The sequence below is a fragment of the Pinus tabuliformis genome, chromosome 9, assembly GCF_031772625.1.
Source record: "Pinus tabuliformis cultivar Carrire ecotype Pingquan chromosome 9, CPIR1, whole genome shotgun sequence".
Classification (NCBI taxonomy): Eukaryota; Viridiplantae; Streptophyta; class Pinopsida; order Pinales; family Pinaceae; genus Pinus; species Pinus tabuliformis.
In genome coordinates, this window is record NC_142307.1 from 1,885,437,227 (window position 1) to 1,885,509,315 (window position 72,089).

A 72,089-nucleotide genomic window follows, 5' to 3' on the forward strand; every position below is an offset into this window, starting at 1 on the left:
ATTTCTACCCTTTATTGAGTTCTGGCTTTTGAATGAGTATGTGGTTGAGATCTAAAGAGTCTTGTGACACTGCGGCACTTGGCATGTCCTGTGTCCCTCTTCTTTGCACTTGGTTGTAACCTTTGGACGTGAAGTCTTAATGGAAAATATGAGCCATCTGCAAGGGAATATTGGGTCCAACCATGAACCTGTGTCCACACTGGGAAACCCTGTGCATGTACTCAACTTTCTGCTCTTTGTGTTCAATCTCATCCAACTCGTAGAAATAGAGAAGGGGAAAATCTAAACGAGTAAAACTATGTCAGAGGTCTTACATGATTCTCTGAAGGAACAACCTCTTCTACTCTCAATAAGTCATGATCCCTCTTCTGCCCCAAATAAATAAGTGCCTATGCACATTCCTATTAAAAAAATACAAAAGCAAAAGAAGAGAAAGGCTTCCTGTGTAGAGAGGTGAAGCATGAAACTCCACCGAGGTACTGACCAGGCTCACTGGAAGTGGAGCAATGTGTGTGTTCTTGTGCGACTCCGTTAGGGTACTGTATATGCCTGTAGGTAGCAGAGAAACACCATAGATAAAAACTTATACTTTGAAAATTTTTATCTCGTGAGCTAAATTACCCTTCCCGATCTTGAGACACTGTGATCAAGCTGAAACTTGTTGTTGTGTTTGATTGAGTTGGAAAAAGGTAAATGTTAGGTCCCTATAATACTAGCGATTCCCCCATTACTATTGTCATTATAGCCCTTATTGTTATTGTTGTGCCCCTATTGTCCCCATATTGTTATTATTGTGCCCCATAAAAGCCCACTATTGTTATTGTTGTGCCCTTATATTATTATTGTTATGTGGGCTTTGATTATATTGTGACACCTTAGACTCCTATATATAGAAAGGAGGTTTTTTCATTTGTATCATCCAAGAATTGTTTATTTGTGTAATGTAAAGAAGGTTGCCCCCTCAAAGAGCCTGATTTTGAAGTCATTGATCTATCTTTTCTATCTTTTTGTGAGCTAGTTTCTTAACAGTTGGTATCAGAGGCTTGGACTCTAGGGTTTCGCTGCTCCAAACAGGTCATCATCGAAATTTCACTATAACGTTTTTTCTAAAAAATTTCAAAAGCTAAAATTAAAACCAATTTGAGCCGAAAGCACGATGAGCCTCGGGTTCAAATTACAGAATTTTCCTCGCTATATGTTCGAAGATATGATCCAAGGAAGTTAGCATTTTTGAAAGCTCCTGAATTACATCCCAAACAGGTGACCTTAGGAAAATATTCATAACATTCTCTTTGAGAATCAGATTTCAATTTCATAAGAAGCTTTATAAATATGACGAATTTTAGTTTTCTGTGTATCATTTTCAGATCCGAAGGTCGAAACAATGACACGTGGAACTTCGTACAAGTTCGCTCTATTGGAAAAGTATATAATCAAGTCATCGTGGGATATTAGGCATACATATTTCTTGGAGAATCCAATTTGGATCAGATTGGTGGAATTGGAAAGAGTACTCAGAGGGATACTCTAGGATGAAATTTTAGACCTGGAAGATCCGCAAATACAGAGATACAACAAATTCAATATCGTGTTCCTACAAAGGGAAAAAAGGTGTGTAGTCTTTTTAAAATTTTGCATAAGTTTGGGTTGAAAAATTAGTTTGAAGTGATTCAAAGTGCATAGTGAAGCATGATTATCATTAATTGATGCCTCGAAGAAAGAAAATGGAAACACCTAGTAAGCAACCTGAAAGCTCTAGCATGACTCATGAAGAAGAGGACGAAATGCAACATGATATATCAAAATTACGAGACCAAGTGCAAAAAATTTCACTCTCACAAAAGGTAACAAAAGCTAAGATGGATGGTTTAAAGAAAGGTGTGGAAGCTAAGATGAATGGCGTGGAAGTTAAGATGGATGGCATGGTAGCTATGATGGATGGAATGGAAGCTAAGATGAATGGCGTGGATGCTAATATGGATGGTATAGAAGAAAAACCTAAAGGCAACATGGAAGATTTGAAGATATATTTGACAATGTTGCTACAAGAAATGCTTACTAATGGCAAAAGGGTGGTAAAGGAAACTCATAATGAGAACAAAATAAATTTTAATCATGATTTCATAGACTCTAATTTTGTATTGAAGACGCACCATGTTCCAATGTTCCAAAGATTGATATGAGGAAGTTTGATGGAAAGGATCCCGTAACATGGATACTACGGATGGAGCAATATTTCGATCTCCATAATGTGCAAAACACATAAAAGGTATGCATTGAAACTTTATATTTGGAACCAAATCAGTTTGTATGGTATCGATGGATTTTCTATTGTAAACAAATTGTCACTTGGGAAATTTTTACGGAAGAAATGATAGCACATTATGAGGATACAAAAAGAAACACCTTTCTTAGCCGATTGATAAATATCAAACAAAAGGGTTCAATGATGGAGCACATTAAGGACTTCCAAAAATCGAATATAAGGGTAAAAGATATTCTAGAGCATAGGATTAATGTGTTCATAGGGACTTTAAAGGATAACATCCAACATGAGGTTCGCCTTTGGGAACCTGATTTATTGGAGAAGGCATCCAGGTTGGCCAGAAAAATGGAAAGAAAAATTATGGCAACAAGGAAGCCTACCACTCACAACTATAAATATGGAAGCATTCTTTCCCCTAGCCTTCCACAAACTAAAAGGTTGACACCACAACAATTGGAAGAGAAAAGAGCAAAAGGGCTTTGTTACAGTTGTGATAGAAAATACACTAAAGGTCATAAGTGTTATGAGAAGAAATTATTTTACATAGATTGTGAAGAGGAGGAAGAAAAGGAACAAGAAACATCAAAAGAAGAGGATATACACTAGGAACAAACCCTAGAGAAAGAAGAAATGAATCTGACCATATCTTGTAATGCATTTGGCGGAATTACCACTCCTCAAACTATCAAGATAGAAGGACATATCAAGAAGAAAAAGGTAATAGTGTTGATTGATTCGGGTAGTACCCATAATTTTATTCATTGCAAGATAGCGAAGGAATTGAATTTCTTCCTATATCCAGCACCAGAGTGTCAAGTGATGGTTGCAAGTGGAGGAGCCATAAATTTCTCTGGAAAGTGCCATAATATCAAGCTATCCATGGGAGAATATGTATTGAATATGTTGGAAATAATACTGAGACGGGGGGTGAATCAGTATTAGCAAGTCAATAATTTTTCATTTCCATAATTAGATTCATATACGCTACTTCAATTAATGGAACTCGCGTGTATATGCAACTGTGTTTAAGGTAACTAGTGTATATCCTGCAGACTTATCATTCAATTAATTCATCATATGTTGATCTTTATTCAGTTCATCAGAACCATATAAATAGTAACCAGGTGCAGTAAAAACAGAACAGACAATCACACGCAAGAACACAAGATATAAGGTGGAAACCCAATGTGGGTGAAAACCACCTACTACAATCGTCTCTATCCTTTTTTTAAATTAGAAACTTCTTTTTACAATTTTTGTACTGGTGTAGTCTTATACCAGTACGCAGGCTTCTACCTGTAGAAGGCTACAAACTTCTCTCATTCTCCAACTTCTCCTGGAAGGTAGCTACAACCCCCTATCTCTTGTACTAGCTGATATGTTTACTAGTACGTAGGTGCTAGCCTACAGAAGGCTACAACCTTCTCTTTTCTTCCAGGGACCACGTTTCATAAATTTTCAGACTAGATCCGTCAATAGCATCATTCAATCTTCAAATGTATCTGAATCAACCAATCTCCTTTGCACCAACCGCAACTAAATCAACCAATAACTTTGAAAACCCTGCAGAATGCTGTAACCAGAATATAGTAACCAGAACCCAAGCCAGAACCCAGAACACTGCAATAGCAAACAGAAGTAGCTAAAACATATTTTATGAGGTATACGCTACTTCACTGTGTCGAACTTGCATGCATACGCTCTTTTCTCAAGGCGAACCTGCATACAGATCTGCAAATCAAATTTAAGATGTATACGCTATTTTGTTATGCAGAACCAGCGTGTATACGTGCCTTTTCTAAAGTGAACCTGCGTACAGATATGTAAATGATGATTTGAACTTTACAACAATTTTAGACTTCAGTTATAGCCAGATCATCATATTCACAGACTACAACATGCGCCAGTTATTCAGATAAATGATCAAAACCACATAAAGATACTTCACTTCAAGCCTTAATATCTTGACCCATCACTAGATCTTATCTTTCATCAAGTGCTAAGGTTCATCCTTGGTTCAGATCCAGGTATGCACCATAACTCAATAACTTGTATACTAGATCTTGCTCTTCATCAGATATTCAATACTTGAGTGATTTTGCCTAATGATCTTCTCCTCCTTTTATAGTCTTAGGCCTTACTCAATACCATGGACCAAAATCACTTAGTACCAATACCTTGGACCAAATACCTGGGGTCAATACTTCAGACTAGATACCTTGGACCAATACCATGGATCAAAATACCATGGACCAAATACCACGGACCAAAACTTAGTTTTCCAACATGTATGCGCGTTTCCTTATGTGAAAGTGACTGTGTATGTTATACACTCCTTTTGGTCTACTAACTCGCGTGTACACGCGGCTTGATCAATGGGGAACCTGCGTATACCTCTCTTCATTTTGTGAGTCTGAACTGTGATCTGTCATCTGAGTGAATTGACATCAAGGACAACACCTGTGTCATAGTGCCAAATCTATGTCATAATGCCAACAATCTCCCCCTTTGGACTTGATGGCAACCCCAAGCCACTCTCCCCCTTTGTCATCAAGGGCAAAGGGTTATGTTGCCCCTGAGTTCATGGTGAATTCTCTGATATGCTGAAGTGTGTTGATTGAGCTCCATGTTGAAGTGTACTGATTGAGGTCTGCAAAAAGATGTTCGAAGAGAATAACATGACTCTATACATACATCATAAATGACCTTCCTATCACCAATGACTCATACATACATCCATCTCCCAACCAAGTGGGGATTATACATGTCAAAACAAGAACATTACATCATGCATCCCATGCATAGTGGGGTAACAAACTAGGTCGTTTCATGACCTTTACATTAAAACATATTCATGACATATATAACAGAGACCAAATATCTAAAACAATACCATGATAGTCATCAGTAACTATCATCAGCAGCTTCTGTCAATCAACATCTGAAACAGCAACCATGTTGTCCCCTTAAACGTGATCCACCTAAATCAAAAACAACAGTGTGAATTTGTACCAAGATCTTATAAGATAATGCCAACAATGCATTATTAGAAGTATATGCTCCCCCTGAACCTATGCCAGATGATCACTGTCAGACCCATATCAGACTCCTTTCATCCTGAGTCTGGTCCACCGCTTTTCTTCAAACCAACATATAAGCGATTGTATCCACAAAACTAGCATATGTATGCGACTATGCTTCCAGAAACTCGCGTATAACCACTTTTCTCTGAAACAACAGGATGATGCATCAACTACTCCCAGCTTCTGTCTAAGATATTCAAATGTCTCCCTAGGCAGTGGTTTGGTGAATATGTCAGCAACCTATTCTTTGGAGGGAACATACTCCAATTTGACCTTTTGTTCAAGCACTTATTCACGTAGAAAATGATATGTGATGGGTATGTCCTTGGTCTTGGAATGCATGACTGGATTCTTTGAAATACTAATGGAACTTGTATTATCACATAGAATGGAGATGGGTGGAGTACATGTGATATGAATTTCTTGCAATGTTTGCATCATCCAAAGGAGTTGTGTGCAGCAAGATGCAGCAGCCACATATTCTACTTCAGCTGTAGATAATGTAATTGAACTTTGTTTCTTGTTGAACCAAGACACTAATCTGGAACCCATATAGAATGCACTACCACTAGTGCTTTTTTTGTCATCAACGCTTCCTTCCCAGTCTGCATCTGTATATGCATGAAGTGTAAGATCTGTATCTCTAGGATACAATAAACCAAAATTCTGTGTTCCTTGAAGATATTTGAAAATCCTTTTGACTGCCTGAAGGTGTGATTCCTTTGGATTTTCTTGGAATCTTCCAACTATTCCCACTGCATGCATGATGTCTGGTCGGGTACCTGTTAGATAAAGCAGACTGCCAATCATGGATCTGTAGGTTGGTTGATGTACTATTGCTGATTCATCATTTGAGCTAAGACTACATCTTGTTACCATTGGGGTACATACTGGTTTAGAATCTTCCATGCCATATTTTTTAAAGATATTCTTGAGATATTTAGTTTGTGACAAAAAATACCATCTTTATTTTGTTGAACTTGTAGACCAAGAAAATATGTAAGCTCACCAAGCAGGGACATTCCAAATTCTTGCCGCATTACCGAAGCAAAATTCTGACTCATGGCTTCTTCATTGCTACCAAAAATGATATCAACAACATACACAAAAAGTATTAGCAATTTATTATTGTCAATCTTTGTATATAGATTGCTATCAACTCATCCTTTTGAAAAACCTTGTTGATGGAGATATTTGTCAAGATGGTAATACTAGGTCCAAGGAGCTTGTTTTAGACCATAGAGAGCCTTTCTCAATCTGCATACAAGTTTTGCATCATTTCCAAGAATGAATCCGTCTGGTTGCTCAATATAGACTTCTTCTTCTAAGTCTTCATTAAGAAAGGCAGATTTTACATCCATTTGGTATACTTTGAATTTCTGAAAACTAGAAAGAGAAAGGAACATTCTTATGGCTTCAATTCTAGCAACAAGTGCAAAAGTTTCTTCAAAATCTATACCATCTTGTTGAGCATATCCTTTACAAAAAATTCTGGCTTTGCTTCTAATAACTTCTCCATTTTCATTCAGCTTGTTTTTGAATATCCATTTATTTCCTATGATATTCTTATCATGAGGTCTAGGAACTAATTCCCAAGTATGATTTTTTCAATTTGCTCAAGTTCTTCATTCATGGCCTTGACCCAACAGTCATCTTTGCATGCTTCATTTACATTTTGAGGTTCGGTGGAGGAAAGCAATGCTAGATAGCTTGAAGCTTCTGTAATAGTTCTTCTTGTCTGCACACCTGCCTCTTTCTGTCCCAAAATTTGAGTCTCTAGATGATTTTTCTGAACATACCTGGATGGAGTCTTTTTGCTTCTACTGGTATCTATTCTTCTGGTGCTTCAATGGTTTCTTCTTCAGAATTAGTCTGATTTGTTGTGGGGGAATAATCCTCATCTTCTTCAAAATCTTCGGTTTTTACTTGCTTTGGATTTTTGCATGCTTCATCAACCACAACATCAATACTTTCAATAATTTTCCCAAGTCTTTTATTATAACATTTATATCCTTTGCTTCGGGAAGAGTAACCAAGGAGAATGCCTTCATATGCTCTGGGTTCAAACTTACCAAGTTTTTCATCAGTCCTTTTGATGTAACATTTGCTTCCAAAAACTTTGAAGTATTTTACAGTAGGAGTCTTACCATACCAAAGTTCATGTTGAGTTTGAGTGTTGTTTACTCGAACATTTGCTTGGTTGAGAATAGTGACGGCAGCGAATGCAGCTTCACCCCAGAAGGTTGCAAGAGTTTTAGACTCATATAGCATAGCACGAGCCATTTTTTGAACAATTCTATTCATCCTTTCTACCACTCCATTTTTCTAAGGAGTCCTTGTAGTGGAGAATTGCCTTTTTATTCCATGTTCTTCACAAAAGTCAAAGAATTCACCCGAGGTAAATTCCCCTCCTCGATCAGATCTGAGGCATTTTATTTTGCGATATGATTCATTTTCAATCAAAGCTTTCAAGGCTTTGAATTTTTCAAATGCTTCATATTTATGCTTTAGAAGTCCTATCCAACACATTCTGGAAAAATCATCAATGAACAATATAAAGTATTCTTCTCCACGAGGTGACTTTTTCCTTGATGGTCCACATAAATCAGTATGAACAAGTTCAAGAGGCTTACTAGCTGATCCTTCCTTTTCAGGGAAGTGCGCTCTGGTTTGCTTACCAAATTGACATGATTTGAATATTGTATTTTCTGGGATGCTAATATCACGAAGATCATGAACAGCCTGGAATTTGCATGCTTTTCTGATTTGAGAGAAGCTTAGATGCCCTATCCTTCTGTGCCAAAGCCATTGTTCATCATTTTTTCTTAGATAGCACTGTTGTTTTCCTCCCTTGAGTATGTATAAGTTGTTTAGATTTTATACCTTTGATCACGATTTCTGTTGTGGCCACAACAAACCCCCTTCTTATTTAGTGTTATTACTAATACTAAATAAGTGGGGACCCTTAGTAAAAAAATTTAAAAAATGAAGTAGTGCTTATATTTATTTTTTAATAAAACTCATCATCATAAACTTACGAAAATACATTTGAAAAATCTGAAAAGCTTATGTTTCATGATGAGAAAAGTAAAGTCACTCCTTAAGAAATATCGCATCGTGCAAAAAAATAATAGGATGCTTTCTTATAAGCCAAGATCTAAGATTGTGAGATTGCGATGCGAGATTACACACTAAAAACATATATCGCATCGCACGCCTTAAAACGCACTCACACTGGAAAACCACAAAAACGCCAATATGCGATGTCGCATATCGCAAAATCGCATTTCGCATAAAACACATCAACACAAAACGAATAGGCGATATTGTGATATTGCGACCAAGCGATCTTGCGATAAAGTGTCGAAGCGACCTTACGACAGAGCAGCACAATGATATTGCGATAATGCGATGCAGTGATCTGCGATATTGCGAAGAAAATCGCAAAATCGCCCCATCGCAAATCTTTCAGGCTCATTATTTGAGAAAGTTTTTTATAAACCAAGAAATGGTCATGTGCTTTAATGCTAATTAATGAGTTACTTGCCAGTTGTTAATAAAATATGGTTTTCTGTTTATCGAAGAGCCAGTTCATGTAAGGTGGCATGTTTTTGCATATCTTCAGCATTTAAAGCCTTCCTTTCACTATTCCTTATCATTACTCTCACCTCACTTGTAAATTGCAGGAACGAAAAACAAAGAAATACACAAAGCAGTATACAAGATGCTATGGGGAGGAAAGGCAAAGCTTCGATGTCTGAAGATAAAGAAATGGCGCCCTCGTACACAGACACTGCCTGCAACAGAGACGCGGGTAGTGCCACTTGGGAAGACATGTATAATCCTCTTGAAAGAGAATCCCAAGATAATGGAGGTTACGGCTACGACAGGTTCACAGGGGTCCTCTGAGGCATCAGTTGCAGATTTAACTTAGTCATTCTTGCACTGGATAGCGACAAGGCCCAAAATTCTCCCATACATAGACATGGTTAAATGGATAATGGACAGTGCTGATATTAGAGATGAACAATTTAAGACTCAGGGTCAAGAGTTTAAGGAATCATTATTTTTACATATTCGGAACTTTATATCCGCTAAAAGAAAAAAAGCGCAACAGGCAAAAAAACGCATCAAGGACAACCGGATCAAGAAACGGAGGCAGTTTCTGATGCGCTTCTAGTTGCTCAGCTACCTGCAAGCCCAAAAAATTGCAAGAAAGAAACAATCGAAACAAACTGGAGACAGAAGGCTCAAGAGAAGGCAGAAGCAGTCCAAAGGTTAACCAAGTTGAATTGGGATTATTACTGGGCATACTTGGTAAAGCCATGCAGCCATTGTATGACTCTCAACTGCATCATTAGTTCTGCTGAAAAGATGGCCCCAGCTCTTGCCGATTCTGTTTCCTTAGCACAGCTAAAATCGGAAGTCGGCCAACCGACTCTTCTCAAACAGATGCTGAATGCATGCGATTTCAAGGAGCAGATGCAAAAGTAGTTTTAATTTTAGATTCAATTTTAGTTTTAATTTGGTTTTAATTTCTTGAAATGAGGACGGTCATTTAAACCGCATCCTGTATTTTTGTAATAAGTTATTTTTAGATTTATTTAGTAGTATTTAAACCCTTCTCATGCATTTAGAGAAGGGTCCTGAAATTTGTCAAAAACGGGTCCTCAGAACATGCACTTTTGCACCCTCCGAGGAGGTTTTGATGAATGAATGGAACATGATTTGTTGATTTTTGCATTTAATATCTGCTACTGATGTTGCACTTTTGTACTCTTAGTGGATGTTGGTTTGAGAAGAGATAAATCGTTGTTGCTTGAAGCTCATAAGTAGGACTAGTTATAAATGGTACTTCTATCTCTAAACTATATCTGCCTTTGTGTTAAAGTGATATTCATGTTCAGTTGTTTATATATTAATGCGTGAATGCCTGAGTTATCATTTGGCACTTTTGTATGGTGATAGCTATTTGTTTATGCTTAATGTATGAATATCTTAGTGTTAGCCTCCTGTTGCAACAGGGTTTCATTTTTCATGATTGACATTTTTACATGCCAATTATGTCATACTTTGCAGGCTGCAATGTTCCATATTTCCACAAGCTGACATGAAGTATGCTTAGTTCAAGTGCCACTGTTGTATTCCAATTTTGATAAGTAGTTCCAGCTTTGAAGAGTTCTCATTTAAAGGGAGATCCAAACAGTCTAATCTTGGTCTCCCTAGGTTTCAATTTCCTGTTTTAGAATATAGAGAATAAAATCTGACCAAACAGTTTAACCTTGGCAGATTTGTAGATAGGTAGAGAATCAAAGGGACCAAACTGCTTAATCTGGGCCCTTGGCAGAAATAAGTGTAGATTTATATAGGAGGGTAGTCCAAAAGAAAAATTCTAAAACTGGGTTTGCAAGCCTAAATGCACCCAATTCAAAAGAAGAAAAAATATTAGGAAAGTATGCTGGGTAGGTAGTTATGTGGTTGCAGAATGATGACTTATGATCAATTTTGTGTTTCAAAGTGTTGTATGTTTTCAGATCACAATGCAGGCAGTTTTCATTCAAAGGAGCTCAAAGGTGGACATCACTAACTCCCCCTCTTCTAATTCCCCAAGTCACTTACTAACTTCCCAAAGAGGTCAAGATCTGCTTGATTCCTCCTAGTTTCATCATCATCCATATCAGTTTCCTTGGTGAAGATCTTCTTCACTCAAGGATTTTATTTCTTTTCAAACTCTTTTCCCTAAAATTAGCCTAAGGTCCCTGACCTTGGTGCCTGCTTATCATCTCCATATTAACTACTAACTCTAGTATATAACTCCCTATCAGTTTTCCCCCTTCCCCTACTTAAACTTTGTATATAAATTTCCCCTATGTAAATATCCCCTCCCTGGAAATATAGCCATATTTTTTCCAAAAGTCCGGGAAAAAATGGTCCACCTAGGGCTGTTTTTAGCCCATCCAAGTCATAGCAGGAGTTAGATGACACCTGGTCATGCTAGCAACCTCTTCCCTAGCCCTAAAAAACCCTCAAAAAACCCTCTTTTCTGCCCCCTTACCTTAAGTTTTGGCTATAAATACATTAACCCGCCCATTTTAAACCCCATAACCCACTTTTGCTAAGTCTAAAACTCCCCGCCACACATATTAAAATGGGAATATTCCCTAGATCCCCGCCCTTATACCCCCGCCGCTTCACAGTCGCCGCCAACCGTCCGATCGTCTTGCGCCCAGATCAACGGCTAGCGGGCCGTCCCATCTCCAAACCGCCCAAAGGTTAGTGTCCGGGAGATGGGCGGTATTGCCACCGTACTCCTACCACGCTTCACCTCCTGGGCTGTGGCGGAGCCCCTTCTGACAAAACCGCTCATGCCCAAAGGCGGTCCGCCCAGAAACCGTTTACCGCCTTCTCCCTTGTGACGTAAGCTCCACGTCACCTGCTTGCGTCACCCCCTACCCAGTCACCATGACACGTCATCCACCTGCGTGGCCTCCTGCCACTGTACCACTGAGTCACCTGCCACATGTCCTACCACCGTGTTCCTGCCACCGTACATGCTGACGTCATCATCCGTTTTTTGGCGCGAAGGCGAAAATCGCACTCCGGAGCCCCAGAATCAGTTTCTGAGATAGTTTTTGATGAGCGATTTGCGCCTAGCACAAATCGCTCATCGTTGGATAAATTAGGCCAGAATGGGGAATCTTTAGGGAATCTTTTCATTTTGCAGCCCCCAGGAAGCCCGAAAGGCGCCGAATAACCCATTTTTCTTCGCGAAGCTTGCCGAGAAGAGCAGAAGACAGTTCTGAAGGAAACAGAGGCCGAACAACGGCCATTGATTTGTGATTAGACCCACAACAAAGGAAAAAAGTGACCCAATTCATTTGTCAAAGAGTATCAGAGGAAAGAGAAACAACAAAGTGTACCAGTTAAAATTGTTTAATGGAAAACTTCAGTTCCCAAAGCAAGTTACATTGAATGGTAGCCAACAAAGTCAAATCAAGCTGTGTAAGCCCATCCCAACTCTCAAATCACCGCTAAAAACATTCAATACTGCCAAACAGCAAGGGTGCAGAGACCAATGCGCAGTTATGACAAATGGACAGCATAGAGCCACCAGGACAGACATTAACTCATTTCGATACAGCTGCTCCCAGCGTAGCTCAAGATATTTTATGCATTTATTTCTGGATAGGATTAGTTTAAAGTAAATATCTTTCTTTTAGATCTATTTAGGTCGAACTGTAAATAAGTAATTTGGAAGATTTTTTCCTATATATACCACCCTCTGCACTGTTTTAAGGGTTGGAAAATTGAGAATTTTCACTGGAGACTCGCATTGTATACTGGTTTTTTTCTATAATCAAAGATTGCTGAAAGCTTGGAGAGCAAACTGTCTGTTGTAAATGAATGTTTTTGGAGATATGAATATGGAATTATTGCGCTGCAGTCTGAAGCAATAAGTGCATCTTACCTTTGTTTATTGTTTACCACTATCTAAATAGCATAAAGAAAGAATAGCTTAGAATTTGTTTAAGTACACTCTATGCTCAATTTCTATTGTTTCTTTATGTTTTCCTCTGAATGAATTGGTTATGAATGTGAATTCCCCCAGGCTCATATTTACCCCGATTCACCTGTGTTTGCCAATTATCTAGGGATTCTTTACTGCCCCTAGGTAGAGCTCTGTTACCCCCATCTGTTAAGCTGATTGAGAGATTCTTAACTGCCTCTAATTACTTGGCATTCTTTCCATCATTTAAACCTGAAATACTGTTTCATGCGCAGCTATCTTGCTCCATTTTCCCTCTCTTGTGACCGAAGAAATGCACCAGCAGTTCTCCTCCTCGACTCCACGCCCAATGGTTTGAAACTTCCAGACTATGCCTTGCCTCTCTATCTGAAAACATCAATTTTCCCTCCAAAAACAAAACAAAGAACCCTCTGAACTCAAGACCTAGCCTAAAATACTTTTCAACATAGCTAAATCTGAAAGAGAGAGCCCTCTCTGATTGTAGGTGGGCTAGAACCTGCAATCCAAAGTTGGTCTATGGTTACCTCAGCCGTATTCCCTTGGGAGTCAAAGGGAACAACCTGAGTGATAACATAATGGCGACTCCACTGGGGAAAATCATCTATTTATTCCTGTAAATCCCCAATTTTGACCAGTTTGCCTTTCGCTTAAATCTTTTTTGAAAAATCCAAAAACAAGAAATCAAAATAATCAGAAAAATCTCAAAAAACCTCGTTCCCTGGAGAAGATCTCCCTTTCTTCAAGGTTATTTCATGCTTAGATCTGGTCTGTGTTGGTGGGCAGAGATCAGACCCCTCAAAGTTGATATATCCACCTGGCGACTCCACATCATCCTCATAATAAAGACTCCACTGGAGAAATGAACCCAAAAGAAATTTATGAGCAGATCAGGCTTTTGACCTAGATTATTATCCAAGAGGTCATGTTCTTTCTCTTCCATAAAATTTTTTTGTGCATATTGTTTAAATTTGACTTTTATGATTTTCCCTTTGAAAATATTGAAGAAAACCCTCCTTGCACATTAGAACAACAACCTCTAAATGCTGCTGAAGATCACCTTATAGCCACGGAGGAAACAAGTGTCAAAGCAAATCATCCTATCCCTGTTCATATCAAGCCCAGTCATTTAATCCCCATACACAATCCCGTGCCTCGTAAGGTTCCGGATAGATATAAGCCACTCATTTTGCCTCCCGTGCTAAATCCTTTGCCCAAAAATCATCCCATGTATCTCCCAAGATTTGATGGAGAGAATGGAGTTACTGCCCAAAAGCATGTCCACGCTTTTGAAGATTATTTAAATATTTTTGAAGTAGAAGATGAGGACGTTAGTATTAGGCTGTTTGCCCTTTCTTTGCAAAGTGAAGTTAGGACTTGGTTTAAAGCATTGCCTGAGGCAAACATCTCAAATCTTAAGTAGCTATTCAAAATCTTCCTTGATAGATGGGTGATCAAAGTCAATTACCTCATGCTCATAGAAGAATATAATAAGTTAAAAAGGATTCCAAATGAATTTGTTCAGCAATTTTCTGACCGATTCAATCAAGTTTATCATTCTATACCATTGAATATAAGACCTCCCCCTGATTTGGCTCTACTGCATTATCCAACAGCATTTGATCCAGAAATAGAATTTCATCTGAGAGAGAGAAGTCCATCCACTATGCAACAGATGCAGAACATGGCAGTAGATGTAGAGGTTAATCTGAAAGTTAGGGAGAGGAAGTTGAAAGCAGAAAAGGAGGAAAAACTTGATATTTTGGTAAACAAAGCAGAGGAATTAAAGCAGATATTCACAATAGAAGTTGGATGTTTCGAGCACCAGAACAGATCTGTTTTGCAAAAGGAAAGTAATGATATTCATGAACAAACCTGCCACAAAACAGATGACATATTCATACCACCATACATGATGGAGCAGTCTCCTGATATACTATATGAATATGATAGCTTCTCTTCTTTCAACTACTTGCCAAAATACGATGAGTATGATGATGATTATGAGCCTAATGACCAAGTTAGCCATGCAGAGGAGCCATACCTTATTTTGGCAGAAAGCACAGTTCAGGCTCAGCCGCCTGAATCCAATGATCAGCGTGCCCAGTTCAGCTATGAAGAAAAGGAGGAAAAGGCAGAAGATTTTAATTTCAGCAAAGGAGCCTTACCATTTTGTGTCGAATCTTTTCAGTTTATTAGGGAGAATTATCATACAGTTAATAATCAAATATCACTGTGTTCTGATATTGACCGTCTAGAGGAGAGTCAAATCCTTGCTCCTAATGCATTACATCTAGATTTACAGCCTCAAAGCGCCACTGAATGCCAGATTGAGGAAGACTCAGAAACAACAGCATGTGACCAAATCATCCAAGTAGATCCCCTGCCTGGTGAGTTTCAGCCATCTCAGACCTTTGAAGAAGAAAAAGAACAGTCAGCACAAATCGGTCAAGTGCCATCTCAGCCAGCTTTTAAAGAATTGCAAGTATCATTCCATGCTTTGCATGATCCATCTGATGGCAAGATGTGTAATGGGATAAATCACTACTCTTCTCCGTTAGCAGGCTGCGAGGTTCAATATCAAGTTGTTGATCATCTCCCAATTCCGAAGCATGATAGCTATCCCAAACTTTTGTACAGTTCTTTAAATCAATCCAGCAATGATGTATATATGCTGCAGGACCCTTTTGAACAGTTTCTTAGTTCAGCAAAGAAGGTCAGCAGTTACCTGATCTTCTCAAAAATTTACAAAGCCACATCAGATTACAAGATCTCCATTTCAAGTAACAGCAAACACAAGCAGCAAAGACCATTCATCTTCATAATGCTTAAATGGTTGCATTGGCTGTTTCATTTCACCTAACAACAAAGTAAGTGTTGGTCAGGGTAGGTAGGTAGGATTAATAAGGCAGCCAGCCAAGGGAATTTTGCAGAATACAGCAGCAATTGAATACAAGGCAGTCTGACCTGCTGTTCTTGGCTTTTCACAAGGAAAATCCATCCCCAAGTGGAGCCACTGTTAGCCTCCTATTGCAACAGGGTTTCATTTTTCATGATTGACATTTTTACATGCCAAATATGTCATACTTTGCAGGCTGCAGTGTTCCATATTTCCACAAGCTGACATGAAGTATGCTTAGTTCAAGTGCCACTGCTGTATTCCAATTTTGATAAGTAGTTCCAGCTTTGAAGAGTTCTCATTTAAGGGAGATCCAAACAGTCTAATCTTGGTCTCCCTAGGTTTCAATTTCCTGTTTTAGAATATAGAGAATAAAATCTGACCAAACAGTTTAACCTTGGCAGATTTGTAGATAGGTAGAGAATCAAAGGGACCCAACTGCTTAATCTGGGCCCTTGGCAGAAATAAGTGTAGATTTAGATAGGAGGGTAGTCCAAAAGAAAAATTCTAAAACTGGGTTTGCAAGCCTAAGTGCACCCAATTCAGAAGAAGAAAAAATGTTAGGAAAGTAGGCTGGGTAGGTAGCTGTGTGGTTGCAAAATGATGACTTATGATCAATTTTGTGTTTCAAAGTGTTGTATGTTTTCATATCACAGTGCAGGCAGTTTTCATTCAAAGCAGCTCAAAGGTGGACATCACTAACTCCCCCTCTTCTAATTCCCCAAGTCACTTACTAACTTCCCAAAGAGTTCAAGATCTGCTTGATTCCTCCTAGTTTCATCATCATCCATATCAGTTGCCTTGGTGAAGATCTGCTTCACTCAAGGATTTTATTTCTTTTAAAACTCTTTTGCCCAAAATTAGCCTAAGGTCCCTGACCTTGGCGCCTGCTTATCATCTCCATATTAACTACTAACTCTAGTATATAACTCCCTATCAGTTTTCCCCCTTCCCCTACTAAAACTTTGTATATAAAATTCCCCTATGTAAATATCCCCTCCCTGGCAATATAGCCATATTTTTTCCAAAAGTCCGGGAAAAAATGGTCCACCTGGGGCTGTTTTTAGCCCATCCGAGTCATAGCAGGAGTTAGATGACACCTGGTCATGCTACCAACCTCTCCCCTAGCCCTAAAAAACCCTAAAAAAACCCTCTTTTCTCCCCCCCTTACCTTAAGTTTTGGCTATAAATACATTAACCCGCCCATTTTAAACCCCATAACCCACTTTTCCTAAGTCTAAAACTCCCCGCCGCACATATTAAAATGGGAATATTCCCTGGATCCCCGCCCTTATACCCCCGCCGCTTCACAGTCGCCGCCAACCGTCCGATCGTCTTGCGCCCAGATCAACGGTTGGCGGGCCGTCCCATCTCCGAACCGCCCGAAGGTTAGCATCCGGGAGATGGGCGGTATTGCTGCCGTACTCCCGCCACGCGTCACCTCCTGGGTTGTGGCGGAGCCCCTTCTGACAAAACCGCTCATGCCCAAAGGCGGTGCGCCCAGAAACCGTTTACCGCCCTCTCCCCTGTGACGTAAGCCCCACGTCACCTGCTTGCGTCACCCCCTGCCCAGTCACCACGACACGTCATCCGCCTGCGTGGCCTCCTGCCACTGTACCACTGAGTCACCTGCCACGTGTCCTGCCACCGTGTTCCTGCCACCGTACATGCTGACATCATCATCATTTTTTTGGCGCGAAGGCGAAAATCGCACTCCGGAGCCCCGGAATCAGTTTCTAAGGCAGTTTTTGATGAGCGATTTGCGCCTAGCACAAATCGCTCATCGCTGGATAAATTAGGCCAGAATGGGGAATCTTTAGGGAATCTTTTCATTTTGCAGCCCCCAGGAAGCCCGAAAGGCGCCGAATGACCCATTTTTCTTCGCGAAGCTTGCCGAGAAGAGCAGAAGACAGTTCTGAAGGAAACAGAGGCCGAACAGCGGCCATTGATTTGTGATTAGACCCACAGCAAAGGAAAAAAGTAACCCAATTCATTTGTCAAAGAGTATCAGAGGAAAGAGAAACATCAAAGTGTACCAGTTAAAATTGTTTAATGGAAAACTTCAGTTCCCAAAGCAGGTTACATTGAATGGCAGCCAACAAAGTCAAATCAAGCTGTGTAATCCCATCCCAGCTCTCAAATCACCGCTAAAAACATTCAATACCGCCGAACAGCAAGGGGGCAGAGACCAATGCGTAGTTATGACAAATGGATAGCATAGAGCCAATAGGACAGACATTAACTCATTTTGATACAGTTGCTCCCAGCGCAGCTCAAGATATTTTATGCATTTATTTCTGGATAGGATTAGGTTAAAGTAAATATCTTTCTTTCAGACCTATTTAGGTCAAACTGTAAATAAGTAATTTGGAAGAGTTTTTCCTATATATACCACCCTCTGCACTGTTTTAAGGGTTGGAAAATTGAGAATTTTCACTAAGCTTGGAGAGCAAACTGTCTGTTGTAAATGAATGTTTTTGGAGATATGAAGATGGAATTCCTGTGCTGTAGTCTAAGGCAATAAGTGCATCTTACCTCTGTTTATTGTTTACCACTATCTAAATAGCAGAAAGAAAGAATAGCTTAGAATTTGTTTAAGTACACTCTATGCTCAATTTCTGTTGTTTCTTTATGTTTTCCTCTGAATGAATTGGTTATGAATGTGAATTCCCCCAGGCTCATATTTACCCCGATTCACCTGTGTTTGCCAATTATCTAGGGATTCTTTACTGCCCCTAGGTAGAGCTCTGTTACCCCCATCTGTTAAGCTGATTGAGAGATTCTTAACTGCCTCTCATTACTTAGCATTCTTTCCATCATTTAAACCTGAAATACTGTTTCATGCGCAACTATCTTGCTCCATTTTCCCTCTCTTGTGACCAAAGAAATGCACCAGCAGTTCTCCTCCTCGACTCCACGCCCAATGGTTTGAAACTTCCAGACTATGCCTTGCCTCTCTATCTGAAAACATCAATTTTCCCACCAAAAACAAAACAAAGAACCCTCTGAACTCAAGACCTAGCCTAAAATCCTTTTCAACATAGCTAAATCTGAAAGAGAGAGCCCTCTCTGATTGCAGGTGGGCTAGAACCTGCAATCCAAAGTTGGTCTGTGGTTACCTCGGCCGTATTCCCTTGGGAGTCAAAGGGGACAACCTGAGTGATAACACTTAGTATGCGATATGTTTTTCACAATTATTTCACCTAACTTTTTATGTGAAGTGGTTTATCTATATTGAATTCTCGTCTTATAACAGTTGAATGATCTTTATTACCGATTGTTATTTGAAATCTTTTTAGATCTCATAACAGAAAAGATTATACCCCGGGTTAGTATAGACTTAGATATTTCTGTTTATTAGAATACAATTTATATGTCATTATATTAAAGTTAGAAGTAGAGCATCTTAATTAGGAACTATTAGATCAGAAATATCAAATTCTACACACACACACATAAATTGGGAAACTGGTCCCATATCCCCAATCGGACCCGCTATACCAAACGGAAAAGGAGTTGCCAACCAAGGTCCGAGCCGGGCAGGTATCCCCCTTGTTTTAGACCCGATTTTCAGGGCTTTAGCATATTTGGCGCTAGAAGGAGGGCCTCCAAACTATGAATGGCAAGTACATCTAAATCTAAATACCATTCTGAGAGTAAATCGCCCTCACCATCTCCCCCGACTTCTCCATTGCATTTAGAATTTTTAAATCGAGAGCTACAAATCACTGGATCAACAGCCGTTGCTACAAACCCTAACATTTCAGAACAATCTACTATTGAACCTCCTGAAGTTGAATCTTTGATTCACAAACTTCAGCGATTTTCTATATCTCCTCAAAAATCTGATAAATCTCAAGGCAGCGTGACTTCGCAATATAACCCTGCTCATCCCTTGACCAGATTAAAGAGCGAAAAGTTTGGTGTTCAACTAACTGAGTTACCTCTACCTACTAGGAATAGAGCAAGAAAGTCTCCTAAAGAATCTGATAGCGAGACTCTTTCATCATCATCATCCATCTCAAATACCTCACCGCGAAGTCAACCATGCACTCCCCCACTTCAGATCATTGTCCATCAGCCCACTGGAACTCCCACAACTCCTTCTCAACCATCTGGAGTCGTAATATCCTCATCTTCTCAACCGCAGGGATCATCTTCTACACTTTCCTCTGTTAGTAGTTTAGTGATGGCCCAATAACCATGGAACAACACAGGGGCAGTCTTAATGCCTGCACCCTTGAGTCAGATACTAGCCCATCCTGAAAAATGGCTGCCTAAGTTTAATCCTAAGGCAGGCATGCTAGCGGAAGAACATATACATAACTTTATGCTATCCATAAATCTCAATGGACTTACCAAAAAAGATGTTGTGGTTCAACTTTTTCCTTATACTCTACAAGGAACAGTCGGATCATGGTATTTCTCATTACCATCTGGATCTATTACTAGTTGGAACATCTTCCAAGAACAGTTCCTGACTAAGTTCGATGATGACAGGTCTACGGCGACACTAATCAATGACTTGTCTAACCTTAGGGCCGAGTCAAGAGAACCTAACAAGGATTTCAACTTACGCTTCAATAAAATCTTAAACAAAATTCCTACTACTTCCTAGCCTAGCGAAGAAGTGCGAAGTGAATGGTATATCACTGCTTTACCATCAAACATAGCAATCTTTGTTGATAGAGCTAACAAGACAGCATTAGCTGAGAATATGAAAGAAGCAGTAGTAGTAGAGAAACGTATCATAGCCCTTGAAAAGAAAACCGCAATAGATGAACGAAAATACAAGAAGGTTACTTTCAAAGAAGATCCCAAGAAAAAACAATCAAAAGATCCATTCGATTTAGAAGGATTGCAAAAAGTTTTAAAGACCATGTGTAACGAGATGCTCGACATCAAGAAAAAAGTGGCAGAAACTTCTTCGAAAAAACCATATAGACCCTTCAAAAGAAACCCTTTGACTGATTCAAAGCCTCCCAATGCTATTACAAGCGCTGAATCCAAAGAAGAAGAAGAGGAAATTGCTACTGAAGAGAAAAATGATGAAGAAGAAGTTGTAGAGTTACAAGGGATGTGGGATTTCATACTCCCACATGAAGAGGATCAAGAAGCATCCGCGGTTATACACAAAGTAGAAATCAACTTGATCCTCCTCAAACTACCCCTAAGCCAAAGAGCGCAAGCTCAATGACTAAAGATAAAGTCGCAGCAAAGAAAACAACACCTAAAGTGACTCAAACCAGCCCAGTCCAAACAGATTCATCAACTCCATCTAAAACACTGATTGTTTCAGATGAAATGGAGTACAATATTATAGAAGATATGAAAAAGACTAGGGCCAACATCACTCTTTACGAAATGATCAAGTTAAAGCACCAGCAAAAGATACTATTGAAAGAATTACATGCCGTGCCAGTTGCACCTTTGCTTGCCGTTGTACTTTCTCAAGCTTCCCATAACATGGGAAGACCTCCAAGATTGATCCAACAGACATCGCTTTAATTGGAGGAAGATCGAGATCTCATACTCCCTCGTTTCTTCTTACTTATGAAATTTTCAATAAAAATGTACATAATTGCCTAGTGGATTCGGGAGCTTCATCGAATATTTTACCAAAGTCAATATGCACAAAATTGAATGTTCAACCGAAAAAATCCGTTGTGCACATAGTTCATCTAGATCAATCGCAAGTCAAAGTGATTGGTGAATTAAATCAGGTAACCATAAGGTTGTCATCCAACCCAAAGGTATATCAAGTTATTGAAATTTTAGTTGTTGATATTCCAGAATTTTATGGCTTAATTCTTAACAGAGATTGGTCAGAAAAACTTCATGGATACTTTGCAACTAACTGTTCACACATGTGGCTACCTTACAATGGTAAACCAAATCAAATAAAAGTTGAACGAGAAAGACATCAGAAGTACATAGTAATGGAGCTGGAAGGGGAGAATGAACCGGTAGCATATAACAATAGTATTATTGGAAATTACTCAGTGGATTCTTTCCTAGGGAATTTTAATGCTCATACGTCACCTTATTTAGAACATTCTATTGTATCCCAAGTTGAAAACTTTTCTCAAACGGATAGTTCAAAATGTATTAATTTTATAGATAGTCCTGTAAATAAATCTTTATTTTGGAAATTATTTTTTGATGGTTCTAAATCTAACGAAGGAGAAGGAGCATGATGCGTGCTAGTTAGTCCAGAAGGAGATAAAACCATGTTAACTTGGAGACTCGAATTTTATTGCACCAACAATACTGCAAAATATGAGGCTTTAGTCCAAGGGTTGTACAAAGTGATCGGATAAGACGTCAAATACCTCCAAGTTTTCAGAGATTCTGAAAGAAGGTACGTAATACTATACATTATTTATCAGGTCATCTAAAACATTATCAATCTTTAGTTCAAGATCTGACTGAGCACTTTATAGCATTTAATATTTCATCAATTCCCAGACTCCAGAATGCAAGTGCAGACCTTTTAGCCAATGTAGCTTCCAAGCTCATTCCTTCAGAATATATTAGCCCTGATCGATTTTCAATCGAGTTAATTTTTAGACCATCTATTCCTGATAACATTACAAATTGGAGAATTTTCAATGATGATCCTAATATCGTGAGTTTCCTTACATCTGAAGGATCCTACACCAATCAAATAATTGACGAAGACCAACATGACCGACAATTGCAACAGGATAGCACTAACAATGCTATACCTAAGTCGGTAGTTAAATTAGAAGACCTTTATGATTTAAAAGATCGGTTTAAAATATCTAACAATTCAAAACTCCAAATTTCAGCTTTGAACTACGAATTAGTAAATCTAGGAACCGATGCTAAACCATAGAATATCAACCTAGGCCTTGGCCTAACTCCTGAAGAAAAATTAGCGTATATCCGTCTTTTGAGACAATACAAAAGTGTCTTTTCTTGGAACTACGATGAACTCAAAACATACGACACTTCCATCATCCAACATACTATTCCAATGATCGACGATGAAAAGATTGTCCAACAAAAGTTGAGAAAGATACATCCCAATTTAGAAAACCAGATCAAGATTGAACTCAATAAGTTATTGAAAGCCAAAATAATCTTTCCCGTTCAACATTCTAAATGGGTCTCCAATATGGTACCTGTTAGAAAGAAAAACGGAGATATTAGAATCTGCATTGACTTTCGAAATCTTAACAAGGCCTGCCAAAAGGATAATTTTCCTTTACCTCCAATGGAACAGATACTTCAGGCAGTTGCGGGCTCAGAATTAATGTCATTCTTGGATGGATTCTCAGGGTACAATCAAGAGTTGGTACATCCCAATGACCAATTAAAAACCACATTTAGAACTAAATGGGGCACATACGCATATCAAAATATGCCATTTGGTCTGATCAACACGGGTGCCACATTTTAGAGAGCCATGGACATCGCGTTCAAAGGGTTAGTTAATAAATTAGTGGTAATCTATTTGGATGATATAACTGTGTATTCCAAGAAACGAAACAATCATCTCAGAGATTTAAAACAAATCTTCCAATGTTGTCTAAGGTATGGAATTTTGCTAAACCCAAAAAAATACTATTTCGCATTAAGTGAAGGAAAACTTCTAGGATTCATAGTGTCAAAATCTGGAATTCACATTGATCTTGACAGAATCAAGGAGATTTCTGAAATATCCCTACCTCACAACAAAAAAGCCATGCAATCTTTTCTTGGCCAGATCAACTTTGTAAAGAGATTCGTACCAGATTTTTCAAGAATTGTGTCTCTTTTACAAGCAATGATTAAAAAGAACGCAAATTTTAAATGGGGCCAAGATGAACATGAGGCATTCAATCTGATCAAACAAGCAATTATTAATGCTCCATCTTTAGCAACTCCCAATTTTTCAGAGCCTTTTATTTTATACACATTTGCCTCTGACAGATCATATGCTGCGATACTCACTCAAGATAATTAATAAAAGGTGGAAGCCCCAATTGCTTTTTTCAGTTCCAATTTACAAGGAGATAAGTTGAATTATTCAGATGTGGAGAAACAGGCTTACGCCGTTTTCAAAGCAATTAAATATTTCAAACCCTTTCTACTCAAAACCCATACGAAAATTATAGTACCGTTTCCAGTGGTAAGAAATCGTTTAGTGCAAAAAGATGTGGGTGAGAAAAGAGCCAATTGGGTTACTGCCTTTCAGGAATATGACGTAGAAATCAAACCAACAACTATTGTAAAATGACAAGGCTTTTGCAGAATGCTAGCCGGAGCATCGCTTATATCTGAAAATCCATCTGCAGAGATACAAATGTGCGAGGTAAGCCTAAACGATGCTGAGTCATTATATGCCGATATCATTTATTATCTAAAGAATGGATATGCTTCTTCACACCTTGATCATACCAAGAAAAGAGCTCTAAGGTTGAAAGCCAAAAAATATTAGCTCGTGAATGATGTTCTTTTTAGAATAAATTATGACTCTGTTCTTCTTAGATGTCTTGAGAAATCTGAAGCTGAAAAAGTTTTGCAGGAACTCCACGATGGGCCAGCAGGTAGACACTACACTAGAGATGCTACTGCTCACAAAATCTTACGCGCAGGCTATTACTGGCCCACATTATTCAAAGACTCACATAACTACGTGAGGAAATGTCAAGTCTACCAAACTGCAGCTGGGAGAAAAAATAAACCATCTTTGCCACTACAGCCAGTCAACATTGAGCAACCTTTCGATCAGTGGGGATCGGACATAATAGGTGAGATCGTTCCTCACTCTTCTAATCAGCATAGATATATCCTTACAGCAACATACTACTTTACTAAATGGGTAGAAGCAGTTCCACTCAAGACGGCTAATGCTGAAAATATCATCGAGTTCATAGATCAATTTATTATCACCAGGTTTGGGTTGCCTTCCGCTTTAATGTTTGACAATGCATCATACTTTTCTGGAAATGCAATGACTGAATTCGCACTTAAAAGGGGTTTCAAACTTAAATATTCTGCCAATTACTACCCGCAGGGCAATGGGTTAGCTGAGTCTACAAATAAAAACCTAATCAGGATTATCAAGCGAACCATTGACCAAAATAATAAAAATTTGCATAAATCTTTAATATATGCTTTATGGGAAGACCGAATAACGCAGAAAGCCTCCATTAGCACTTCTCCCTTTAGCTTAGTTTATGGGAAAGAAGTGGTTCTTCCAATGCATCTGGCAATTCCCTCTCTAGCTTTGTTCAATATATTGATGAAGCACCAACTTCTTCCTTACATCTAGGGTGGCACGAGATAATCAAGTTAGAAGAAAAACGAGAACAGGCTAAGAAAACTCATGCTCATCATCAAGCATTGCTAAAAGCCTCTTTTGATTCGAACATAATGTCCAGAAAAGATTTTCAAATGGGAGATCTAGTTTTAAAATGGGACAACGCTCACGAAGAAAATGGGAAACATACAAAATTTCAACGAATGTGGCTTGGTACTTTTCAAATCATAGAAGTCATAGGTCCGTCTACTTTCATGCTACAAGATTTAACAAGGAAAAGAGATTATTTACCTGTTAATGGTCAGATACTCAAGAAATATTTTCCAGTGAAGATCATTCTTCTATTTTGTAGAATAGTTGTTTTTTCTTTTAATAATAAAACCAGTTGTGAATGGTTACATTAGGGATTTACGAAAAACATACCAATTCTCTTTCAGATTTTGATTTTTCGCTTGTATAAATAGAAAATCTTTTGGAAAATTGATCTTTATTATTGAAAGATACAATTAAAGACTCTAGCCTAGAAATGATACTAGTTTCAACTTCGTAAAATTTGATGAAAACAACCTTTAGTGAGAAATTGTTTTATATCAGTGCAATGAAAGGTATCAATAACAAAATAAAGATTCTCTGTAGAACAACTCTTTCCAAAAACTCTACTATTGTCATCCAGAGCTATCTTAAGGAAACAATAACTTCCTCCCTACTAAGGAAATCACAACTTTAAGAGGAACAATCCAAGGATGCACTTTATCTTAAAGAATGAGAGGTCTCATCACGAGCCGGTTTATCATAATCACAGATATTATAACCTACTGACTTTGCCAATACTGCATACCACAACAGGGCAATGACTCAAGATTGTTGCAATCAAAATGCAAGGGGTCTCATCACAAGCCAGCTTCTTCAACAAAGTTATGAATCAAGTGAATGACTGTGTCATAAATTGGCTATCAAACCAAGACATTGTTCTTTAAGAGTAAAAGAAAATGAAAGCAATAAGTGTGGATGTGGATTCTTCTTTGGGAATTGTAGGTCTCTTTAAGTAGGATATAGGATCATTGCTGAGTAACAGGTAACCCTGTCGAGGCTATAAATTCCTGCTGGTAGCAGAGGCTCTACCTACGACAAATGAGCATATTTAAAACTGGTTTACAGAGAAGACTTTGTTTTATCTTTACAAACCATGTAATGACTGATGTAAATACAAGGACTAGCTTGACAAAGCAAATAATCAAAGTTGAAAATAGTTGAAACAAAATATCATTGACAGGTTAAAGCATAATGTACTTTATCTTTCCATAATAAAGTTTAACTTTCTAGAAAATTTTCTGTTTTGGAAGTTTAGAAAATTCAATAGAAAAATAGAGATAACTGGTTCTTCCAAGTGAATCACCAATTGTTGTGGCCACAACAACCCCCATTCTTATTTAGTGTTATTACTAATACTAAATAAGAGGGGACCCTTAGTCAAAAAATTTAAAAAATGAAGTAGTGCTTATATTTCTTTTTTAATAAAACTCACCATCATAAACTTAGGAAAATACATTTGAAAAATCTGAAAAGCTTAAGTTTCATGATGAGAAAAGTAAAGTCACTCCTTAAGAAATATCACATCGTGCAAAAAAATAATAGGATGCTTTCTTATAAGCCAAGATATAAGATTACGAGATTGCGATGCGCGATTACACACTAAAAACATATATCGCATCACATGCCTTACAATGCACTCACGCTGGAAAACCACAAAAATGCCGATATGTGATGTCTCACATCGCAAAATCGCGTTTCTCATAAAACGCATCAACACAAAACGAATAGGTGATATTGCGACCAAGCGATCTTGCGATAAAGAGCTGAAGCGACCTTACGATAGAGCAGCATAATGATATTGCGATAATGCGATGAAGTGATTTGCGATATTGTGAAGAAAATCGCAAAATCACCCCATCGCAAATCTTTAAGGCTTGTTATTTGATAAAGGTTTTTATAAACCAAGAACTGGTCATGCGCTTTAATGCTAATTAATGAGTTACTTGCCAATTGTTAATAAAATATGGTTTTTTGTTTATCGAAGAGCCAGTTCACGTAAGCTGGCGTGCTTTTGCATATCTTTGGCATTTAAAGCTTTCCTTTCACTATTCCTTATCATTACTCTCACCTCACTTGTAAAATGCAGGAACAAAAAACAAAGAAATACACAAAGTAGTATACAAGATGCTATGGGGAGGAAAGGCAAAGCTCTGATGTATGAAGATAAAGAAATGGCACCCTCATACACAGACATCGCCTGCAACAGAGACACGGGTATTGCCACTTGGGAAGACATGTATAATATACTTGAAAGAGAATCCCGAGATAATGGAGGTTACGGCTACGACAGGTTCACAGGGGTCCTCTGAGGGATCAGTTGCAGATTTAGCTTGGTCATTCTTGCACTGGATAACGGCAAGGCCCAAAATTCTCCCATACATAGACATGGTTAAATGGATAATGGACAGTGTTGATATCAGAGATGAACAGTTTAAGACTCAGGGTCAAGAGCTTAAGGAATCATTGTTTTTACAGATTTGGAACTTTATATCCGCTAAAAGAAAAAAGCGCAAAAGGCAAAAAACGCATCAAGGAAAGCCAGATCAAGAAACGGAGGTAGTTTCCGATGTGCGATTAGCGCCTAGCACTAATCATGCATTGCTGAGAAAAATTTCTAAAAAAGGAAAGCTTCTAGTTGCTCAGCTACCTGCAAGCCCAAAAAATTGCAAGAAAGCAACAATAGAAACAAACTGGAGACAGAAGGCTCAAGAGAAGGCAGAAGCAATCCAAAGGTTAACCAAGTTGAATTGGGATTATTACTGGGCATACTTGGTAAAGCCACACAGCCAGTGTATGACTCTCAAGTGCATCATTAATTCTGCTGAAAAGATGGTGCCATATCTCACCGATTCTGTTTTCCTAGCACAGCTAAAATTGGAAGTCAGCCAGCCGACTCTTCTCAAACAGATGCTGAATGCATGCGATTTCAAGGAGAAAATACAGAAGTAGTTTTAATTTTAGATTCAATTTTATTTTTAATTTTGTTTTAATTTCTTGAAATGAGGACGCTCATTTAAATCGCATCCTGTATTTTTGTAATAAGTTATTTTGAGATTTAGTTAGTAGTATTTAAACCCTTCTCATGCTTTTAGAGAAGGGTCCTGAAATTTGTCAAAAACTAGTCCCCAGAACATGCAGTTTTGCACCCTCCGAGGAGGTTTTGATGAATGAATGGAACAGGATTTGTCGATTTTTGCATTTAATATCTACTATTGATGTTGCACTTTTGTACTCTTAGTGGATGTTGGATTGAGAGGAGATAAATAGTTGTCGCTTGAAGCTCATAAGTAGGACTAGTTATAAATGGTACTTCTATCTCTTAACTATTTCTGCCTTTGTGTTAAAGTGATATTCATGTTCAGTTGTTTATATATTAATGTGTGAATGCCTGAGTTATCATTTGGCACTTTTTTATGGTGATAGCTAGTTGTTTATGCTTAATGTATGAATAGCTTAGTATGCAATATGTTTTTCACAACTGTTTCGCCTAACTTTTTATGCGAAGTGGTTTATCTATATTGAATTCTTTTCTTATAACAGTTGAATGATCTTTATTACCGATTGTTATTTGAAATATTTTTAGATCACATAACAGAAAATATTATACCTCGGGTTAGTATAGACTTAGATATTTCTGTTTATTAGAATACAATTTATATGTCATTAGATTAAAGTTAGAAGTAGAGCATCTTAATTAGGAATTGTTAGATCAAAAATATCAAATTCTACACACACACACATAAATTGGGAAACTGGTCCCATATCCCCAGTTGGACCTGCTATACCAAACGGAAAAGGACCTGCCAACCAAGATTCGGACCGGGCGGGTATCCCCCTTGTTGCAGACCCGATTTTCGGGGCTTCAACACATTCCCAGCTTTAACTTTTTCTTTTAAGAGAATATAACCTTTACCTTTTATGACAGCAGGAGTGTCATTTCCAAATGAGACCTTCTTTTCCTTTTCTAATGCATTATATGACTGAAGTTTTTCTTTGTCTCCTGTCATGTGTTTTAAGCATCCACTGTCGATGTACCACTGAATTTCTTATCCTTCTACACACAAGGCTATACCACATCTTTCTGTTTGTAGTTATTTCTTTCTCCATATTTTGGGACTTAGTGAAGTTTGCTCCTTCTAAGATGTTTGCCGAAATTTACTCCTGCATTTAGATTCTTCATGACCGAATTTGTTGCAGATAGAGCATTCTATTTCATTTTCAAGAAGAGAAAAGTTATTGTAAGTCCGTTTCATGATACTTGTCACATTCCTTTGATTTCGTGCTTCTCTAGTCATGATGGTCTTGTAAGCAACACATTGAGCAACTTTGTGTCCAAATTTATGACATGAAAAGCATTAGCCATTAAAGAAGTTCCTACGATTATCAAATCTACTAACCTAGTGATTGTAATTTCTATTGATATTCATTCTTGAAATAGATTGAGTATGATTTACGTGAGGTTGGTTGTAGCTTCTATTCATTCTTGAAGTAAATTGAGCCTGATTTACCTGGTGAGCTTCTTTATGCCTTTGCTGACGATTGTCAAACTGTTCACTGCTCTTTACTGCATCAAGATAGCTTTTAGTGGAGGTTGACGACTTCTGTGCTTGAGATGCTTCTTCAGTATATCCAAGACCTATCTTTATCAGAGGAGAACACTGCACTTTGATAATTTCATTTAAGGTTTCTGATCCTTTAGCAAATCTAAGATTGAGAGCTTTTGTTTTCTCAATATCCTTTCTTAGACCCACAATTTCACATTCTAGTTTTTCATTGTGTTTTTCTCTTTCAGCAAGTTGGAATGTCAAAGTATATATAATCATATTCTTTTCTTCTAAACAAATTTTGAGCTTAGATATTTCTTCATAAAGGTCATCTTCATCTAAAGCATCCAAGAGATCATCATCTTCAAAAGCCATCAGGAGTGTATAGTCATTACTATTTTCATCTTCACCACTAACTGATAAACCATCACTATCTTCATGCGTATAATAGCTCTTCTTACTTACACTTTTTTTTTCTATTCCATTTTGCTGATTCCTTACCTTTATCAAGCTTATCTTGATGAGGACATTTGGCAGCATAATGACCGACTCTTCCACAAGCAAAACATTTGAAAGGTAGTTTACCTCTGAATCTTCTGGAACCCCATTGAAGGTTCTTGACAAATTTTTCTTCTTCCTCTCCTTCTGAAATATGTCCTAATTCATTGAGTTCTTCTCTTCCTGAAGCTTTAAATGTGGCTTCTCTCATATCTGATGGACCTCCTCTTCCCATCTCAAAAGTAGTCAAGATTCCATGCAGTTGTGTCATAGTAATGGTCTGAAGATCCTGCTTTTCTTCTATGGCAGATACTTTTGATTCAAACTTAGTAGAAATGGATCTTAAAACCTTTTCAACTAAAGCAACTTCTTTTATCTCTTCACCCAAATTATTCATGCAATTAACAATCTAATCTATATGTAAGAAGTAACTAGCTATACTTTCATCATTGTGCATTTTGAGAGTTTCATATTGAATTCTGAGAGTTTGCAGTTTTACATGTTTTACCTGATTGTCTCCTTCATAGCTTAGAATGATCTTGTCCCATATTTCTTCGGTGGATTTGAGCTGCATAACTTTGACAAATTCTGATTGTGACAGACTCCCCAATAAAGTATTGATAGCCTTGGAATTGGTTTCTATTGCTTTTTACCTGCTGCATCTGTAGCAATTGCTGATGGAAAAGTATATCCTCCTTCCACGATTTCCCAGACATTTGTTCCAAGAGATTGAAGATAGGTTGTGGTTCTTACCTTCCAATAAATGAAGTTGCTCCCATCAAATATTGGTGGTATGATGGATCCCTCTCTTTCGTGGTTACTCATGATGATGGATCTTCCTTCTAGCGATCAAGCTTCTTCTGAAGGACCTGCTTTGATACCAATTGTTGGAAATAATACTAAGAGGGGGTGTGAATCAGTATTAGCAAGTCAATAATTTTTCATTTCCATAATCAGATTCATATACGCTACTTTAGTTAATGGAACTCACGTGTATACGCAACTATGTTTAAGGTAACTAGTGTATATCCTGCAGACTTATGATTCAGTTAATTCATCATATGTTGATCTTTAATCAGTGCATCAAAAACCATATAAACAGTAACCAGGTGCAGTAAAAATAGAACAGACAATCACACACAAGAACACAAGTTATAAGGTGGAAATCCAATGTGGGTGAAAACCGCCTGCTGCAATCGTCTCTATCCTTTTTTTAAATTAGAAACTTCTTTTTACAATTTTTGTACTGGTGCAGTCTTATACCGGTACGTAGGCTTCTAGCCGCAGAAGGCTACAACCTTCTCTCATTCTGCAGCTTCTCTTGGAAGGGAGCTACAACCCCCTAGCTCTTGTACTAGCTGATATGTTTACTAGTACATAGGTGCCAGCCTACAGAAGGCTACAACCTTCTCTTTTCTTCCAGGGACCACGTTTCATAAATTTTTAGATTGGATCCATCAATAGCGTCATTCAATCATCAAATATATCTAAATCAAACAATCTCCTTTGCACCAACCGCAACTGAATCAACCAATCATTTTGACAACCCTTCAAAATGCTGTAACCAGAATACAGTAACCAGAACTCAAGCCAGAACCCAGAACACTGCAATAGCAAACAGAAGCAGCAAAAACATATTTTATGAGGTATACGGTACTTCACTGTGTCGAACCTGCGTGCATATGCTCTTCTCTCAAGGTGAACTTGCGTACAGATTTGCAAATCAAATTTAAGATGTATACACTGTTTTGATATGCATAACCAGCGTGTATATGTGCCTTTTCTAAAGTGAACCTGCGTACAGATCTGTAAATGATGATTTAAGCTTTACAACAATTTCACACTTCAGTTATACCCAGATCATCACATTTACATACTACAACATACACCGGTTATTCAGATAAATGATCAAAACCACATAAAGATACTTCACTTCAAGCCTTAATATCTTGACCCATCACTAGATCTTATCCTTCATCAAGTGCTAAGGTTCATCCTTGGTTCAGATCTAGCTATGCACCATAACCCAATAACCTGTATACTAGATCTTTCTCTTCATCAAATATTCAATACTTGAGTGCTTTTGCCTAATGATCTTCTCCTCCTTTCATAGTCTTAGGCCTTACTCAAGACCATGGACCAAAACCACTTAGGACCAAATACCTGGGGTCAATACTTCAGACCAGATACCTTGGACCAATACCATGGATCAAAATACCATGGACCAAATACCACGGACCAAAACTTAGTTTTCCAACATGTACGCACCTTTCCTTATGTGAAAGTGCATGTGTACATTATACGCTCCTTTTGGTCTGCTAACCCATGTGTACACGCAGCTTGGTCGATGGGGAACCTGCGTATACCTCTCTTTCTTCATTCTGTGAGAACGAACTGTGATCTGTCATCTGAGTGAGTTTCCATCAAGGACAACACCTATGTCATAGTGTGAAATATGTGTCATAATGCCAACAGAATAGCCCAATGGTGGGCTGATGTTGCACTAGGAGTCCAATGGCTACAATATTTGGGTATAATAACTTTTAATTTTCAAGAACATTTCTTGAAAATTTTCTCGGAAGGAAAGGAAGTTGAATTAAGGGGTATCGCAGTGAAACCGGGAAATAAAATTAGCTCTAACGGAATTACAAAGCTTCTAAATAAAGAAAAACTAGGCATAATTTCTCTATTATGTTCGCTAGAGGTTCCCACATCGAAATCATTTAGTTCTCCAGATCTCCAAAAAGACTTGGACAATCATTCCAAGGTTTTTGAGACTCCCAATGGCCTACCACCTATTCGTGATCATGATCATGCTATTCATTTGATTCTAGGAAGTGTTCCTCAAGACATCATGCCTTACAGATATCCCTATGCCCAAAAGAGTGAAATTGAACATATGGTTGCAGAAATGCTAGAGGTTGGTATAATTGAACCTAGTCAAAGTTCTTTCTCCACTCTAGTAGTATTGGTGCACAAGAAGGATGGATCATGGCACATGTTTCTGATTAGGGAGCTCAACAAGCTCACTATTAAAGATAAATTTCCCATTCCTGTCATTGATGAATTATTGGATTAATTGCATGGATCAATTTACTTCACCAAGTTGGATATTCATTTAGGATATCATCAAATCAGAATGAAGACTAAAGACATTCTGAAAATAGTATTTAGAGCTCATGAGGGTCATTATGAATTTTTGGTCATGCCTTTTGGCCTTACTAATGCACCTTCTAAATTTCAAGGTTTGATGAATTCCATTTTAACACCCTTCCTTAGAAAATTTTTGCTAGTATTTTTGATGATATACTAATTTATAGCAAGTCTTGGAAGGATCATGTTCAACATGTTGACAGGTTTCTTAAAGTATTGGAGGAGAAAAAATTATATGAGAAACCTCCAAATGGTTCTTTGGAGTACAAGAGGTGGAATATCTCGCTCATATTGTATCTCATGAAGGTGTTAAGGTAGACCCTAACAAAATTAAATCCTTTAAGGAATGGAAAATCCCCACATCCATAAAGCATCTATGAGGATTTCTCAGGTTGACGGGGTATTATCACAAGTTTGTTAATAATTATGGGAGAATAGAAACACCTATAACAACATTATTGAAGAAATATGCATTTTCATGGACTCCAAAAGCAACGAAGGCCTTTCAACATCTTAAAGAGGCATTGTGCCCTGCACCGGTCTTCGCTATTCCAGACTTCACAAAAACCTTCATTGTGTAATGTGATGCCTCAGGAAATGGAATTGGTGTTGTGTTAATGCAAGAAGAAAGACCCATTGCTTTTGAAATTCGTCCAATCAAAGGAAAGTATTTACACAAAGGAATTTATGAGAAGGAATTGTTGGAAATACTACATGCACTTAGGAAATGGTGACCCTACCTAATGGGAAGATACTTCAAGGTAAAAATGGATCATGATAGTCTTAAATACTTTTTAGAGCAAATATTATCTTCAGAAGAGCAGCGAAAATGGGTGACAAAGATGTTGGGTTATGACTTTGAAATCATCTACAAAAAAGGGAAGCAAAAAGTTGTGGTAGATGCACTCTCAAGAAAGGATGAGCATGTGGAAGAATCGCTTTGCGCCATTTCTATTGTCCTACCAGATTGGATAAACGAAGCAAGGGATGAACCGAGGAATGACAAAGAAGTGTGGGAACGCATTCAAAAGTTACAACAGGATCCTAGTACATCTGATACGTTTAGCCAGAAAAATTATCCGTTATGGTACAAAGATCACTTATACCTATGTAATAATTCCGAACTCAAACAAAATATTCTTATGGAATTGCACACCTGTCCCTCAGGAGGGTACTCAAGATTTTTAAAAACTTACCACGGGGTTAAGAAGTAATTTTTTGGGGATGGCCTTAAATCTGATATTAAAAAGTTTGTGGCGGAATGTTTGGTTTGCCAACATAATAAAGTTCAAACAATTAAGACCCCAGTTCTATTACCTCCTTTATCCATTCTAGGTCAATGTTGTGAGGAGGTTTCAATGGATGTTACATGTTTACCCAAGTCCGAAGGAAAGAGTGTCATCATGGTGGTAGTTGATAAACTTACCAAGTATGCACACTTTTGTGCATCATCTCATCCATTTAGAGCCAATACAGTTTCTACTGCGTTTATGGAAACAATTCAAAAGCTACATGGAGACCCAAAGATTATTGTAAGCGACAGAGATCCCATTTTCACTGGAAATTTTTGGACAAAATTATTTTCTTGTCTTGGTACTTAGTTAGCTCACATATCATCTTATCATCCTCAATCTGATGGGAAAACTGAGATAGTAAACAAATTTTTGGAAGGATACCTTCGTTTCTTTGTATCTGATAAACAGACACAATGGGTCAAATGGTTGCCTCTGACTGAATGGTGGTATAATACTTCCTTCCATACTGCAGCAAAAATGACCCCATTTATGGCACCTTATGGATATCATCCACCGTCCATCACATCATACTTAAGAGAAAATTCTAAGGTTCAAGAAGTGGAAGATCACATCGAGAATCAACAACAATTTCTCCAACTCTTAAAGAATAACATCACTTTGGCATATAATAGAATGAAACAACAGGCATATCAAAATCGCAGGGAAAGATGTTTTGATGTAGGTGACTGGGTATCTCTATGGATACAACCATATAAACAAATGTCCCTCAAGGAAGCTAAGAAGGATAATAAATTATCACCAATGTATTATGGTCCGTACAAGGTGTTGCAAAAGATGGATACTATGGCATACAAATTGGAGCTTCCTGTAGCTTCCGAGTGCACCCAGTTTTCCATGTTTCATGCTTAAAGAAGGTTATAGGTGACAAGCTCCCAGTTCAAACAATATTGCCAGAACTTGATGAGGAAGGAAAACTTATATTGGAACCTGAAGAAGTCATAGAAACAAGAACTCGATAGAAATGAAATCGATCAATTTCAGAGTATCTCATCAAGTGGAAGAACTTACCCGCTAAAGATTCCACATGGGAAGATGAGAATTTTACACAGAAGCATCTAGAACTACTCGAGCATTGAGGAAAACAATTTTTTGAAGGAGAGGATCATGTTAGGTCGCTATAATACTAGTGATTCCCCCATTACTATTGTCATTATAGCCCTTATTCTGATTAACGTGGCCATATTGTCCCCATATTGTTATTATTGTGCCCCATAAAAGCCCACTATTGTTATTGTTGTACCCTTATATTATTATTTTATGTTAGATTTGATTATATTGTGACACCTTAGACTCCTATATATATAAAGGAGGTTTTTTCATTTGTATCACCCAAGAATTGTTCGTTTGTGTAATGTAAAGGAGGTTTCCCCCTCGAAGAGGCTGATTTTGAAGTCGTTGATCTATCTTTTCTATCTTTTTGTGAGATGGTTTCTTAATAGTGAATCATGCATGTCCATGGGGTAAGTGGGGAAGCCAAAGTAACCAACACAATGATCAATACTCCCTGAATGACCAAGGCTGTCAATGGACCAAAACAAAGAATCTGGGGTTCAACTAGTGTGTCACAAATTTTTGTAGCGACTGCAACACCCTCCAAAATTTTGGCCTGCATTCAATTTCGGAGCCTTCCTTGGGTTTTTCCTTGACGTTTGCAAGCACTTGGGTTCATGTCGTGAGCCCATGTTGAGTCTCTTTACCCTCCTCACTTGACCATTCATCGAACATATTTTTGCATGTGGGTCACAATGCCATGCTTATACTCATGTTCTGACCATGCACAAGGTCTGCCTTCATGTGTACAAGTTGTATTCGCTATGTAATCATCCGCCGCACTCACACATGAAGTTGGATGCACTGTCGCGCAAGCGTCATTGTGGTCGTTCAATTATTTATCACAAGTTTCACGCTTGTCACTCGCACCATCGGTCAATCACACTTACTATATGTTGTCTTGATGGGTTGAGATGTCTTTTTGTCGAGTCATGTTGAGTGTGTGTTTGCAAGGTCGCGTATGTATGAATTCAACCATTCATACACTTGGTCATTTTGTTGAATATCTGTTGACCAGGCCAACCTCCAATAGTGAGACATCCACTGAGCTACATTACATAGTTTCAGCACTCAGTGATTATGTACTACTGCCCAAAATTGCGCAGAGCTTGAGGCTACCTCCCAGGTAGTCTGCACTACACAATCCTGGAATCGACTAGATTGACTATCTCCTAGAACATCGCATAAGTTCCCCAGCAATCCATTTCAATCTGCATCGCCCATAAGCATATCATATGAGTCTCCAGATGGTTAATGGAGAGTTTGACCAGGCAGTGACCCTGAGACTCACTCACCTAAAAAATTGCGCAAAATCTTAAAAGCATGCCCACTCCACTGACTAAAGAAAGTATGCAGACATGCTAGACAGACACCCTGTGTCCGTCACTATCTCCCTCAAAAATATGCGCAGTGTTTCCAGCCAGTCACCTAGTCAGTCGACCTACTGCTCACCTGGAAAAATGCACACATTTCATGAGCAGTCACCAAGCTTCCCAGCATCTCACTCAGCTTAGAAACTACAGAGTGATGTTCAACAAACCATCCTCCCAACAATTGCACATTTTTTTCCAGCAGCACTTCCACAACCCGCTGCTAGCTCCCTAAAAAAATTGCACATTTTTTCTAATAAAGCCTCCTACAGCCCACTTCTAGCTCCGTGGAGGAACTGCGCAGTTTTTTCTGCTAAACCCCTCCAGTTGCCAAATTGCTTCCCTAAAAAAATTGCACAGATTTTCCCTCTGGCTGAGCCAGATCCCACCGGTAGTCACTGCTGATCCGGATTGTCCATCTCAGTCTCCTAGTAACTTCAGCGCAATTTTCACTGGCAATGCCTACAGCGAACTTCTCGGTTTGAAATCTTCCTTGCGAAGTTTGAAGAGCCTTGTCATCTCTCCTTGTGACCTGCATCCAAAAGCGAAAGATAATGCATCATGGTAGACTAGGAGATTTCTAGATTTGATGTTGTCTCATCATGACTGATTGCAGATACAGGTACATGGATGAGACATGATGTGACGACGAATGTAATGAAAAAGGAGAGCACATGCAAAGACATTTTTTCACGAAGAGACGAACGAAGAATGCATGCGAGGAGATTTTTTCATGAATGAACAAATGAAGAATGCATGCAAGGATATTTTTTCGCGAATGGATGAACACGTGTAGCATGCCAAAGTACAAGCGAAGGAGTGACATACACATGTGAAATCAAGCTAACAACAAGACCATCGAAGACTCCGCATACCTTTTCATGTGGAGGTGAAGCTATGATACACCAAGAGAACATCCATCCCTCAGCAACATTGCAGTGTGGACATAGCAACATTGTCGTGTTGAGTCGTGTCATGAGTCATCTCGGCCCATCACTATTATGGACCACACTGTTGTAAATCAATGTAATGTAATGTGGAAGTCCAAGAGACCCACATGTAATATCAAGAGCCATGTAAAGTTGAAGAGTCAAATAATTCAAACAGTCATGGGGGAAGACGAATGATCACAAGGGCCAGTTTTACCATTGGTTATAAATACCCCTCATTTGTAAATGCAAAAGACTTTTCACCTTGGCTCCTCCCACAATAGCATTGAGAGCCTGTAGTATTTTCTTTGAGGAGTGAGCAAGGGCTCCAATGCCCCACTTACGGGGCTAGTGATGTATGGTGTACCGATATCTCTTAGAAATTTCACTTAATTCAGAAGCGTGATAACAGGCTAGCACATTTTCACACATGTATTGTAATTGTTTGTAAGACTAATCTTTGAACACTTCTAATGAATGTTTCTTTAACCTGTGTTAAAATAGTTTAACTATTTTGGTTGTTCTAATATATCTGTTTATGAAAATGTGTTGTATAAGTTGTTAACATTGTCTTTCCCGTGTAGGATGCCTCACCTGACACTAGAAAAAACCTTTCCCATAAACTTGTTATGATGATCATTGCACTCGCGCGCACTACTCTGTTGAGTGATGTACGTGCTATCCATTCATTGTGTGTTTGTGACTCCTGCATCCGTGTCGACTACTCCACCAAACATTACGCATGTCCGGTTGTATTGTGTGCCTCTGACAAAGTTGGGACTCTTCCCTTTCGATTGGATACTCACTTCCGCCCTTTCCATTTGCATTGAAATAACCTTGACACAAGTAACACCAGGACTCACGAGGCATGCGAACCTCATTGTTTGAAGACAAAGTAGACCACTCTCAAGTGCTGACAAGCAAGAGAAAATGAAAACCTTTAAGATAATGGAAATCGGGCCATCGTACAGGATGGGACTCCCACACAGTGTCAGGTCTTGTTGGAACTTCATACTGGTGAGATCTCGTGAATGTTGGCGGGTCCAGCACCATCAACAGGATGATAACGGGTGCTCTTTTTATGATAAACCTGAAATTCCTCAGTTAGTTATTCAATTATCTTGTTTAAGAAATGTGTGCCTTCGTCACTCATCAAGATCTTCGGATAGCCAAACCTGGACAATATATATTCAAAGATGAACTTCGTAGTAGTTTCTACACTGCAATCCTTCACTGGTTGTGCCTCAGCCCATCTTATCAAATAATCAGTTGCAGTGATTATATACCTCACACCAGTCTTCTTTCCTGGCAAACTGATAGGTCCAACAAAGTCAATAGCCCATTTGTCAAAAGCCTGCAAAGTTACCTGTGGTACTAGTGGCATCTCGTCTCTTCTAGATGGCTTTCCTATTATTTGACATACATCACATGCTTGAAAGAATTCTTTTTCATCCTTATGTACTGTGGCCCACCATAGCCCAGCTCTCAAGGTTTTCTGCGCAATGGATTTTCCTGTATAGTCCAAACATGTAACTCCTCCATGACCTTATGTCCTAATACTCTTTCATTAATGTTCAAGGACATATCTATGCAATACTTCATCCAGTCCCATTTTGTACAAGTGTCCAACAATCAACGAGAAATCAGCTGCTCGAACCACCAACTCCTTCTTTTTCTTCATAGTGTACTCTGCGGGTGCCATCCCTGTTGGCAGAAACTGAATAATATCCATGAAGTGATCATCTGTGGCTCTAATTGCAAATAAATATGCATCGAGCAGGTTATCTTCGATATTTGTGGGTTCTTCTCCCATCTCTATTCTAGATACATGATCATGTCCAGCATTCAATTTCCTCGGCTTCACTATAACTTTGAAGTCATACTCCTAGAATAATAATAACCATCGACAGATATTTCCACCTAAAATAGGCTTATTCACCAAATATTTCATCACGAAGTGATCATTGTGTTATGTTCCTATACCAATAGGTATCATAATTTTTGAATATCTGAGGTTAAAACTATGATATGTACATACCTTTGCTTTTTGCAAATGTTTTCCATATTCAAAAAATCAAAAAATGTAAAGAGGGTATGTCCCAAAAGAAAAATCAAGGGACAAAAAGAATGAAAAAGGTCAAAAAAGATGAAAATGAACCCCAATGAAAATGAAAAAGACCATGAAAGTGTGTAAGACCAAATGCCACTACTATTTACTTTTTTTCATAATAATGATTGTGTGCAACTTTTATTCATGCCACAATCCATGGTAACCAAACAATTTAATCTTAGTTATTCCATGTTTTGAATTTCATGTTTGTAGATAGAGAATAAAAGCTGACCAAATCGTTTAATTTTGGCAGATAAGTAGATAGGTAGAGGAAATAAAAGGAGCTCAACAATTTAATCTGAGCCCTTAGATGTAATAAGGGTAAACTTAGATAGATTTCTATTGTAAAAGGAAAATAAAAATGTTTTTGTAAGGGTTTGCTAGCTTAAGTGCACCCTCATAAAGAGTAGAAAAAATGGTACGATAAGTAGATGAGTAAGTAGTTGGATGGTTGCAGAATTATGGTGATTGATTGGATAAAATCATATCATTTACTTTCATCATCAAGTTTCTAAGAATTTTGATGATAATGGAACATTTACAAAGTCAAGTGATTAATTTCCCCATGCATTTTACCTTTAATTTTACTAATTTCCCATAAGCAAGGACAAAAGTACCCAAAACCTTAAGTTAAAGGGGCTCAGAGCATTTCTCTGACTTCTGGAGGGATTGGACCCTCGGCCGAATAACTTATAGGGTCTAAGTACTAAAACCCCCTTACCAATATTCACTCCCTCCATAATTCATTCATTTCATCTAAAAAATCCCTTTTCCTAAGGTGAAATCACTATTTACATAGGGAAAGTAATTAACCCTACATAAAACCCATTTTTTCCACAAAAACCCACAAAAAGCATTTAGCCTAAGTTGTAATGTACAAATGTGAATATGTAAAAAAACGTTAAATACATTATACTTAGTGCAAAAACCCACTTTCCGCTTTCATGTCATATTAAATCCTAATTTTATTAATTAAACTCCCAAAGAAAACCCCTTCCCGTATGTTTATTAAAATCCCATATGATAAATATCCCGCCCTGAGGTTTGAAATATAAACCTTATTAGTAAATTAATTAAAATGGATTAATTAGTCGATCAGTGACCAATTAAGATCCATAACCCTCCACCAAACAAAAAGGGTTAATTAATAAAATAGTGATTAATTAATAGCCTGTTCCACCAATCAATTCACCCCTAACATCATTAAGCCCTTCTTAATCCGCAGTTAATATCCCGTCGGGCCCCTCCATTAACTCCCCGATCAAATCATAGCCCCGACTACCATGTGAACTGACCCCTTCAGATCCAACGGCTGACACTGATATCGGGTGGCCTCCGATGGCCGACCTTTACCAGCTCGATGTGAGCGGTTTCACTGTTCACCCCACCGCTACGTGGCACCCGATGAATGGCATCGGGCGGCCTCCCCCCAAAACTGCTTATGCCAAAAAGCGGTGTGATGGATTTTTCTTACCTCCTCCGCTACATGACAAAACGTCACATCCCGATTGGTGCCAACTGTCATTTTCTCGATGTACCCGCCAAAGCCATTAACTTTATGCATAAAACCAAAAAACTTATAATTTTTTTGTTTTATCATAAAAAGAACTTTTTGACTTCCATGCAAAGTAGAGTACGTTCAAACTATCAACCTGCTATCAACCGTCAACTTTCCACAGCCGCTGAACTCCAAACCACCTTGCGGACCCGTGCACTTCCTACCAACAGTGCATAGTCACCTTTTCTCTGTTCGACAGCCGAAAATAGGTATTTACCCCAATTTCACCGAGAAACCCTATTTTCTTGCCAAGCCTGAAACTCAATTGCTTTAAATACTAAGTGATTTAGTTAGATAAGTTACCTGGTGACTCTCAAACACCGTGAAATAGACCGGTTCATCCAAATTTACTGTAAACCCTTTGCCCCCGTCATTGAATCCACATGAACCAAGGATGGAAGCCCCAATTGCACTAAATATCATGCCTATTACGACTCCCCATAGAGATTTAGACCATCTCCCACTTGCAGACAAATATTTCCAGATTAAAGATACCTCTATCTCAAAATCCCCTTTGAAACTTTTCTGCAAGTATAGAGACCAGTACTTGAACCAAGCAGACTCCATTGGACTTTGGGAATCAGGTTTACCCAAGTACCAATTCCCCAGAGTGCATATATTCCCAGAGATTGTACATTACTGCCATATGAACTATGATCCCATCCAAAGGGTAGTGAGAACCCCTGACCATGTTGTTCTATTTACCATCACTGCTGAATCTATTAATGAAATGCTACAATTACAACCAAACCAAAGTCTGACTCCCCTTTCTATTGGAGTTATGTTGAATAGATACCCTACCCTCACATCAATCAGACTGGCTTAGTTATTCCAGACCTTCATCAGAGAAGAACAAAATACCCCAAAGGACTCTCCTCCTTATCTATGGACAATATTCTCCAGCCTTGGCCGAGACATCATAGACATGATATCCAAGGTGCTAGGCTACACCATAAGTGAATTTTTTGATGAAATCATAATATCCTTCATGTCCATCTACTCCCCTGGTCAACCACCAGCCATCATTTTTTATTATGCTAAGTTTATTGTTGATAGAATGCATGATCAGTTCATGAGATTGGAAAATGAAAGAGTGTTTAAATATTCCTCAGTTCTATATCATTTATTCATGTATTATCAAGCTGATAGATTTCTAATTGCCCTCCAAAAGCTTGATACCAAATGTAACCCTAGATCAGTGATCTTATGGACTTCATTAATCCATCAATTTGATTCTCAATACTCCTGTATAGATTTCATAGACCTCTTTGTGTACCCTATGACAACCATGCTACTAGGAAGCCCTCCACCCAGAATCAGTGCAGACATCAGGAGCGTCCTACAATTTTCAAATCAATACAAAGTGGGGGATTGGTACTTGTACAGAAACCACACTGAAATTAGAATCTATGGATGTGAATTTCCACCTTACAAAATGCCAAAGTACCTCCCCATGAGATTGTTTGCTCTAGAGTAATACAGAAAAATGATCAATTCAGAAGAGGTGCACTTTGTAACAGTGTTATAGACATTTTTGTGCCTTACAACATTGAGCATGAAATGTCCATAATCAAGGGATCCAAAGTCCCTAAACATGTTGTTCCTACCCCTAGAGGAACAAGGCCGGCTAACCACAACAATTCACAGAAGTTCTCCACCTGAAAACACTCAAAAACAAGCCAATTCTGGATCATGTCAACTGCTCCACTATCTACCTGCGTTGAATGTCAACTCCAACAAAGGCTACCTGCGCTGAGCGAGTTTGGACGTGTGGCAGAGTCATTCCTCAAGGTGTCAATGCCTAGGAAGCTTCCAAAATGACACTTGCATCAAGGAATTCGACTGGTGATGAGTAAGAGGTTGTGGAAGCAAGAACCTCCAAGTGGACTCAAGAACTGAGAGAGGGAGAGGACACTAGTCAGATCTCAAGCTGACTCATCCTCTCTCCAAATATCTATATATGGATCTCTCCTCCATGGGATCTAGAGGCTGGAATTTTGTTATTGCAAATAATTGTTGTTGGTTTGTGGTTGGATCATTGGGTGCTTAATGCTTTGAAGGGAGCTGAAGAAGGAATTCCATTCTGCTGGGAAGGAGATGCTGGATTGGAGCTCTATGGGTTGTATCTCTTCCTGAACCCTGTTACTTATCAATAAAGCTATCTTGGTTTGCTCCTATATACTGGTGTATTTGTATGATTGCATTAGTGTGTTTGATTTACTTCTAATCCTGAATCATTTATGAATATGAATATATGCCTTTGTGTTATGTTCTTCTCTTGTCGCAAGTAGCTGTTCTCTTGTCACAGGTAGCTGTTCTCTTGTGATCTCGTGGGATCCAAGTAGTTGTTCTCTTGATCAAGCGAGGAGGCAAGTAACTGTGGACACACAAAGAGAAGAGGATCTAGTTCGAGGGACAACTGGAAGACAACGGTAAGTCTACCGATCTCCTCTCTTTCCCATTTCATAAAGGAAGAAATCATAATAGCTGTATTCATTTGTTGCTAAGGTGTTGTCACACCTTAGGTGGATAGGATCGTCCTGCATAGGAATTTTTCCCCACAACAAATTGGCGACTCCGCTGGGGAGAAATTGTTTATTCATTTCATTTGTGTTTCCGTCATTTGTTTACTTCATAGACTTGACAGCATCTATCGAACTGCATCTTTCCCGGATGCAAAGTAGAGAGTTGCTATTTTGATCCAGTTGTTGGACTTGTCTATGATCTAAACTAGATCCACAAATGATTTGATGATCCTTGTGATAGTCTTTAGTACCCTCTCAAAGCATCCCTCTGTTTATACCTTGCTTGTGTTTCTGATTTGGCCTGAAACAGTTGATTTTTGAGCATTTTGTGACCCAGAAACCAAGGGAAACGAGAGTTTCTCTTTCAGCGCAGGCACTGTGAAGGCAGTCTGCATTTCAACGCAGGTCCCGAAGGGGCTACCTGCGCTGAATGTCAAACTGACAGTGTTAGACCTGCGTTGAACCAGTGTGGCCTTGTGCAGCTGGGGTTCTTTGTTGTCTTTTGCCCTGTTTTGATCTCTGTTTTTTGCAGCCTTTAACCAGCATAAGTGCCAGTCTGATAAACCCTTTTCTTTGCTTGAATTCCGCCTCATTTTTGTACAAAAAGACTGTGAATGTTTTTATGTGTTTGTGGCGTCATTTACAGTTTTCCTTTGCATAAGTAAAGTGGTCATCCTGTAGCCTTTGATTCAGATCTGATTGATAGTGATCTTAGAAGAGAGTTCATTGGTTGTTTTCAGATTGATTATAGATTTAATTTTGCTTATTGGTTTGAATTTGTCTCTTTCAAAGTGTCGAAACAAGTCTTTATTTCGAAAATCGCAAAGTAATTGTAATCTCTTCTACCCTTGTTGATTTCGAAGAAAGTGAACTTGTTTGTATTGATCATTTTAAAAAAAAATTCAAAATTGTGCAAAAAGCTTTCTGTGTAGGCATTTATACTAAGAAAGTGGAAAACAAACACCTGCATTGTGCATTTTGCATTTGATAGTTTTCATGTTGGATTTCGGGAAAGTGCATTAGAGTGTGCTGATTGCTCTTTGAGAAAAGATAGTGTTTTCTTTTCCCTTAGTAGCTAGGATTTTCAAAGTTGAAAAGATAATAGAGCTTGCTTATCATCTTAGACTGCATTTAGGAATTTGTATCATACATCTCGTGGTGAACCTTGAAAGGAAAACTTTAAAAAGATCAACCTAAAATAAACTGAATGAACCTAACAACGCTTTGTAACATAACGCACAACATAGAGGTCTAGGCTAGAGACGTGTTCCGGCGTCGTTAAACCTAGTGACTGTCAATCTCGGGGAAGGTGGGTGATTCCTCCTGAGGGACGATAGTGCTAATACGGATTGTGCTCCCACGTACCGTCGCGTATATATTGGGAGACCCCTATAGGCATATATCCTTTACCCTTAGGAAGCCGTGTCGGCCACCCTACTGATCGCAATGCAGTGAACACAGCATTCACGAAGATCGACCACCCGTACCCTAAAAAGTGTTCTGCGGTTTTGTGAAAAGTTTGGCACACCCTCCACCTAGATCTCCAGAGCAGTTTCTTTTGGCCTTTTTCAAACTCTATAACAGAAAAAGTCCATCCGAGCATTTGTCACTTCGGGCTCGTTAAAACATCGAAGGAGACTAGAGTCATCGTTAGCTTTTTCTCGACTCTTTAAAAGTGAAAAAGAAAGTTGTGTCTAAAGCGTCTAATAAAATTCATTCAATTCGAAAACACCAATTTCCCCTTTTTTATTTTGGTTGATCGAGTAATCCGCAATCGTAGAAGAAAGTCAATTGAAACCCCGTCGTTCGCGGAGGCTTACGAGTCAACCGTCTTTGTCTCCGGAATCGAAAATAGTACGGACAAAGCGAACTCGTTTAACCAGTTCAAAATCTCCTATCAAATTTAGAACAAGTGTTCCAACTACATCTGAGATTCCGGTTACTCCAAACATTTCTGGAAACCCTGCCTCTATAGAAGAAGTTCAACAGCCGCAAAGGGACAGTAATACTGACCCTAGTGTGGGGGCAAATACTTGCGTGACTGAACCAGTTCCGTCTGTAACCGGTTTAGAGAGTCTTGCTCCCCAAACAACTGTCACTGTCGATTCGACCCCTTCTTCGGCACCAGAAATATTTTACGGACCTGATGGTCTTCCTCTTCCACCAGGTTTGATTGCGATAGAGGAAATTGTAGAGGATCCGCAAGAAAATACTCCAACCCATTTTGGAGTCGGGGTCACCCTATTTCCTTCATCAAAAGTCAATCCACCACAAGTGGAAGTTCCTATAGAATCGCTAGGCAATCTATTGGATAGACTTAAAATGCCTGAACAACTGTCAACGTCTAGGACTGTGTCAAACGACACAGCGATAGCAAAAGCCCCTGCTGTCACTCCGACGATGTTTGCCGGCATACCATCTGTCCCGACTAGCTCGCAACAGCTAGAAGGAGTCCACCAAGGGACTATTTTGACAGTGTGGTCTGTTCCAGTTTGTTCATCCGGAATAATATCTGGCAACTCTCATGTTGAGACTCGCCAGATTGATCCATTTGGAGGTCAATTTTGGGCAATACAGTCCCCAAGGACAATCAATCCCCTTGAGTTCCGGATTGCTACCGTATGGGGGGCAGTATGCCCTTTCGTTACCACCTCCGGGAGGGTATCCATACGGGAGTTCACAACAGTATTCAGGTTATACTGGAATTACATCAAGTGGTTGGGTACCTATGCTACCTCAACAACCAAGGGTTGTATATTCTATGCAACAGTGTGTACCTATGACGAACATCCCAACCACACCGGCTATTGTAACAGTGTCACAAGTTCAAGTGATGCATGTTGCATGTCAACCTCAGATTTCCCAGGTTGTAATGCAACAGCCCCTTGACCATGGGTCACAACCACAATCGCCAACTGGTGGGACGACACAGGTCCGAACGGGTACAATTACCCCACACCTTGTTCCAACGGTTAGCATAGCGCAACAGAACATGGCTTCACAACCGTGGCTAGTGCAATACCAACAACCACAATTCCAGCAAGTGTACCAAGGTTCTGAGCAGAAGATCTTTGCGAACAGTGGACAACCGTATATTCAAAACGGTCAAAACCAACCGCTTTAAAGTGGTCAAGTCCACCAACCGTATCAGTCATACCAACATCAATTACATTATGCTGGTATGCAAAGGCCCACTACTCAAGCGATTCCGTCGTACCCTGGTTATGCTTCGCCTAACCTGAATCAACAGTTACCATTCGTGGCAACTTTAGAGTTACCCGATTTACACCGGTTAACCAACGATCCGATTGCTTACGCCCCTTGGTGGCCTACGATCCCTCACAAACTTCCATCTGACATTCCTAAATTCAATGGAAATCCAGGTGAAGACCCATCAAATCACGTGATGACTTTTCACCTGTGGTGTTCATCGAACACCCTAAATGATGATTCGATAAGGCTTCGCCTTTTCCAAAGGACGTTAACGGGTCCAGCGGCAAAATGGTATATTGAATTACCTAGAGCCTCGTTCGACAATTTTAGCTCCCTAGCCACGACTTTCTTAACCCATTTTCAATTACCAATAAGGTATGAAACGGGAACAGAAATATTAACCAACTTCAAGCAGACAACTGCCACTCATATATCTGATCATATACATGAGTGGCATCGTCGTCGTAGAATGGTGAAAACATACGTTCCCGATCAGCTGTTAGTTGAATGGTTTATAAATTCGTTACTTCCTGCTATAACGGAAGATGTGGCGAAGGGGGGAGTCGTAACAGAGGAGCAGGTTATTGCTCGTGCACAATATCTAGACTTAGTTTATACTCAGTCTGGCACGCTCTACGACAAAATACCTAACGCCCCTAGATCGGAATTTTCAATTCCTCCTCCTCCTAAATCCAATAGTGACTCTCATGCCGGTGATGGCGTGATTGGCACGGCAAACACGAAATCGATAAAGGCTTCGTCTAAGAAAGCCCGTAAGAATTCGGATCAAAATGCAAAAGAAGAAATTCTTGCTTTGGAAGTAAATGCCGTATCAGCAGATAAAGGCAAAGAAACCAATCAACCAGGAAGCAAGAAGAAGCAAAACAAAGGGAAGAAGAAGAAACAGGGTGAGTCATCTCCTAGAAAAAATTCTTCAAACCCTCCTGGGAAAGGGAAACAAAATTATTCATGTCAAATATGTGATGAGGAGGATCATTATACAAGGAATTGTCCATTCAAAGCTGAGCTTAAAAGGTTCTTTAAAAGTTCGCAAACCTCAGCTGTGTTAACTGATCCATTTCCCAACCCAAGTCAAAATCTGGTTGATAGTGGAAATGCTTCCCCGTCGCAAGTACTTATGTTGTCGGTTTCAAAACAGCAGAATGATGCTTTGATTTCGACAAGGAACAAAGATTATGGGAATCCACAACTGTCGAACGACAAAGGTAAAGATCAACCGAGTAGTTCGACAACAACTTCGACAGAAGTTGTACCGCCCATCATTCCTGAATTAACAATAAAACCGCCAAAGGGAGTAGTACACAAGTCTACATTTAATCCTCGCGCCAGGGCGGCGCAACATTATAACATAGTGGAAGATTTGGCCCAATCGCCATCCGCTATGTCGACTCTTGAAGTACTACAGAATTGCCCATCCCAAAGGCAGGCTTTGTTATCAGCTATTGGTGGGGTTGATCCTAAGGATTCCAATCTTGTATCCTTTGATCACAAAGGATACGATCCTCAGTTACCAGCTCAACTAGCTTTCCTTATTCAAGTGAAATCCCTCAACAAAACTGTTCACAGAACAATTTTTGATGAGGGAGCATCTACATGTATTATGTCGATGAGTTGCTAGAAAAATTTAGGATCTCCAACCTTGTCGCGATCTTCGACGACATTAAAAGCTTTCGACGGAAGGACTTATACCCCGTACGGTATCCTTAATAACTTGAAGGTTGAACTGGGAGGAAAAACAGTGGAAATTGATGTTGAGGTCATCAATGGGAATCTCGACTACAACATCCTACTGGGAAGACCATGGATCTATGCCATGGCAGCTGTAGTGTCGACTTATTTTAGGAAGATCGCATTTCCATTTGAAGGAGGGATTACGGTCGTTGACCAACAGAACTTCCTCCCTAATGGTTCACAAGTTACAGGAAGCATTCCCATGATCCATGAGAGCAACCAGTTGCTTCAAGATATCGGAGTAGGTCTACTGAAAGACCCCACAATGATGGGAACTTTCGCGCTTCCACCTCCTATATACATAGGAAATATAGCGTTAGTAGCAACCTGCAACATGATATCTTCCATGAAGGTTGCAAGAAACGATTTCGACATGGATCATGCAATGGTTTTGCCCCCAAGCCCTATAGAAATATTGTAGCAATCAATGTTTCGGGCATGGGAGGCGAACCCAAATCAACGCTTGTCAAGCGTTTGGGTAGATAGGTCTAGAGAATATGGTACCCCATTAGATCCTTGGTCGAAAGTGCATGGGACTGACGAAGGAATCTTACAATCAATGTTGATTGAGGGGGCACCGTTGAGTGATCACCACCATCGTTCCCTTCTTCCGGAATATGAAGAAGATACTCAACATGACCTTTACCACCCTTCAGTTTTTGAATTCCTATCAAATACTGTAAATACGGTGGATTCCGAGCGAAACTTATCCAATATTGAAGAGACTATAGCCATAAATATCTCGACTAAAACAAATGTTGTAGAGAATATTTATGTTGGCAAAGGTTGTTCCCCTTCAGAACTGGAAATATATAACGCTCTTTTTCGCGAATTCAGAGATGTCTTTGCTTGGTCATATGATGAAATGCCAAGCATAGACTCGAGTATCATTGAACATGAAATTAAAATGTATCCTGATGTCAAACCAGTAAGACAACGGCTTCGGCAGGTGCACCCCAAGAAAGCCGTTGCCATTAAAGCAGAAGTTGAAAAGCTCCTCCATGCTGGTTTCATCTACCCGGTTCCTCTAACCGATTGGGTATCGAATATTGTCCCTGTTATGAAGAAACAAGGGACAATCAGAGTGTGTGTCGATTATAGGGATGTAAACCAATCTTGTCCAAAGGACAACTACCCTACACCCTTCATCGACCAGATAATTGATGAATGCGCCGGATGTGAAATCTTTTCATTTATGGATGGATTTTCCGGGTATAATCAAATAAATATCCGCCCACAGGACCAGTCAAAGACTGCATTTATTTGTCCGTGGGGCACATTCGCTTATCGAAAATTACCCTTTGGTTTAAAGAACGCAGGGGCGACGTTTCAGAGGGCAATGAATTATGCCTTCCATGACATCAAGAACATCGTTCAACCTTATCTCGACGACCTTCCGGCTCATTCGCGAAAGCGGACTGATCATCCGCAGCATTTAAGAGTGATATTTCTACGTTGCCGACACTACAAGATAAGACTCAATCCGCACAAATGTGTGTTTTGCGTCGGTTCTGGTCATTTACTTGGCTTTGTAGTCTCTAAGGATGGGATTCGTCTCGATCCTTGCAAGGTTCAGGCGATCATTAATTTGCCTCCACCTTCAAATTTGCTTCAGATTCAGAAACTCCAAGGGAAAGCAAACTTTCTGAGGAGGTTTATTCCAAATTACGCAGAACTTGCTAAAATTTACACTCGTCTTTTGAAAAAGGATGTACCTTTTGTCTGGGATCAGGTAGCGCAAGCTTCCTTTGATGCTCTGAAAGATTCTCTAGTAAAAGCATCATTAATGTATGCCCCAGACTATCAAAGAGATTTTAACCTGTATCTAGCTGCAGCGGATACGACCACTGCGATGGTTTTAGTTCAAGAAGTCGATGGAATTGAACATCCTATATATTATTTAAGTAAAAACTTAAATGATACAGAAAGTAAATATTCTTATGTTGAAAAACTAGAGCTTGTAGTTGTTCAAGCGATTCAAAGGTTTCGACATTATGTCCTCTTTCGGAAAACTACCATTTTATCAGATTGCAACCCCATGACTTATATACTGTCGCGACAGTTGCTGGGGGGTAAATATTCAAAATGGATAGCGATCCTTCAAGAGTTTGATCTGGAATTGGTAAAATCCAAATCAAAGAAAGCTCTAGTTTTCGCAGAATTATTGTGCGATCTCCCATCGTCGTCCAACGATGAAACATCAAAAGAGTCAATCGTGGACGAAAATTTGTTCCTGATATCTACAAGCAATGAGTGGTATGGAGATATCATAATTTATCTCCAAACCCAAAAATTTAGGCCTAACACCTCTCACTCAGAACAGAAACGTATATGATACCAAGCTAAAGACTACATGATCATCGGTGATACGCTTTACCGTCGTGGTATCGATACAGTCCTGAGGAGGTGCCTTACCCATGAGGAGGCCGAAAAAGCCCTGAATGAGTGTCATTCAAGCGCGTGTGGGGGGCATCAATCTGGATATGCAACAGCACAGAAAATCTTACGAGCAGGATACTTCTGGCCGACCATGTTCAAAAATTGCATAACCGCAGTCAGAAGTTGCCATGCCTGTCAAATTTTCGATAGCAAAACCAGAAGACCACCCACACCTTTACAGCCAATAGTTGTTGTTGGGCCTTTCGCCAAGTGGGGCATTGATTTCATGCAATGTAACCCCACCTCGACCGGGGGGCATGGGTATATTATAGTCGCTGTTGACTATTTTACCAAATGGGCCGAGGCGATGCCTACATTGAATAACACTGGTGAAACAGCTGCGCTTTTCTTTTCCAATCATGTAGTCACCAAGTTTAGCGTACCACAGGCTATAGTGACAGATCATGGATCGCATTTTCGCAATCACATGATGGTTGAATTAGCTGCCAAGCTAGGGCTATCTCACGACAGCTCTACCCCGTATTATCCGCAAGCCAACGGACAAGTTGAAGCAATCAACAAGGTCCTGAAGCGTATGTTGCAAAGGATGATAGGGGTTCATAAGAGAAGGTGGCACCTAATCCTGTACTCAGCCTTGTGGGCTTACCGAACATCGGTAAAGAACGCGACTGGGTTCACACCTTTCCAACTGGTGTATGGCCTAGAAGCCGTTTTGCTAATCCAGTGCGAAATTTCGTCGCTCAAACTCGCAATTGACCTCCTCCCCGGAACTTCGGAAGAAGAGGCTCGTTTCTTGGAATTAATCCAATTGGATGAAACCCGTCGTGATGCCGCTTTGGCTAACGAAGCCCATAAGAAATGAGTCAAGGCGCAGTTCGACAAAAATGTCAAACCCCGTGTCTTCTCAGAAGGTGATTTGGTCTTGCTTTACGACCAAGAATCCAATAAATTGGGAGCAGGAAAATTTAATTCCTTATGGATGGGCCCCTATATTGTCAAACGAGTGTTAGCAAAAGGAGCCTACGAGTTAGTGGATTATGACGGAATCCCACTGGCGCAACCCCGTAATGGGTTGTACCTCAAGCGTTACTATGCTTAAATAGTAACCTGTATGCTTTTGTTGTATTTTGTTTTCGCTGAAGTGTTTTTTTTGGTCGAGTGATCCACCTTTTTATATTTATTGCAGATGTCAAACCTTCTGGAGACATGTGTTGGATATGCCGACGGAGCGAGTCATAGTTCGTGGAACCTATCCTCCGCAGCCTGAGCCATTTTTGATCCAAGCGGCGAGTTAGTAAGTTTTAGAGGTGTATGTATTGGGCAATCAACGAATAACATCGCTGAGTATAGTGCGTTGATAGAACTACTCTCTGATGCCATCACCTGTGGTATACGCCAACTAATTGTCAGGCTAGACTCACAGCTCGTAATACTACAACTCAATGGTATATATTTCGTTCGCAATCCAGCTATTTATCGCATGTTCCTAAGGGTTAAGATTTTGGAAAGACAGTTTGATTCAATTCAATACCAGCATATTTCCAGAAACTTAAACACATTAACCGACTCATTAGCAAACTATGTGTTAGATAGACATTTGCGACATTTATAAAAAGAAACACATCATCAATGATTGTACATATGGATCATATAACTCAACCAGAATAAAACTCGAAAATCAAAATATATATAAGCTGTTTATCGTTCATACATAATGTTCTGTAACCAAGACAAAATCAGTCATATGACCCAAAAACTCAAAAGTGCTAGGGGGCACCCTAGTCTAGTGATGCTCATGATAGCACGTCACGGCCTGTGCAATCATGCGCAAGAGACGAGTCCATCGTCTAGGCACGCCAGTAGTATGCCGTTGCAACTGTAAAGGTAACTCATCAATCCTCACATCGGGAATGCCGAGAGTAAGGGTCTCAACCCGCTTCTGCACAGCTGTAAGGATCTCAGCTACGTCAAGGTCGCGGAGAATAACTCTCCCAGCAGTCTCCCCTGCTGGGGCAGCAACTGGCGCTCTCGAGCGAACTGCTGGACGAACAGGACCAACATCTGCATGCACACATGAGTTTGATTAAAGTCTTGATAGAATAAAGCACAAGAACATTATAAATAAGAATAGTAAACAGTAACATGGTCAAATATTTTACCAATAGCACCCCACTGTTCGCCATCCGGCAGTACCAAGTCTGGATCACCTCGGAAATCCATACCAACATATGGATACTTAGAATAGACCATCTCCTGGCGCTCGAACCACCTGAAGAAGGTATCAGTGAAAGTAATCTGAGATTGACCAGCATGCCTAGACATGTGGTCAACCCATCTCTGCATGCGTGGCTCGGTAGGAGAAGGCAAGTCGAGTGTGATATACTGAGGCTGCATCAATGGTATTTTCTCCAAGGCAAAGGCAGTCAGAATAGAACCATACCCAAATTTCTTCAGCTTCCTGTCCTTTACCTTGGTCAATTGACTTTTCATCTAAACAAGTACTGCATCACACCAGTTGAATACTTTCGGTTGGAGACACTCCAGGGCGTGCTGCACATAAGATCTGTTGGCAACATGTAGAGATGCGCTGCCGGCCATCCTACCAATAGTATACAGAATGGACCTGAGAGACCTGTCAGTGATCTCACGGATAACAACCTTGCCGTCTCTGCTCGGCTGGGAACCTTCCCTACAATACTGGCGGACATAATCTCTCATGGAGTCATTCCCCCGGGCTGAACCTGACAAAGAAATGGGGGCACCCCGCCTTGACAACCCAGTCAAGAAGTAAATGTCCTCTATGGTCAAGGGGATGGATTTTCCCCTAATCTGGAATACTTGGTTGATGGGATCCCAAGCATCAAGCATATACTGCAGTAAAGAGATCTGTGCTCTCATGCTAGAGATACAGAAAAACTTCAGCAGGCCACAGTTCCGCAGCGCGTTCACCGGGACAGGGTCATGGAGGGCAATCATGTCCTCCTCTTCATGTTCTTGTTCTCGCCATGTAAGGGACATTTTGCTCAAAGATCCCTATAAAACAAACAGGAGAAAGAGTAAGTTCCTGAATTTGAGGAGAAACTGGCAAAATTTCATCAAAAAACTGTGCATAGAACTGCTTTTCTGAGATCAACGCAGTTGGCAAGTGTCCTACCTGCGTTGAAGGTCAAACTGCCTTAAGGCAGCTTGACATTCAGCGCAGGTTTCGAATGGACTGCCTGCGCTGATGCCAGAGCGCCCTAGCAAAACCCCAGGGGCTCATGGGGACAGGAAAACAGGCACAGAATTGAAAAAGGAAACCATGAAAAGAAAGAGCTAGGGTTTAGCTCCTACCTGGTCCAGACGGCGCTGAAAATCGTCCGCAGAATCTCCCGGAATCAGCTGGTGAAAATCAAGGGGGAAGAGGCACCTCCAGAGCTCCAACAAACCAAGTTCAAATGAAATGGTAAAATGAGAGGTAAAAACACCTTTTAATTGCTTTTTACGCAGTTCAAAGCGAAATATTAGGGTTATTCTCATTTCCATGCAAATGTTATTCATCTCTAACTAAGTTTGATGTAGCAATTGAGAATGCAGTACTATCCTTGAAAAGAGGAAAGCTAGTTATGGTAAAAAATCAAAATTTGACTATATAATCGAGTAGTTTTAGCATAAAGTTCATGCTCGTTAAAAAATAAACGCAAGATCCGAGCAGTTTTAATGCGGTCTTCATGCTCGTTAAAAAATAAATATAAGCAGTGAGCAGAGTTTCCTCCAGTGTTTAAGCTCATTTTTAACTAAAAAATGAACCTATCCCGGTAAATAACCGCTGTGATCGTAAATTTATCAGCCATAAAAGCCTTGGTCGTGTTTGCACCTGCCACCTCCACCTTTCATTTGGCCGATCGTTCACCTCCATATGATTGTTTACCCATTTTGAGGAACAACTGCGAAGAGTGATTTCACCTAGCCATCCTTGTGACACTGCCGTGATTGAAAAATTCCAACCTGTACCTGGAATCAGTTGTTATCCCTGTTTATCACTCGTTCCTCAAAAGACGAGTCTTCTTTAAGCTCTTTTCAATTGACTCGTAAAATATGAAAAGATTGCCAAGTTTTGGCCTTCCAACTCGTTGAAGGACAAGAAGAGCTATCCCTCCTCTAGAATTTAATCTTTTTGGACCTGAGGGATTATTGCACAAAAAGATCGAGCGCTTGTTTTGTTCGACTCGTTAAAGTTATCGAAAACTCATCCCTTCTGTATTGTTTTATACTTTTTCAGACTTAAGGGATTAGATGACGAAAAAGGAATTTTGGAGTTAACTTTATGTACCTTTTCAGACTCTCTAAAAATGAAAAGGATCGAGTTATCCTTGTCGTTAGACTCGTTAAAATTATTAAATAGCGACAAACTTGTCTTTAGACGAGAATGAGTTTCACTATCGCTAAGCTCGTTAAAACATAGCGATGGGCTTGCCCGAAGGGCAAGTTATAGAACAAGCATATGTTATCCTCCTCAAGCTTGAAAAAAATAAAGAGGTACAGGTCAGCAATGACTGGGGAAAAATTGGGAGAAACTAAAGAAAACTTTGATGGTAGCAGGTCGCTCTTGAACATGACACTTTTCCTCCGTACCACATTCGGGTTGGGTTGTTTCATTCACCGGTCACATCACGATGGTCTTGCCATACCATCCATATTTGGGGTAATGCTACCGATCCATCGCATCAGTGTCGCCATATGTTCAAGAGAAGTCGTTCAAAAAGAGTCAACCGGGTCCCATCCACTGCCATACATTATCCTTCATCCATTCATGACCGCCACCCTGAATCATATGTCACCGATCGTTTTCACCTCCATTAAAATCATTAGCTCCGTTCCGTGTCACTGATGTGGGATTCATCAAGGCCCTCCTTTGATGGATCGCTTCTTGTCGACATCAGATCATTATCCAAGAAGTTGATCTAGGAACAACCCCTTCAGTACTTTGAAGCTTGCATGCCTCAATGGCAAGTTTCTCACTTCCAGCGACAGGTATACATCAATGACCTTCGACCAGAAGATTTTGCGTGGTGTTCGACGCCAAGTCCTTTATTCACACCACGTGAATTGTACTACAGTACCTTGAGGGTCATTATCATTATCGGTGATTCCTCTCGTGCTTGTTAACGGTTTACATCATTGACCGGTAATCAAGCAATGTCTTTCCATGTTCGACTTCAGCGCAATTCTCACATGGATCGACTTGTACTTAGAGTGAAGATCGAATGAGTTTGAAGACCCCGAATCTAGTTTCATCCATCCAGGCTGCGATATATATTCGGGAAAAATAAAGACATTTGACATGTACATCATTGCAGCAGATGATCATCCTACTCAAAGGATGATAATTTCGCCAAAATTATCAGTCGACCATCAGACGATCGTCTGTTCTATGTACAAAAATGAATTTATAAAGCTGAGCATGGGAATGCCTGCCTCAGCTAGATCATGAAAGCAGTATGAATCATAATGTATTGCATTGTATCTTATTACAGGTCTCCTCCCAGCAAATGGATGAACTTCAGACCCTCCTGGATAAAGCATTTCACCCGATAAACGACCTCATACTTTAGGGGGCAACTATTATAGACATTTTTGTGCCTTACAGCATTGAGCATGAAATGTCCATAATCAATGGATCCAAAGTCCCTAAACATGTTGTTCCTACCCCTAGAGGAACAAGGCCGGCTAACCACAGCAATTCACAGAAGTTCTCCACCTGAAAACACTAAAAAACAAGCCAATTTTGGATCATGTCAACTGCTCCACTGAGCATCTGCGCTGAATGTCAACTGCTCCACAGTCTACCTGCGTTGAATGTCAACTCCAACAAAGGCTACCTGCGCTAAGCGAGTTTGGACATGTGGCAGAGTCATTCCTCAAGGTGGCAATGCCCAAGAAGCTTCCAAAATGACACTTTCATCAAGGAATTCGACTGGTGATGAGTAAGAGGTTGTGGAAGCAAGAACCTCCAAGTGGACTCAAGAACTGAGAGAGGGAGAGGACACTAGTCAGATCTCAAGCTGACTCATCCTCTCTCCAAATATCTATATATGGATCTCTCCTCCATGGGATCTAGAGGCTGGAATTTTGTTATTGCAAAGAATTGCTGTTGGTTTGTGGTTGGATCATTGGGTGCTTAATGCTTTGAAGGGAGCTGAAGAAGGAATTCCATTCTGCTGGGAAGGAGATGCTGGATTGGAGCCCTATGGGTTGTATCTCTTCCTGAACCCTGTTACTTATCAATAAAGCTATCTTGGTTTGCTCCTATATACTGGTGTATTTGTATGATTGCATTAGTGTATTTGATTTACTTCTAATCCTGAATCATTTATGAATATGAATATATGCCTTTGTGTTATGTTCTTCTCTTGTCGCAAGTAGCTGTTCTCTTGTCACAGGTAGCTGCTCTCTTGTGATCTCGTGGGATTCAAGTAGCTATTCTCTTGATCAAGCGAGGAGGCAAGTAGCTGTGGACACACAAAGAGAAGAGGATCTAATTCGAGGGACAACCGGAAGACAACGGTAAGTCTACCGATCTCCTCTCTTTCCCATTTCATAAAGGAAGAAATCATAATAGCTGTATTCGTTTGTTGCTAAGGTGTTGTCACACCTTAGGTGGATAGGATCGTCCTGCATAGGCATTTTTCCCCACAACAAAAAGCCAAGAAGAAAGCCCAACTCGGGATAAAGGATCAGCTCGGCCCATTTATTTGTAACAGTAGGGAAGCAGGAAAAGAGGCAGATGAAATCCTCCAAAGGTTGAAATTGAAACATAGTTTTATATGGAATTATGATCCCTTAGACTTCATTTGTAATAGGAAACAAAATAATAAATTCTCTCCTTACATCCATCATAGAGTCCCTGAAATTGTGCAATATGCAAATCAGATTGAATGGGTGGAAAATACTTTGGTAGACCAGGATAAGACAGAGACTGTTGTAAATAATGTTTTGATTGATTTAGATAGAAGACTTGATGAGGATTTCTTTGTACAGTTTCCAAGAGAGTCTCAATCTCAGAGGTAATCCCAAGGACACAGTGGGCAGATAGTAGAGGCAGGACCATCAGGCAAACCAGAGTCTTCAGATCATGCAGGGCCATCAAAGCAACCATAACTTTCAGAACAGCCAGAAGAATCTGAACAGCCTGAAATTTCAGAGGAACTTGCTCAACCTGAACAAATCATGAGCAATCCTCCTGTTTTGCAGACTCCTCTAAATGAGGAGAGGAACTTCAAAAGGGACATAGATGAGGCCACTCCTTCCAGCCAGCCTGTTGCCCAAACCTATGCCAAGAGGCAAAGGTTAAATCCATATTCAGAGCAGGAATGTACTGAAGAGATAGCAGCAGCTTCAGGAGTAGAGAGGACAGAAAGCAAGCATACTACTCCTTCAGGAGGTACACAAGAACCTTCCACCGCACATGCTCAAATGTTGGAAGGGCAACAGAGTGTGGAAGTGTCCTTCTTCAGGGCTCCTGTTGGATAGAGCTTAGATATCAAAGAAAAGTATAAGGAAATCAAAGCAAGAAATGAAAGGCTAAAGGTGCAAAGTTATGCACATTATCTGAAAATGGCTCCAACAAACCAAATGAGGCTAATGTCAGCCTTTGATATAAAAGAAGGTAAGATGCAGATGAGTTTTTTGAACAACCATACAACAACCTAAATCAATGGAAGATTACCTAAAAACAAATTTTGAAGTATTGGCAAAGGATATCAATCCTATTGACCAAATAGAGTTACATAAGCAAACGAGTGAAATGGTCTATTCCAACTTAACCAACAACGCAATAACAACCCACCAACTTCAAAATTCACTGAATAACATCTCAACACAATTTCAGTTGGAAAAGGCCTCTTCACAGGCCAAAGACACCAGAATAAAGTCCTTAGAGGACTTGGTCATAGAACTGGGACATGATCCCAAGGATGTGAAAGTAGTAGAGAAGCTGATAAAGAAGAAAAACGATGATATAGATGCACTAAAGAAGCAACTTAAGATTCCTCCTGTACATCATCCTCAAACAGCTGAAGTGTTGGAGACACAAAAGGAAGAAGAGCTTATGGACCTAGTCCTTAAGTTGAATGACCAATTGAAGGAAACCAAAAAAGAATTAGACAATTTAATACATTCCAAGCAGAGTGAGTTGGCCACCACTCCTCAGACTGTAATACCTACAGTTTCCACAACAGTACCCTCCACCTTGGCTGCTGCATTAGCACCAACAATTCCACCAGCAATCTCTTTGCCAGTAACAGGTACTTCAACAGGAACATCTACATCAACCAACATAGAGACACCAACAGAGAAGACTATAGAATTGATCAAGGCCATGGAAGGAATGAGTATCCAGGCCATTGAGCTCAAGAAGCTCAGAGAACAAGTGTCAAGTTTAGAAACCAATTTTAAATTTTCACACATACAACAGAGAGAAGAAACTCAGAGGAACCTAAGGATGGAAGAAATGATAAAAGCCCTTGAGAAGGACTTAACACTACAAGATCCATTAGGAGATATGAAAGAAATTCTTTGGGCCAACATCATTGATTCCATCAATGATGTTTGGCCTTCTATTAAGATTATTTTTTAGCAAACAAAATTAGTCAAAATGGCTACAGAGGCAATCCACAAGACAGTGGAAGAATTAGGAAATAACCCTGAAGAAGCCAATCAGTTGATCACCTTTTTGAACGGAAAAAATAGATATCAGCTTGATGAACTTGAGATAGAAGATAGAACATCAACAATTATAGAAATAAAAAAGGTTCTCACCAAAAGGAACCTAATGGTCAATATGGAGAAAAGATGTCAGAGCATCCAAATAGATATTGGCAACTTTATGTTGAAGTATGGCATATTAAGAGAAAAAGGACTCCCCAATCCTAAGGTAATCCATGATAAGTTGATGACCCAGGAAGATTACATTGAAAAGTTAAACAAGCTGGCTAGAAGCCAAGCTAGTACTTTAGGGGTGAAATCTTTGCCCACTGGAAAGGTGCTTTATGATGGCCTTGAGAATCTGTTCTACATAGAACATGAATTCAAGCACTTGTTCACAAGCAAACCAAATTTTGCCAAGTACACAGAAGCTGATGAAGCTTACAGAAAAATGATAAGAATGAAATTACCTGACAGTGAATGGTGGAGAAATTTGACTGATTCACTATAAGTTACTGCAGTAAATCTACATGGTAAAACATGGATGCCAGGTAAAATAGGTAAGATAGGATCAAAGCAGAATAGGTAAAGAGTATTAGTAGGTATAAGATAGAAAGTGATTCCAGCTCATAACTACAAAGCAACTGAAAGAGACGAATCTGAGTTGCAACAACCAACACAGTCACAATAAAAGGGACAGCAAGAAAACAGTTCTCCATCTGTCTCTATCTTCGTGTTGAAGATATTTTGTGTTTCCTAGAATAATTCTCATATGGTTATGAGATATTTTGTATAAATACTTCACAAATTGAAGTAATTAGTGTGGATTAAAATACATTTCTGTAGACATTTTATTTTTGAGCCAAGGAGCTATTGTACTCAAGACTGGACTAGTTTTGCTAGAAATGAAATAAAGCTAAGGACATTTCATTGGATTCTTGTGCACAGTTGGAACAAATAAGTATCATCTTCTCATGTTTAAATATTGTTTTTCTCTTCTTGTTATAAATATTCACATGTGTTTCTTATTAAATCTGTAAAACAAACAAGGAATGATATCATCAGAATTAGCTTAAGTGCTCTATGTTTTAACTGTTTGCTTTATTTATGTTTTCTAATAAACTGCCTTGGTCTGGTGATTCTTAATTGCCCCCTTACTTCCGTAGTTTACCCCCCCCTTTGGTCCATAGTAAAGGATTATTCATTTCCCTTTACTACTGATCATCCTTCCTTTCTTCATCTTAATCCCGGTTAAGGATTCTTCATTGCCCTTTGCCTTGGTTAGGACTCTTTCATTCATTTAAACCTGCAGATTTGCTTTTTGCTATGCTAGCCTACCCTTTGGACTCTTACCTTAGTGATAGATCAAATCCAATTGAGCCTTTCTTGATTGAATCCATAGCCCAATGGCCTAAATACTTGCTCTTCCCATCTGTTTTCTTAATTCCACCACCCAACCAAGACAAAACAATCCTGAACACTAAGAACTAGCCTGATATCTTATTCAAACAAAGTTAAATCATAAAGAGAGAGCCCTCTCTGGAATTTGGTTGGCTAGAACCCGAGTCTAAAAGATTAGGTTTGTGGTTACCTCAGCCTATTCCTTCCTTGATAACTTCTAAGGAAAAAATTTGAGTGATAACATAGTGGCGACCATACTGGGGATTCAAAACCCCCAGTTTTAATAAACCTTTGAGAAATTAAAATTTTTATTTTTAAGCATCTTAAATGGTTATTAGAAGTTATTTCCAAAAGTTGACAAAAAGCAAAATAATCATAAAAATCTTGAAATCTGGCTTCAGGGAGAACTCACTATACCAGGGCCAACCTTGATCCAAATCCTCCCCCTGTATTTGAAAATCCCAACCTTATTCCAAGAATAATCAAAAGACAGGAAAGTTCAATAAGCCCTAGACCTATTTTTAGATCCAATTCATGCCCTATTGACTAGTTATTGATTGAAGACATCCCTTTTGATGAGTATTTTGACCTCTCTCTATTTAGAACTAAGTCTGAGAGTGAACTTGTGGTCACAATCCTAGATCCAGAGTTTACAAGAGAACTTGAAGTCCAACGAGCCAATTTGTCAATTGATCAGTACCTTCTGAACTCCCCTCAGTCATCCCTTACCACTGACAGACTCCCTAAACTTTCTAAAACAACTTCAACATCTTTTAGATCACCATCATTTCCTCACACCTCTGAAGATCATCCATCATCTCCATTCATACCTTCACTCCCCCATCAACCCATCACTACCCCTCAAATATCCATTACCCCTGTTACCCCAACTCTTGTTCTCAATCCTATCCAACTTAGAGCTATGGCACTCAGATATGCTCCCCTTGTGATGCCTGCTCCTCAATGTGCCCTACCAACAAATTATCAGAGTAAAATTACCTTATTTGATGGCACTGGAACCTACAAAGCATAGAAGCACACTAAGAAAATGACATATTATTTTGAACTACATGAGATTGACATAGGAGATATCCAAATGAGAATCTTTGTCCAAACTCTAGCTAGAGAAGTGAGAACATGGTTTAGAGCTTTGCCCCCTCAGAGTATATAAAGTTTAGAAGTTCTTTATCAACAATTTTTAAATAGGTGGGAGAAGAAAAATAACCCCCTTCAAATTCTTTCTGAATATGAAAACCTTAAAATGGGACCAAATGAAATTGTTCAAGACTACTGTACTAGGTTTAACAATGTATATAATGCAATCCCACTTGACCTTAGGCCTCCACTTGGTTTAGCCCTGATTAAGTTTCCAGATGGATTTGACACAGATATGGCTTTTCAACTTAGAGAAAGGAACCCCCCTACACTTGAAGATATGCAAAGTGTAGCAGTTAGTGTAGAAGCTAATCTGCTATCCAAAAGGGCTAGGGTTAGAAATGAGAGAAGAACACCTTTGAAAGATGAAACTTCACCCTTTGATAAAAAAATGGATGCTTTAGCTAAAGGAATGGAAAGGTTGATGGATAGAATAGAAGTCATTGAAAGGAAACCTCACTGGGATAACCAACAGGCAAATCCAGTAAGGAATGCAAACTTTAGGAAAAACCAGAACCAAAACACTGGTAAAAATGGGCCTGATCAAAACATTAGACCACCTTTCCAAGAAAATTATGCTGAGACTTCCCACCAAGAAGACCCTGAGATAGACACCCAAATCAACCTTATGGGCTTAGATGATGAAGAAACTATTTTTCTAACCCAGGATGATCAAGAACTATACATGCTTCAACAGTTATAGAACCAAACTGGAGAATCTTTCGACTATAAGTAAGGGTATGACTCTACTATTTTCGAAGTGCATAAACAGTACAATTTGAGAAGCAAGAAGAACACTGATGTTCCAGATCAGAACAAGAAATCAGTTCCTAATCAGCCTAAGAAAGTAAAAGCTACAAACCAAAATCCTCAAGTAACAAAAACCCTGCAAATCCTTTCTAGACCACATCAAAACCCTCCCATTCCCACCTGTTAGCCTCCTGCTGCAACATGTATTCATTTTTCATGATTGACATTTTTACATGCCAAATATGTCATACTTTGCAGGCTGCAGTGTTCCATATTTCCAGAACAGACCAAAGAAGAAGCCATGAAATGTGCTAGTCCAAAGGCCACTGCTGTGTTCCAGTTTTGGAGAGTTTTAGAGGGAGGTCCAAACAGTCCAATATTGGTCTCCCTAGGTTTCAATTTCCTGTTATAGAATATAGAGAATGAAATCTGTCCAAACAGTTTAATCTTGGCAGATCTGTAGATAGGTAGAGAATCAAAGGGACCCAACTGTTTAATCTGGGCCCTGGCAGAAATAAGTGTAGATTTAGATAGGAAAAATTCAAAAGAAAAAATTGTAAATCTGGGTTTGCAAGTCTAAGTGCACCCAAAACAAAAAGAAGAAAAAATGTTAGGTGAGTAGGCCGGGTAGGTAGCTGTGGTTGCAGAATGGTGATTCATGATCAATTTTGTGTTTCAAAATGTTTATCTTTTCAGATCACAGTGCAGGCAGTTTTGCATTCAGAAGAGTTTTGTTACTGGGAAAAGTGTCTATTTAGAACTGCTCTATCCCACTAAGGTGTGACAGCTGCCTGAGAAACAAACAGAGAAAACTACTTTTGTATTTCCTTTATGAACTATAGATAGAGAGGAATGGAAAGAACCAACCTGTATCTTGCGCTAATCCTTTGATTCAATCCCTCTCTTCTTTGACAAATTCCAGCTACCTGCTCCCTTATTTGCCCAGCTTCACCAAGTCCCTGTAAGATCACAGAAGAAGAAAACTATACAAAGACATGGATCTATATTCATAAACAACTTAGGATCAGATTTAAGTTAACCATACAAATGTAACAAGCATCAATGATACAAAAGCATGGAGGAGAAACTCAAATAGTTTTTATTGATAAACAAGAAGATCCGGGAGGAGTTACAACCGATGGTTCCTGACCCAACATCAACCTCCCAGCAAAGAAGCCCCTCTTCACCTCCAACAAAGCATAGATCACCCAATTCTTTGATGTTTCTCTCAAAACCAACAGCAATTCCTTACAATGTGCAAAATTCCAGCCTCTGGATCTCTGGGATGAGGGATCCATATATAGATGTGTGTAAGGAGGATGAGTCAGCTTGTGATTTGATTAGTGTCTTCTCTCTGTTAGTTCTTGCTTCCACTTGGAAACTGAAGGCCTCTTACTCATCCTTGGTCGAATTCAGTGAGGCAAGTGTCATAGGAGAAGATTCTGGAAGCTTCCATTGTCTCTCCACCTCACAGAATGACACTGCCATTTGTCATTTCTCACGCAACGCACCCTCATAGTGCATTTAGGTGCGTTGCAATGCACCTAGCCAGTGGAGCATCTGAAATGATCCTGTTTTGACTTATTCTGAGTAGTTTCTGGTGGAGAACTTCTAGGAGAAGCTGTAATTTGTTGACCTTGTTCCTTTAGGGGTTAGAACAACACTTTTAGGGACTTACGAGCCCTTGTTTTATGGACATTTCATGCTTGGAGTTGTAAGGCACAAAAATGTCTATAACAGTTGCCCCCTAAAGTATGAGGCCGTTAATCGGGTGAAATGCTTTATTATGAGGATCCGAAGTTCTTTCAATGCTGGGAGGAGACCTGTAATAAGATACAATACAATACATTATCTTCATACTGTTTTTCATGATCTAGCTGAGGCAGGCATTCCCATGCTTAGCTTTATAAATTCATTTTCATGTACATAGGATAGACAATCGTCTGATTGTAGACTGATGATTCTGGTAGAGCCATCATCCTTTTGGTAGGATGATTATCTGTGCTGCAATGCTATACATTTTAATGTCTTTAATTCCCTGAATATATATCGCAGCCCGGATAGATGAAACTAGATCCGGGGTCTTCAATCTTGTCCGATCTTCACTCGAAGTACAAGTTGATCCATGTGAGAAATGTTCTGAAGTCGAACATGGAAAGACATCACTTGATTATTAGTCAATGATGTAAACTATTAACAAGCGCGAGAGGAATCACCGATAATGATAATGATCCTCAAGGTACTGCAGTACAATTCACATGGTGTGAATAAAGGACTTGGCATCGAACACCACGCAAAATCTTTCGGTCGAAGGTCATTGATGTAAACCTATCGCCGGAAGTGAGAAACTTGCCATTGAGGCATGCAAGCTTCAAAGTACTGAATGAGGTGTTCCTAGACCAACTTCTTGGATGATGAGCTGATGTCGACAAGAAGTGTTCCGTCACAGGAGGGCCTTAATGAATCCCACATCAATGACACGGAACGGAGCAAATGATTTTGATGGAGGTGAAAATGATCTGATGATATACGGTTCAGGGTGGCGGTCATGAAAGAATGGAGTATAATGTATGGTAGTGGGTGGGACACAGGTGGCCTTTCTAGATGACTTCTCTTGAACATGTCGGCGACACTGATGTGATGGATTGGTAGCATTAACCCCAAATGTGGATGGTATGGTGTGACCATGGCGATGTGACCGGTGAATGAAACAACCCAACCCGAATGTGGTACAGAGGAAAAGTGTCATGTTCAAGAGCGACCTGCTACCATCAAAGTTTTCTTTAGTTTCTCCCAATTTTTCCCCAGTCATTGCTGACCAGTACCTCTTTATTTTTGTCAAGCTTGAGGAGGATAACATATGCTTGTTCTATAATTTTCCCTTCGGGCAAACCCATCGTTATGTTTTAACGAGCCTAGCGATAGTGAAACTCGTTCTCTTCTAAAGACAAGTTTGTCACTATTAATCTTTTTAACGAGTTTAACGACAAAGATAACTCGGTCCTTTTCATTTTTAGAGAGTCTGAAAAGGTACGTAAAGGTAACTCCAAAATTCCTTTTTCGTCATCTAATCCCTTAAGTCCGAAAAAGTATAAAACAATACAGAAGGGATGAATTTTCGATAGTTTTAATGAGCCGAACAAAACAAGCACTCGATCTTTTTGTGCAATAATCCCTCAGGTCCAAAAAGATTAAAATCTAGAGGAGGGATAGCACTTCCTGTCCCTTTAACGACCTAGAGAGGCAAATGACTCGGCAATATTTTCATATTTTACGAGTCAGTTGAAAAGAGCTTAAAGAAGACTCGTCTTTTGAGGAACGAGTGATAAAATGGGTAGTAGCTAATTCTAGGTAAGGTGTGGAATTTTCCAATCATGGCAGTGTCACAAGGATGGCTAGTGAAATCACTCTTCGCAGTTGTTCCTCAAAATGGGTAAACAATCAAATGGATGTGAACGATCGGTCAATGAAAAAGTGGAGGTGATGGTGCAAACACGACCAAGGCTTTAATGGCCGAAGTACTTCATTCACGGTGGTTATTTAACGGGGAATAGTTCATTTTTTAACGAGCTTAAACGCGGGTGGAAACATTTGCTCGGTCCGGGTTTATTTTTTAACGAGCTTGCACCTCACGGTAACACTGCTCGATTAATCCAGTCATATGATAAGAATGTCTCATATAAAAACGGCAATTTTTAGAGTTTTGCCCCACATCCTTTCTTCATGCAAGTTAGGAGATGACCAATCCTACGAGTTTAAAGGGTTAGAGGTCCTAAAAATTTAAAAAATAAATAGTCGCCCTTCGCTTGCACTCCAAAAGGTTTGCATGCCCCCAGGTATAAAACAGAGTTTCAAGGTTACCTCTACTTCCTTCCGCCAAAACATTTGTTTTACTGAGAGAGGCCTACCTCTTACAGGTTACCCAAAGATTGTTCTATTCGCAGCGCAAACAAAACACTTCTTTGGCAATGTCTACCGAAATAAACAAAGGTGAGTGGCGGTGCTCGCCAACTCACATAACTTTGACAAGAGAATATTGTTCTAGAATAACCCTCTTTTCCACTCATGGACGGGGTACAGACTAGTCATATTCTCCCGCGGAAACCTACCCTATACCCGAAGTTTTCCTTCCGAAGCAGACTAGGATGTATGCCCCCTGGGTTTCAGTCATATCCCTCTGAATTACTCGCGCTAATCAGGAGGACGGACTGGAGCTTGAGACATTTCTTGCGCGAAAAGACCATTTAGGGATGGTATATGACTATTTGTTATGCGTGATCCGGGAAATGAAAGTTGGTCCACAAGCTTGACCATTCTTCCTTCGTGCTGAAAACACATTACTCTAAAGAGTGAGGACATAATTGCCTCCATGCAATAAATATAGTCTCGTCCAAGGAGTAGATTGTAATCCAGGGGTCCTTGAACTACCATTACATTCATGCGAACGGTTTTCCTTCTCAATGTTATGGGCACATCGGGGAGGATCCCTAAAGGTCGACTGGTTCCTTTATCAAAGCCCGTCAGATTTCTCATCTCAGGAAAAAGCGATGGCGAACCAAGCGCTTTCCAAGCAGTTGAGGAAAGGATACTCACAGAAGCCCCCTCATCTATGATGGTACCAACCATAACCATTCTATATATTTGAACGATAATTCGGAATGGTACGCTTGCTGGTAAACGGGGTCTGCCTAGTTGACTCCAGTCGAAGGAGACAACTAGGTTGCTTGGAGGTGGGACCGAATAGACGGCCGGGTACGACTCTGACGATCTTCCTTCCTGCGGTAAAGGAACGGGTAAATTTCCCCCATGTTCGTTGGAGTCTGTGCTTATGAAAAGAATTTGGACGGTGTCATCCTTGTTTTCTTCAGTGATTGTATCATCTGAAGATGAAACCTCTGAAGGCAAGACCGGGTCAACTGCCGCCTCGACCTTTTAACTTTCGTCTGGTATGGATCCAGATGGTTTATCTTCAATGATAGGTGCTTCAGCCGACCACCTGAGCGGTCCATCCGGATTTTCAACTAATGACGGACTCGGCAAGAGTTTTTTATATCCAGGAGGAAGACGTAACGGTGAAACCGGACGATCATCCAAAACTCTTTTAGCTTCGTCTAAGAAGGGACAATGATGGACGGCATGATCGCCTTCGCATAGTTTACAAGCAAATCTACATTTCCCTCTTTGTCCTGGGGATTCATTTTCACTAGTTGACGGTGTGCTTTCAACATGATCATCAGAGGTTGACGACACCGGGTTGTGCAATCAAGGAGACCAGTCCCTTAATATCCGAGGGATGTAAGGACAATCTCTGTGAAAGTGGTCTCCTTTGCAAATGACACATGGCGATTTAGGCCTGGTCGGTGCAGTGTGTGGATTTTCGTTAGACGACACTCGTTTTCCCCCATTCACCTTTGGCTCCTTCTTCTTCTTCTCTTTCTTCTTCTTTTCCTTCTTCTCCTTAGGAACTTGAGTTTTGGCTTTACCAGCCCCATCAAGTGAAGAGGAAGGAGGAGAGTGTTATAGACATTTTTGTGCCTTACAGCATTGGGCATGAAATGTCCATAATCCAAGGGATCCAAAGTCCCTAAATGAGTTGTTCCTACCCCTAAAGGAACAAGGTCAACCAAAGACAGCTTCTCCCAGAAGTTCTCCACCAAAAACTACTCAAAAACAGTCAATTCAGGATCAATTCAGAGGCTCCACTAGCTGTCTGTGCTGAAATGCAGAGATTACACTGGCTAGGTGCACTGCAACGTAGGTAGAAGCACTACCAGGGTGCGCTGAGCGGGAAATGACAAATGGCAAGTTCATTCAATGAGGTGGAAAGACCATGGAAGCTTCCGAAATCTTCCTCAATGACACTTGCCTCAATGAATTCGACTAGTGATGAGTAAGAGGTTCTCAACCTCCAAGTGGAAGCAAGAACTGACAGAGAGAAGCCACAAGTCAAAACATGAGCTGACTCATCCTCTCTGCTCACATCTATATATGGATCTCTCACCCAGAGGTTCAGCAGGCTGGAATTTTGTATTTTGCAGAGAATTGTTGTTGGTTTGAGATTGAGAATTAGTACATTGGGTGATTTATGCTTTGTTGGAGGAGAGGAAGGGTTTCCTTTGCTGGGAGGTAGATGCTGGATCGGGTCTCACTTGGTTGTATCTCCTCTTGGACTTTATTACTCTATCAATAAACTATTTGAGTTTCTCCTACATGTTGTGTACCAATGATGTTTTGTTATGCTTACATGTTTAGCTTAATCTGATCTTGAGCTTTTTATTAATGTATATGTGTATCTTGATGTAGTTTCTCTCTCTTGTGATCTTGCAGGAATTCAGTGAAGCTGGGCCGGTGAGAGAGCTGGGAGCTAGGAGTTACTGAAGAGAGGAGTGATTTGGATCGACAAACTAGCGGAAGATACAGGTTAGTTAGATCCTTCTTCCTCACTTGCATTTCATAAAGAAGAATACTTGAATAAGTTTACTTGTTTGTTGCTAAGGCACTATCACCTCTTAGAGTGGGATAGGGGCATTCTGAATTGGATACTTTTCCCAACAACAAATTGGCGAATCCGCTGGGGAGAGTATCTTGTTAGTTTATTTGTGTTTCTGGTGTTGTTCTTCTCATAAACTCAGGAGTGCCGAATCGAAATGCATTTGCCATTTTCAAATGCAAAGTAGAGATTTGCCACTCTAGTCCACTCACTGGGCCTGTTTTTATGATTTGAACAAACTGATCCACAAGTGCTCTAATAGCCCTTTGTGATAGATCTTAGTCCTCCTATAAATCATCCTCCTAATTGTACCTAATTGATAGCTTTGATTTGGCCAAAAACTGTTGATTTAACTGCAAACCGTAACCCAGAACCCAGAAACAGCTCTCGTTTCTGCTTCAGCGCAGACTCTGTGAAGAGGTTTTGCATTTCAACGCAGGTCCCATGAAGGCTACCTGCGCTGAATGTCAAAACCTCTGTGTTGGGAGTGCGCTGAACAGTCTTTGCCTTGTGCAGCTGTGGTTCCCTGATTCCTTTTGCTCAGTTTTATCTCTGTTTTTTGCAGCCTGTTATCAGTCAGTGTACCTATCCGAAACCCCTTTTCTTTGCCTCAATTCCACCTCAGTTGTATAAAGAAACTGTATTTGTTCTTTGTGTATTTGTTACATCATTTGCAGTTTCCCATTACAAAAGTAAACTAGTCATACTGTCGCCCTTAGATCTAGACCTATCGTAAGTGTCGTTTTGATCTTAGGAGTGAGTTTGTTTGCTGTTCACAGTTGATTGAGCTTTTAATTTTGTCGTTTGGTTTGAATTTATGCATTTCTAGTGTCGAAACAAATAAATCATAAAGTGTCGTAATCATCTTTTTGATTTTGAAAAAGGAACTTGTTTATGTTTTCACTTGAAATCGAATTCAAATTTGTACAACAACTTTCTTTTTAGGCATCAATATTAAGAAAGCGAAAACAAATACATGCATTTGTGCACTTGCATTTTGATAGTTTGCATGCTTTGACTTAGGGAAAAGTGCATTACAGTGTGCTCTATGCTCTTTGAGAAAAGTTGTATCTTCCTTTTCCCCTTGTAGCTAGGATTTTCATTGTTGAAAAGATATAAAAGCTTGCTTATGATCTTTAGACTGCATTTAGGAATTGTATCATACATCTCGTGGTGATCCAAAAAGGCAAACTTCTAAAAAAGATCAACCTAAAATAAATTGAATGAACTTAACAACGCTTTGTAACATAACGCACAACATAGAGGTCTAGGCTAGAGACGTGTTCCGGCGTCGTAAAACCTGGTGACTATCGATCTCGCTGATGGTTGGGTGATTCCTCTTGAGGGACGATAGCGCCAGTACGGATTGTGCTCCCACGTACCGTCGAGTATATATTGGGAGACCCCTATAGGCATAAAACCTTTATCCTTAGGAAGTCGTGTCGGCTGCCCTACTGATCGCAATGCACTGAACACAGCATTCGGGAAGATTGACCGCCCGTACCTTAAAAAGTATTCTGCGGTTTTGTGAAAAGTTTGGCACACCCTCTACCTAGAACTCCAGAGCAGTTCCTTTTCGCCTTTTTCAGACTCTATAATGGAAAAATTCCATCCGAGCATTTGTCACTTCGGGCTCGTTAAAACATCGAAGGAGACTAGAGTCATCTTTAGCTTTTTCTCGATTCTTTAAAATTGAAAAAGCAAGTTGTGTCTAAAGCGTCGTTAAAATTTATTTTAAACGGAACAATCACCCCTTTTTCCTGCGTTTATCCTTAGGTTGAGAAAATGGAGCACACCAACCAAGGAATTCCCCTTGGTGGAAATCCTAGTCCCTTCTCCTCTTGGGGAGATGTTGGTGCACCCCATATGGCTACATTGTCGCTTCCAGGACTGACAATTGGCTTGCCGGTCTGGCTCTTCTCAACCAATGTTGTTCAGAACACCACTATTCCTGAACAATCAAATCAATAGTTAGACCAGTCCAGAGTTGCCCACCAGCCTTCTACTTCTTCTAATTCTTCCTCTCCTCCTTCCTCTTTGCTTGACGGAACTG